This window comes from Schistocerca piceifrons, chromosome 1 (genome assembly GCF_021461385.2).
Source record: "Schistocerca piceifrons isolate TAMUIC-IGC-003096 chromosome 1, iqSchPice1.1, whole genome shotgun sequence".
NCBI lineage: Eukaryota > Metazoa > Arthropoda > Insecta > Orthoptera > Acrididae > Schistocerca > Schistocerca piceifrons.
Window position 1 is genome coordinate 27214829 of NC_060138.1, and position 72089 is coordinate 27286917.

General features: G+C 41.1%; 1 protein-coding gene across 1 annotated transcript; it reads right to left on the minus strand.

The window, feature by feature from the left end:
- Window positions 1-297: 297 nt before the first annotated feature.
- On the minus strand, window positions 298-44419 carry LOC124791793 (geminin-like). The gene is made up of 5 exons (XM_047257888.1): window positions 44219-44419; window positions 44018-44139; window positions 34682-34791; window positions 6024-6196; window positions 298-1180 (listed from the first exon to the last, which is right to left on the minus strand). Exons 1-5 carry the CDS (start codon window positions 44267-44269, stop codon window positions 1130-1132), a joined length of 507 nt encoding a protein of 168 aa, XP_047113844.1. The 5' UTR covers window positions 44270-44419; the 3' UTR covers window positions 298-1129.
- Window positions 44420-72089: the final 27670 nt, after the last annotated feature.

Sequence of the window (72089 nt, forward strand, 5' to 3'; positions counted from 1 at the left end):
AATAGCTAATGAGGAGAAGATAATATAGGGAACACTACACCAGGATTAGAGGGACCCACCTGTACTCAGGACAGTAGCAGACAGATTATTCCTCCTAAAATTCAGTGATGGCCAGCAATTCTGTCAAAACTTTATAGTTTTCTCAAGTGGATTTTTCTTTTGACAAAATCAAGTAAAATAAAAGTCCATTGTTACATCAGTTTTGTACTTTTCTGATATATTTTCACTCAAATTTCACACATCAATACATAAGACTCATTTTCCAGTCTCTTTCTTTCAAAGGTTACATCAGAAAAGTTGCATCCTTCAGTCATAATTTAATAAATATTGTGTGCACTCATACAATACACCACTGATGAACCCCAAATCACCTCAGCACATTCCAATTAAAAAGACTTTTCACGTACAGCAATAATTTCAAAATTATTTTCTAATCATCTGCACAAAATAAAAATTGTGCTAATGTGATCATTTACAAAATTACTTCCTGTAAGTAATTATATTCAGATTGGCCGATTTTAAAAGAAATCATTACTGCTGTCATAAAATAACAACCTTTACAATTAACTGTAACTAATGTGACAAATAATAGTGCTTGTATGCCACAAATTCTAAAACAGAAGGATACTTGCAGTCAGTTGTGACAAGTGCTTGAAACAAAGACCATAACTTCTCAAATGTTACGCTGTACAATCAGACAAAGTGCTTTGATTGCTGTCATATAAGCTGTCTTGCATTCTGCTAAGAAAATACATGTTGATAACTGCACAGCTTTGTATCTTTACCGTACAACCTGTATTCATGTAAATGTATGCCGAGTTTTTTGGAGCAATTATGCAATAAATAAAGTATGAGAATCACACAAATATGAGATGAAACTGGTTAATAAAACTATCACAACACCAATTAAATAATACACCACAATGATCATCAGAAATTAAAAGAATGTGAACAACTATCTTGATAAGCTATTAGCTGAAACTTAACGATTTCATGACAATCTTTACATAATGCAAACAGTGCAAATTTAGAGGAGCACTTATTAATTTCAGTGTAAAGTAGGCAGCAAATCAAGACAGTGTTACAGTCATGTGAATAACTCCATGATCAGGTAAAGTCTTCTTTTCTCCTACTGGTCGTCATCTTCAATTGAAACATTACCACTGTCATTGATTATTTCCTGAAAGAACAAATATTTAAAATGTAGCTAATGTTTTAATCTGAATTATAGATAACAAACTTTCTCACAGGGAAGATGTACAATTATTATATTTAATCTAGTGCAGTGTTACCGGAGGCCACAATTAAATCATGTGTGGATATCTAAACTACATTGCATGTATTTCACAGTGGGGAGAGAAAGAGAAAAAGAGAAAAAGAGAAAAAGAGAGAGAGAGAGAGAGAGAGAGAGAGAGAGAGAGAAAACAAGTTTTAAGTAAGGAGAGAGTGTTTTCTGTTCACAAATCCAATTGTCTATGAGACACGTAATTCAGAATCTACATGACCTGACATCAAATGTGAAGCACCTTGAAGACACGATCGGATATCAGTGTAATGTTGTACATGTGCACACCACTAGCGACCATGTAAATGATTTAGAGTTGGAATTCTCTGTGACATCTAAAATGACCACCATAGTGCATTCATGTTGTTCATGTTTAGTATTATTATTATTATTATATTATTATTATTATTATTATTAGGCCTGGTAAGATATAAAAGGGGTGTAAATATCAGATGTTGAATGATAACTGAAGGGCATGGAGATGTCATGTGATAATGTGAGACAGCATTACCGTCACCTCACAGAGTTGGGTTGAAAGGTCCCTCACTGTGGATCTCCATTTGGCCGGTTGGTCAGACCACCCAGACCTGTGGGCCATTCAGTGACAGTGTCCTGATGCTGGACTGCATGGGAACACGAGGGCAGACATTCTCATAGTCGAGGTCTCATGTTTGATCACCACAAGGGAGGAATGCCATATTGTGCACCAAGCATGTCCCCTTAAGATCTGCACCTGCCATCCAAGAAATGGACTCCTCACGACATTGTTTTGGATAAGCACAGCCGTATTACTCCTGGTGCCATAGTTTGGGGAGCTACTGAATAAGACTTCAGGTCACAGCTGGTAGGAACTGATGAAATTCTGATGGGACAATAGAACATCACGAACACTGTGCATACTGGATTTTCTTGTGCGACGGTATTGTAATGTCATATTTCAACAGGACAACGCTCATCCACAATGGAACACGTTTCTATGAACTGTGTGAGGTGCTGAGGTGATCATTTGATTAGTGAGATCCCTAGATCTGACCTCAAAGAAAATGTGTGGGACAAACCAGACATCAACTCTGTTCCAGAGCCAGTATCCCCGACATCAATGATAAGTTATATATTTGTGGGCCAGCTTGCTTCCCTACAGTACATGACAGTCTTATGACATGCTTCATCTGTGCAAGAATCCGGGCCAAATGAGGTAAAAAAATTGTGGTAAGGTCTTATGGGACCAAACAGCTGAGGTCATCAGTCCCTAAGCTTACACATACTTAATCTAACTTACACTAAGGACAACACACACACACACACACACACACACACACACACACACACAAACACACACACACCCATGACCAAGGGAGGACTCAAACCTTCAACGGGGTGAGCTGCGCAAACCGTGACGAGATGCCTCAGACCGCACGGCTGAGGTCCAATATCAATCCAATAAACAAGCTTTTACATCAAGTTTTTTGTAAATTTGATTCGATTTTCCAACTGATGAAATAACATCACATCCCCTCTCAACCTGTTAAGTTTCATTTCATTTACTCTCCCATTTCTGTGTGTTTTACTCTTTTCCAGGCAGTGTAGGAACCAAGACAGAATTTTAAGCGCAAAAGACGAAAAATATCAGATTAAAAAAGGTGTAACACAGTGATGCAGTCCCTCGCTCTTTCTGCTCAATCTACACATCTAAGAAACAATGATGTAAATAAAAGACAAATTCAGGAGTGGGGTTATAATATAAGGTAAAAGAATATCAATGACATGATTCACTGATAATATTGATATCCCCCATGGAAGTGAGAAATAACTGCAGGACATCCTGAACTGAATGAAGCCTAATGAGCACAAACTGTGGCCTGAATGTAAAGTCATGGAAGACTACAGTAACGAGTACCAGCAGATTAGCCATAAATTTAATATAAAAACTGACCACTAAGTAGTCAAAGTGAAGAAATTTTGCTTCTTTGGGAGTGAAATCACATGTTCTGACAAAGCAAACACACAAAAGGTGAACAGGCATAGGAAAATGGTGCATCCCTGGCCAAAACAAGTCTACTAGTAGTAAGCATAGGCCCTAACACAAGGAAGAAATCTCCGAGAACATATGTTTTGAGGGCAGGATTGAATGATAGTGAGTCAGGGACTACGGGCAAACCTAGAATGTAGTGCTATGAAAGGATGTTGAAAAATAGGTATACTGATAAGGAATTCACTGCACATAAGGAATTCTCTGCAGAACTGAAGAAAGGAACACATGCGAAAGCACTGATAAGAAATGGGGCAGCATGATACGTACTGTGGAAGTTTTTCCCTGATGTCTTCACACATGCCCTAAGAGAGCCGTACAGGGTGGTAAATACTGTAGGGGAATAGAAAGCATCCAAAAAATAACTGAGGACATAGAGTGAACGTGAAGAGGTTTGCACACTATGAATTAGTGTGCAGTTTGCAACCAACTAGTCAAAAGACAGGTAGGGAGGTGGGAGTGGGGTGGAAGTGAGAGAATGAAAAGGAGAAGAAGAATTAGTTGTTAAGAGCCTTTTTTTTTAAAAAAAAAAGAAGATAAAAAGCATACAGTGGTTACAGAATCAATAGGACACTTAACAGCAACTGACACAAACGTTTCTCCAGATGAACACTGATTAACATCAATACTGATCATTCCCGCTGAAGTGATACTTTTATGTGAAGTACAAAGAGTTAAACTCAACATATATTAAGTCAACTTAACAATCCTTTATTGCCGAAGGACAAAAACTGTTTGAAGATCTTTAGCTTTTTGCTCTGAAAGGACTAACTGTAGGGCTTATGTCTTTGGAAAGTGTTAGGATATTCCTAATGTGTTCTGGTACACAGCCTTGTTGGATCTGAAGGTTGTATGTGGCCAAATTATTGTTCTAAAATGGACAAATGTGAAAGTTTCTACAGATATCTGCAGCAGAAAATAAAAGTTAAGCATAAGTGAATCGAAGAAATAATTTCAGACACGTTGCCACTTCCAGTGCACAAACAGTAATCCTGAATCACATGACCAAGAACACCAGATATATTACTTCCACTTAGTATATATTATAGACTAGGAATTGTTCTCTCCATAATCTTGGTGTAGTGTTACTATTTCAAAGAGCGAGGTTTTAGATTTTAGTTATGCTTCATGCATGTAACATGTGCTGTTGCTATATACAGTCTCCTCTCCATAAGTGCAGGAAGTTAATGTATAGTTGTTATTTTTAATCATGGGAACAAGGAAAATACATTTACACAGTGTAATAATTAAGATTAAAGTAAGATGTTCTTGAAAATGAGCATTTACAATAGGAACTTGGCATGGGGAATGTCAAGAGCTCTTTCTGCCTCCCTCAAGGCACTGCAGTGGTAAAGACAGTCTGAATGGTTTTATATAATCAAAATAGAAGCCTTGTTTTTAGAAATTACGTAATACTACTACACAATACTAAGTAAGGTTAGTAACTACCAAAAACAAATCAATATCAAACAACTTCTATCAATACCTCCACATATTGCAATATCCACAGAAATATCAACTTAAATTGCACATTGCTTTCAAATACCCACTGAACTAGCTGCATAGTATTTAAAAAGAATCCTACAGCTCGTGATACAAATTCAACAAAAGTAAGGTGAATCAATTACATATTATCATGCATTATGTAAGTGAGATAAAAAATTGGCTAGTGTCTAAGATTTTCCTACTTGTGACAGAACTGAACCCACTTAACTAAAAAACTACAGATACTGCAATCTAGGCTGTAACATCCCTCCCTGGCAGTGAAACAATGCAACTATTTCATGTCAAATAGAAGGTCACAATCAATGATCAAAAATAGCTGCTTAAATAGTGACAGACTTATCCATTTCTTCACTTACTACAGTGGGTAATTCACTCAGAACAGCAGCTATTGGAGTCAAAACCCATAAAGGGATACTGAACTACTGAGAAGAATCTTATGTTTCTAATTACTTGTGAAAGCACAGAAACAAGATATCTTGAGGGCAATTCAATGAAAACTGACTCAACCTGAACATAAGGCACCAAGAGCAGATGGGTGGAATAACAAATGAAAAATCAGTGTTTCACACAGCAACTGAAATGTTAACCCTGTGTCTGATTTCTGCTTCAGCATGTAACCAGTTTGAAGTTTTTCTACCTCCCTTTCAGTCTCCCACTCTTCTGTCACCATTTCCTCTCTGACTTTTCATTTCTCTCTTATCTTTTACATTTTACGACGTCTTTTACACAGTCTTGTGTTTCTTTCACACTTTTATCTTTTTCAACATTGGGACTCATTCAACATCACCAGAGTTCCTCAAAATTTCCTGACTCCCAGTAAATTCAATTTGCCTAAGAATTCCTCACTATCCAGACCACTTGCCACCCTGTCGTTTACTGAACCAGCAGTCAATTGGTATTTCAAGTTTTATCATTTGAAAGTTATGTATTTTCTGGCCAACTAACATGTATATTGATTACAGTTTCATCACCAAACAATGGTCTATCAAGTGGAAAGTTGGGACTATAATTTTACAGCAGCCGAATTTCCACAGAGAATCTGTTTACACCCACATCCAGCCTCCTACAGCTGAAAAAGGTGTGAATTTTCAGTTCCTTCTTTCTCAAATAAAAACTTTTGTCTACTTGGTGCTTTACACACACAACACTTCTGACAACACAACTTTCATTTTCAATGCATATTATACAATTTATCATCATTACCTTGAAAGTATCAACCAAGGTCTTAGTTTCTTCCAACATCGCTTCACACACTTCTTTCTCCTCCTCCAGAATAGATATCTTCTGGTGCAATAACTCGTTCTCCTTTAAAGCATCCTCAAGAGCTACACGCCTCCTCTCTGCCAGTACCTTCCAGTAATTTTCACTGGGTTCCTCTGAAACAGAGATTCCATAAATAATAATATTGATGTCTTCTTGGAAAATGAGTTTAAACAGGCCTTTACAATTAACAGTGAAATTATGTGGTAACTTATCTACTTGAAAAGGATAGCGGTGAGAGTTCAAAAAATAAAAAGAAGTTCAGTTATTCAAAATTAAATACCACACAATAAACTAAACATGAATGAATTTTAGTACTTTGATTATTGATGTAATGCAGTTTTGTCTTAAAACAGATGGAACTACAGCTCAGAAATGTTTCTGAATAGTTATGTAGTTAATTTCAAGTGACTACTACGTAAACAATGCAGTTTCTCAATTCTCAGCTAAGAATGTCCACTGTCTAGTCTGTTTGTGCACACAAGAGAAATGGTGCCGTTACAGAAATGATACATTAAACTATTATTTTCGGTCTCAATTTCAGATTCAGATCTTTTGTGCAATTTCTAAAAAGTAAGTAGCAAAATTAAATGACAAAGTCCTTGTTGGCCGAAAGCAAACTTTCGGACAGTATTTTTGTTGTGCCTTTCTGCGACTCAGCATCTCGGATTTTTCATTGTATGAAATTAAATGAACAGTATATTATTACCAAAAGGAGAGAATTAATGTTAAACTAAAAGCTGGTCAAATAAATTAATAGGAAGCTTTTGTAGTAGAACATTAAAAAAACCTTGAAAATGAGACCTACAGAGAAACTTACCATCCAAATGGTAGACTTCACATTTTTCATATTCAATGACAAAGTTTCTTGGTAATCTGCACATATTTCATGTTACATTATACATCAACATGTAATTAAGAATATAAAATTTGGACTACCAAATTGGTTAAACCATACAGGAGATGCTGCAAGTCTGATACCTTTAGTGTATCTATCTCCAACAGCTCCAATGCTTTGGAGACTGGACAAAAGCTTCAACTCCAACCAACAACTTCAAAAGCTGTCTTTCAGTAGAGGGCATTAGGTATAAACTGAGTCTAGGATGAAAAGTTTTAAGAAAACCAATATTGTGCTACTGACAGGTATTAGTCACAGGAGGAGAATGTCTTAACTGGTACATAACACTTTTGGGTGCAATGACCACGTAACTAAAACTTTTAAGCCATGCGCATGGATTAGCAATATGATCTGTGATTTAGGCTATTTTGGGGAAGGATCCTGGAAAAAAGGATCATATTATAATAATAATAATAATAACCCCCGTGGAGGCCCAGGAAAAGAATATGTTCTGCCAGTCGTAAAAGGCGATGAAAAGAACAAACCACTAATAGGGCTAACCCCCCTTTTAGTGTGATTAGTTGGTTCATGACAGAACTAAAGAAGCCTCGGACAAGTGCCGTCAAGGTCGGGGACGACGCTTGAACCCTATACCCGCCCACAATGGTAACGACACTGCTAGCCAACTGGAAAATGATTTAAATCCAAATAGAGGTGTTTTGCAGCATATGCTTCCTGCAACCACCCTAGAAGGAAAACAAAGACAGAGGATGAGATGGTCAGATGAAGTTAATCGACATCTCATGTTCTGTTATTACCAAGCAACAAACCTAGGAACCAACACAACTGGATACAGATCACAAGTATACACAACATTTATTACCAGATACCCAGAATTAAAATTTTTAACAGAACAACGACTAGCTGATCAGATCCGTGTAATAATCAAAAATAACAGGATACCCCAGTCAGAATTACAAAACATCAAACAACAAGTACAACAAATACTGGAACAAAATAATGTGCAATCAGAAGAAGAAGAAAATACAGTAATGGACTCAAACATCCCAGAGCAAACAAACAAAGAACAACACGCATCAATTAAACAATCAGAGGAAAACGAAATCTTAAGACAGCCACCAGAACAAGCACAAATAGAACACGAAGTGACACACATGTTAGATATAGAAGAAAAATTTCAGCTGACATATATAGAATACAAAGACAGAAATACAGACATTAGACCATTCTTGCAAAGACCGCCAAATAACCCACAAGTCGAAACAACAATAAAAACTATCAACACAATCATACACAACAAAATAAATGAAAACACAACTATGGAAGAGTTACAACTACTGGTTTATATAGGAGCACTCACTACACTAAATATACACACTAGGCAGAGATCAGAACCAACCAACACATAGAAGAAACCCACAAAACCAGCATGGCAACACAGGCTACAGATCAGAATAGAAAAACTGAGAAAGGACATCGGACAGCTAACAATTTATAAGAAATGAAATGTCAGGGGGGGAAAAAAAAAAAAAAAAAAAAAAAAAAAAAAAAAAAAAAAAAAAAAAAAAAAAAAAAAAAACGAGAAAGGTTAGGTAAAATCTCACAACAAGAAGCGATAGAGCAATTAGATGAAAAGAAACAGAAAATACAAGCATTGGCCAAACGACTTAGAAGATACAAAAAAAGTGAAAATAGAAGGAAACAAAACCAAACATTCAACACAAACCAAAAGAAATTTTATCAAACAATAGATAACACACACATTAAAATAGATAACCCACGAAACATAACAGACATGGAACACTTCTGGAGCAACATATGGTCAAACCCGGTACAACATAACAGGCATGCACGGTGGATACAAGCAGAGACACATCCAAGATGATACCACAAATGCCTGAAGTGATAATTTTGCAACATGAAGTCACCCAAGCAATTAATTCTACTCACAATTGGAAAGCCCCTGGAAAAGATAAAGTAGCAAATTTCTGGCTAAAGAAGTTCACCTCAACACATTCACATCTAACTAAATTATTTAACAGTTACGTTGCAGACCCATACACATTCCCTGATACACTTACACATGGAATAACTTATCTGAAACCTAAAGATCAAGCAGACACAGCAAACCCAGCAAAATATCGCCCCATAACATGCCTACCAACAATATACAAAATATTAACTTCAGTCATTAAACAGAAATTAATGACACATACAACACAGAACAAAATTATAAATAAGAACAAAAAGGCTGTTGCAAAGGAGCACGAGGATGTAAAGAGCAACTGATAATAGATGCAGAGGTGACATATCAAGCTAAAACTAAACAAAAGTCACTACACTATGCATACATTGATTACCAAAAAGCTTTTGATAGTGTACCCCACTCATGGTTACTACAAATATTGGAAATATACAAAGTGGATCCTAAATTGATACAGTTCCTAAACATAGTAATGAAAAATTGGAAAACCACACTTAATATCCAAACAAATTCAAATAATATCACCTCACAACCAATACAGATTAAGCGTGGAATATACCAAGGAGACTCATTAAGTCCTTTCTGGTTCTGTCTTGCTCTGAACCCACTGTCCAACATGCTAAATAATACAAATTATGGATATAATATTACTGGAACATACCCACACAAAATCACACATTTGCTATACATGGATGATCTAAAACTACTGGCAGCAACCAATCAACAACTCAACCAATTACTAAAGATAACAGAATTATTCAGCAATGATATAAATATGGCTTTTGGAACAGACAAATGTGAGAAAAATAGCATAGTCAAGGGAAAACACACTAAACAAGAAGATTACATATTGAATAACCACAGTGACTCCATAGAAGCGATGGAAAAAACAGATGCCTATGAATATCTAGGATACAGACAAAAAATAGGAATAGATAATACAAATATTAAAGAAGAACTAAAAGAAAAATATAGACAAAGACTAACAAAAATACTGAAAACAGAATTGACAGCAAGAAACAAGACAAAAGCTATAAATACTTATGCCATACCAATATTGACCTACTCATTTGGAGTAGTGAAATGGAGTAACACAGACCTAGAAGCGCTCAATACACTTACACGATCACAATGCCACAAATATAGAATACATCACATACATTCAGCAACAGAAAGATTCACATTAAGCTGAAAGGAAGGAGGAAGGGGATTTATCGACATAAAAAACCAACATTATGGACAGGTAGACAATTTAAGAAAATTCTTTCTAGAATGAGCAGAAACTAGGAAACTACACAAAGCAATCACTCCTATAAATACATCGGCTACAACATTGCAATTTCATAAACACTTCTACAACCCTTTAGATCACATAACATCAACAGATACGAAGAAAGTAAATTGGAAAAAGAAAACACTACATGACAAGCACCCGTATCATCTAACACAGCCACACATCGATCAAGATGCATCCAACACATGGCTAAGAAAAGGCAATATATACAGTGAGACGGAAGGATTCATGATTGCAATACAGGATCAAACAATAAACACCAGATATAACAGCAAGCATATTATTAAAGATCCCAATACCACAACAGAAAAATGCAGACTTTGCAAACAACAAATAGAAACAGTAGATCACATCACAAGCGGATGTACGATACTAGCAAATACAGAATACTCCAGAAGACATAACAATGTAGCAAAAATAATACATCAACAGCTTGACTTACAACATAAACTTATGAAACAACACGTTCCCACATACAAGTATGCACCACAAAATGTACTGGAGAATGATGAATACAAATTATACTGGAACAGAACCATTATAACAGATAAAACACCACCACATAACAAACCTGACATCATACTCGCCAATAAAAAGAAGAAATTAACACAACTAATCGAAATATCCATACCCAATACAACAAATATACAAAAGAAAACAGGAGAAAAAATTGAAAAATACATACAACTGGCTGAGGAAGTCAAGGACATGTGGCATCAGGATAAAGTTGACATTATACCAATTATACTATCAACTACAGGAGTCATACCACACAATATCCACCAGTACATCAATGCAATACAGCTACATCCAAACATATATATACAACTACAGAAATCCGTAATTATTGATACATGTTCAATTACCCGAAAGTTCCTAAATGCAATATAACATATACCGTACAGTTAAAAGGAAGTCACACTTGATCAAGGTCCGCGTCACTTTTCATTTTTGACCAGACATAACGTCTGAGAAAAGAAAGAAATAATAATAATAATAATAATAATAATAATAATAATAATAATAATAGAGGTGGAACATTACTTTAATTATACAACAGAGGATGTCATCAGGCATATTGCTGCAAATTGCTCCTCACGTTGCCATGGAAATCATTTCACCCTTTGAGCGGTATGGTAAGCCACAGATGAAGTAGTATTCAGTAAAGAAGGACATTCACAGACATGACACATGCGTTGGTCACAAGCTAGTTGTAGCAACAATGACTACTAAAACAAAGAGGGGGGGGGGGGGGAGGGGGCAGCGAAGTAGGAAGATTTACATGTTTCGTAAGTTAGAGGGGCAGTCGTGTCACATCTCACTGAGGAACTCAAAGCACATAGCTGTGGATAGGAGCATGAACAACTGTGGCTCAAGTTTAAAAGAAAAGTTTACCATGCATTGGATAGATATGTAAACTCTGACATAAACCCCGGCCGCTGCAGAGACTAAGATTGAGTCATTCACCTAAGTGGCCAATAAAATTAGCTGCACCTCATAATTCAAAGTATGATCATCTGTGTGATATAACAATGCTGTAGGATGCTGAAGTGTCTGGAGTAAGTGTTATATTCAGACTGAGCTGTTACAATGCCATATCTGCTGGTGGTCTATTGGTAAGTGTCATGCAACGTAAACAAGTCGCAAGTTCTAATCCACTCCTTCCTTTAATTTTTTTGCACTGCATTGAGGCAGTCAGCGAAAGATATCAGTCTGATGGAACCTCAAAGATAGTTTGCTTAACCCACCAGTAATAGCAGAACTTCCCATGAAAGGGTTCTGGCTGCTTCAAGATCACAACAGTTTACACTCTACAGGCATTTCAGCTTAAGGTGAAGCTGATGAGTGATTTTTTTTTAACTGACTTACATAATTACAAATGCTGTTCATAAATAGCTTAAATGCTGTATTTCTTCCATATAAGATTGGTTTTTAAAAAATTTGTAATTTAATATACAGTGTGTCTCACGAAAGATGCCCAGGAGGGATCCCCAGGTCACATGGCACGTTTGTCGGCTATTGTCACTGTGTACGGTGGTTGTTGCTATGCGTAGTTCTCGTACACCAATACTTTGTGCATGCCCTCCTACACTGTACAACTGAGTGTACTGGTGTTTTCTCTTGAGTTAATATATAAAGTTTAATTGCTTCAAATATTGTTGGTACACTTCATTATTGCAACTGCACCGAGTCCAGGGCTTTCCCTGCCTGTATGTCGCTGGGCCTGACCCTCAGACACAAACACTGTGTCTTCTATACTGCGTGACTGAGGTTCGGGTGTGTTGTTTTGAGTTTCCGGCGTAGTTTCCATTTAGTATGGTATACATGAAGGATCAACAAGTGTTTCTTGTGATGAACTATGAAAAAACAGAATTCAAATGTCGGCCTGAGTTAATATGAAAATTCCTCAGTGTGCAGGCTCCCAGTGATTGAACAATATGAAGATTAGTGAAGAAATTTCAAGAGACTGGATCTGTGTTAAACAAACGAAGGCCTAAAGAACCTAGTGTTTTAACCAAAAATAAATTAGAGGAGATAGTGGAGGCCTTGGAAAGAAGTCCAAGAAAATCTCTGTACCGTTTGTGTCAAAATCCATATGCCACACAGCTGTGCGCAAACTGGAACAATATAACATAACAGCAGTGCATCAACTGAGGAACTCTGATACTGTTACTCAACATTGTTATTGCAACTGCATGTTACAGTCCGTGCATGATGGGGAAGTTGATCTTTAGATGCTTTTTCTCCTGATGAAGCATGGCTGCATTTGTCAGGATACGTAAATTCTCAGAATAATTGACACTGGAGCTCCAAAAATCCTCACGAATTACATCAACAACTTCTGCATAACCTGAAAACAGAAGTGCGGTGTGCAATTAGGACAAGACAAATTATTGGAGCAATCTTTTCCCACAAAACAATATGCTGTGACAGGTATGTGATGATGTTCGGTTTATGGGGCACTCAACTCCATAGTAATCAGCACCCATACACATTCCCGGTCTGTACACAGTCCAATCTAGCCACTTTCATGAATATTGATAGAATGATGAGAACACAAACACCCAATCATCGGGCAGAGAAACCCGGCCAGGAATTGAACCCAGCGCCCTGTGATCTAAAAATAGCAACACTAGCCACTGGACCGCGAGCTGCGGACTGACAGGTATGTGAACAATATATTGCGCCCTTTTTTCCGAGAACTAATACTTAGCAACAAGCGATATGGTTATTTCATGAAGGCAACACAAGACCACACATTGCCAATGCTTCTACGACAGCAATACAAAGTGTTTTTGATGATAGGATAGTTGACTCACCTCCTTGTTCTCCAGATCTACTGTAAATCCGTGTGATTTTTATCTTTGGGGAATGTTAAATATGTAACCAATCCCTACATGCTCGAAGAGTTGGAAGACAGGGTTCAACTACTCATTTCCCTGATTTTGACACCAAAATTTGTCGAGTGTTTGTAATGTGTTCAGGAGATGTCAGGCTGCTCTTACGACACAGGGACACCATTTTGAGTACCTACTGTACCTTACGCTTAATTCAGGGGAATCGCATGCGCAGTTGACTACTGGCAGATTAGTGTCTGTGAGTCAGGTGCTGCAGTGGCCGATGGACGCAGTGGCTGCGGCCGGTGGCCATGCTGCGTGACCCGTCCCGGGTGTCTTTCATGAGACACCCTGTAGCAGGATATTGCATCTTTAGAAAAGCCGGACTAAACATGCAGTATTCAAGAAACCACTCCGCAATATAAGAATATTTAGTAATTATCTGATAATTTACTATAATGGGTGTTACAAACTTTTTTGTACTGGGTGTTAAATGATTTTGTCAAAGGTATTACATTAGTACGAATTTAAGTAGTTTAAATTTTAATTAAAATTTTTGTAACTGAATAATTCATTGTGCAATTTTTGTGACTTTAAGGCTAGTTTGGTGTGTTGAGAAAATGGAGCCTGCAACAGCAGTTAAGTTCAACCAAAGAGTGAAGTTCTATAAGCAGTTGAAATTTGACACAGTGAAGTAGAGTAAACATTTAGACAGAGAAAAGGATCATGGAAACTAGGAGACTGAAAGTGAAGGAAAAAAGAGGATAAAAACAAAAAGCTTGAAGAAAACAGAAGGAAGATTTGATAAAGAGTAAGACTGTGGTAGGTAGAAAAAGGAAGATGGTGTAGATTCAACTACAGATACTTCTAACTCACATATTGTGACTTATAAATGTACTCAGTCTTTTGGAAGAGCAGTAAATAAAGCTAAAAAATCTTAGTCAATTAGTCCAGTAAGAAGATAACTGTTCTTAAGATATTAGCAGATGACATTATTGGACCTAAAAAAGAAAGAAAGAAAGAAAGAAAGAAACAAAGAAGATATGGATTATGGTTTTAGGGTACAAAACAGCTATGGTCATAAGTGCCCATCCTATGACTTAGTGAAGGATGAAAACAGGAATTTAAATCAGAAGCTATGAGAGTGAAACTCAAGGAGGAGGGAAACTAAATACAGAAGGAAATCTTATGAAAGTGCAATTGAAGGGGGGGTTGTTTTCCCCGAAAAGAGCTTCACATGACCGATGTCATCTCATTAACAGTTTAAACTCAAGAATGTGATCAGCTGAGCACATGTCATCTGCTAAAAGGGAAGATATATCAGGCGACAGCTGTAAACATACGTGCGCGTAGCGGATTAAAATAGGGGCACTGAAGTAAAAGGTGCCTCACCATCCATGATTGAGAGCTGTGGGGACAAAGTGGGGGAGGATCGCCACTTAAAAGAATTCGATGGCAAAAAAGACAATGTCCAATCCGGAGTCTAGTTAAAATTACCTCCTCCTGACAACGAGACGGGGAGGAAGAGGTCCAAGCACAGGGAAGAGATTTTATACCCCACAATTTATAATACTAAAGAGTATGTGCCATAAAAGAGCAACACGTCAACATAAAACGCTCTGTAGATCAGCAAAGAGAACCATGTGAGCAGCGGGCCAAGTAAGAGAGACAGCAGCCTTCACCACTATATCGGCTGCACCGTTTCCATGTATAAAAACATGCCAAGTGACCCAGAGGAATGCCACAGAGATGCCTCCCTAGTGTAGCATGTGGAGGCAGACCTGAATCTGGTGGACCAAAGGGTGGACAGGATGAAGAGTATGGAGGTTGAGAAGAGAGCTGAGCAAATCAGAGAATATAATATACTGTATCCGCTGATGGTGATTGATTTATTGTATAGCCCGGAGAACGGCGTACAGCTCCGCAGTAAAAACTGAACACTCCCGACACCAAAGGTGGTATTCGAGCCATTGGTGTAAATAAATATGGTAGCCTCCATTTGTGCACATAGAGCAGCAAATACCCGACGATAAACTATAGGGAGAGGGGGGGGGGGGGGGCTATTATCCTTGGGAAGCTGACAAAGGTCCCGGAGAAGGCAGGTCCGGGGGCGAAGCCAAGGTCGTACCCCCATTAGTCAAGAAAGTTGTATGAAATTGTAGTAAAGAGGAAGGGATGCCTGCATACCCGAAATCCAAATTGAAACAAGGGCATGGGTCGGATGAGCAAGCATGGAAGACAGATGACTAGCGTAAAGACTCAGAACAGCTCGCCGATTGGACAGGAGAGGTTCAGCAGTCTCAGTGTAAAGGCTCTCCAGGGCTAGTGTAGAAAGCTTCAGATGCTAAACACAATCCACGTTGGCGGACAGAATCTAGACACCCAAGAATAGACAGCCATGCAGAGGAGTAAACTATGCTTCTGTAATCCAATTTCGAGCGCACTAAGGCACGACATCGGCGGAGGAGGACCACTCAGTCCGCTCCCCAGGAAGTACCACTCAGAACACAGATGGCATTGAGGGATCGCAAACAGTCAGCTGAAAGATATGAAACGTGGGAAGACAAGCATAGTTTTCTGTCAAACATAAGTCCCAAGAATTTGGTCACATCCGCGAACAGAAGGTCAACAGGGCCTAGATGTAGGGAAGGCGGATAAAACTCTGTAATATGCCAAAAATTTACACACACAGTCATACTGGGAGAAAATCAGAAGCCGGTTTTGATGCTCCATGAGTGGAGGCGATCGTGACATCCTTAAAGACGACGTTCAGGAAGGCTGGGCTGTTGAGAGGCATAGCAGATTGTAAAATAATCCACAAAGAGGGAGCCTGAGACATCGGGAAGGAGACAATCCATAATTGGATTTATGGCGATGGCAAACAGTACAACACTTAGCATGGAGCCCTGGGCACCCCATTTTCTTGCGAAAAAGTACGTGATAGGGTAGTATTTACCTGCATCTTAAATGTCCACTCTGTCACAAATTCACAAATGAAAAGGGGTAGCCAATCTCGAAAGCCCCAAGAGAACAATGTGCAAAGGATGGCAGTCTTCCAGCAGGTATTGTAGGTCCTCTCCAGGTCAAACCGTTTGACATTTCCTGAGAAAATTGTCCATGATATAAGTGGAGAGAGCAACAAGATGGTCAACTGCGGAACGATGCTTTCGAAAACCGCATTGGGCAGGTGTTAAAAGGCTTTGGGACTCCAGCCTAAATGGCAATTTACCATACGCTCCAAAACCTTACATACACTACTTGTGAGAGAGATTGGGCAATAGCTAGAGGGGAGATAAATGTCCTTTCCAGGTTTCGCAATAGAAATGACAATAGCTTCCCACCATCTTCTGGGAAAGGTACTGTCAGTCCAAATTCGATTATAAAGGCGAAGGAGGTAACGCAGACTAGGGTATGATAGATGCGGTAACATTTGGACTCTGCTACCATCCGGTCTCTGAGCAAAGGAGCGAGAGGAGGAGAGTGCATGTCTGAGTTCCCATATAGAAAAAACAGCATTATAGCTTTTGCGATTTTGAGAGGAAAGGGCTAGAGGTCGCTCTTTTGCTACCCATTTCTTTGGGAGAAAGGCTGCTGGGTGGTTAGAAGAGCTCAAAATCTCAGCAAAGTGTTGCCCCAATGAGTTAGAAATTGCGACTGTGTCCACTAAGGTATCTTGCGCAACAGTTAGCCCAGAGATCGGTGAAAAACTAGACGTGCCACATAACTGTTGAATTCGACTCCAAACTACAGAGGTGGGAATGAAGGTGTTAAAGGAGCTGGCAAAGAAATTCCAGCTCATCATCTTGCTATCGCATATGATGCGACGGCATCACACATGCTTATAGCAGATACAGTTGGCAAACGTAGGATGGTGTCGGAAAATGCAAAGACCACGTGTCCGCTCACATACTGCGTCACAGCACATCTCGTTCTACCAGGGAACCTGGGGGGACACCATGGCAAAGGGGAGGTACAAGGTATTGAATGTTCCGTGACTGTAAGAATAACTTCCGTAGTACGAGTGACCTGGCTGTTGATGCTAGGAAATTGACGGTCATCAAATGCTGCTAGAGAGGAGAAAAGTGTCCAGTCAGCTTGGGTAAACTTCCAGCGTCTTGAGTGCATAGATGGCAATTTTGGCTGTAATTGAACACATGGAAAATGGTCATTCGGAAGTTTATGAGAAAAGGGAAATCATTCAAACGCCAAGCTAGCCAAACAGTACCAACCAAAAGGTCCAAATGAGAGTAGGTTGACGTGGAGGCAGACAAAAACATAGGTTCCCTAGTGTTGAGGCAAACAAGATCCGATTGGTGGAAGAGATCAATCAATAGGTAGCCTCTCTAAAAAGGATGTGGAGATCCCCAAAGCGGATGGTGAGCATTTTAAGTCCCCAAGCTGCCAACAGGGGGGTGGGAGCTGATCAAAGAGATGAAGGAGATCAGCTATTGCCATCGGAGTAGACGATGGAATGTATATGGTACAAAGAGAGAAGGTGTATCCAGAAAGGGAAAGATGTACAGCAAGAGCTTGAAAGGAACTATGTAAAGGGATTGGGTGATAATAGATAGCATCATGGAGAAAAATCGTAAGTCCCCCGTGTGCCGGAACACCATCAACAGAGGGGAGTTCAAACCAGACTGAGAGAAGACAAAGCGATCATGGGAATGTAGCTTTGTTTCCTGAAGACAGAAAATGACCAGGCAGTGGGATCATAAGAGGATCAACAGTTCATCCCAATTGGAGCAAATTCCGTGGATATTTCAATGGATAATTGACATAAGGTAGACAAAAAAGGGAAAAAACATCACCACTGTTGCTACCAACCTAGCGACTGCTGAGAGCTGGTGGCCGACAATGTGGAATGGCATTCAGCCAGAGGCAGAAGATCCTGCCTGATCCATAGGTTGTCTGGGGGCAGCTCCTGCTGCCAGTGATTGGCTGGTTGATCGGTCACCAGTGGTGTGTCTCAGCGGCACGGAAGACGGCCGAGGGCGGCTACCACTGGCTGGCGCCATAGAAGAGACATGTCATGGTGGAGAAGGAGAGGAGCTGTGTTTCTTACAAGCCTTCTTGGAAGCAGGATGTTGAGAAGAAGGAGTTGAGGGTAGGTGGCAGACGTCTATGACACATGAACACAAAAGTTGATTCCACTATATATACATATATATAACTTACTTTCTGGATGCAACTTGTATGTAACACCTGTTACAATCTGTGTAACACCCGGTAAATCATCATTTATTTTTTACATTTTGTTAAATATTAAACTTACTTACCCTACAATGGTGAGTAAGTTTATTTGTTCTTCACTTGTGCCTCAAAATTTTATCATCTAGACTGAAGTTCAAATCACACAGAATTTTTAACTTCTTTACCCCAATGTGGTTTTAGAAGTCCATTTTAAGTAACAACTGTTGCACTACTTTCTCCAAAAAAGTTATTTTCACAAAATTATACACTTTTATCATCAAAACTCAATTACAGAAGCCAGTTCTCCTTACTCACACAATTTTCTGCATGAAATAATTTTGATAAACGAAGTGAACACCAAGCAGTTACATAATGTGCTATGAAAGTATTTATCAATTGTCATTTTCTTCTCTGGGGTTCTAATATCTGTCTTGCCGTTAAGAATTGGATTTTGCATATTTGAATCTTGTGAACAATATAAAATAGAGCTGCAAGTTGGGAAAGGTCTAATATTTTTAACATAGTGTTTGTTTTGGATTTAATGGAGTGGGTAAGGCAGCGGAGACTGCTTGAAACATTTGTGTCACAGGTCGGGAGAGAGCAGTTGGACAACTCGTGTAAGAAAAGTAGATTCTTCTTTCAATGGTACTAATGATTTTCCACACTGAGGAGGTCTTGATACCTGACATGCAATGAACTATGGCCATTTAATCTTCTGCAACATTTGCATTGAGTAGGCAAGGTCCACAATTGTTGTGTAGGAGTATTGCATGTTCCAATTCAGAGCAAAAAGTATGAAAGTGGTCATTATTACTGCAATTTTGTCTTAATGTCATCAGTTAACTCACTGAGCATACCAGCTCTACCTAATTGCCCTAATGGTGAGAAGGGCATATAGATCTCAACGCAAAAGTCTGTTAGATGCAGTTTTTGTGTGAAATAAACTTCCTGAACTCAAAACCATAAATTCATAACTCACTGTCACACCTTATGTGAAAATACGTGAAAGGTTAATCAATGGAAATAAAAAGAAAATATTAAGTGAGCTTGCCAGGATAATTATTTGCCATCCAGGAAGTAACACAATAATCTCATAGTTGCCAACCATATTCTGCATTACATGACAAAATTGAAATTCTGGCATTAGCCACCATTGGGTGTTGAAATAAATTTAATGGCAACAAGTGAAAATTTGTGCCAGACCGAGTCTTGAGTCTGGATTTCCTGCTTTGTGTGTGCAGTCTCCTTATCCGCTTAGGCTATACTTGCAAGCTTCAACATCCAAACCAAATTCACAATTTGGTCACACACTATATACGTAGCATCCCCTGTCCATTACCATCATTGTTTGCAGCCTCACACAAAGTACCATACAAGTTCAGATGAAGAGTGCACCTGCACTGAATGATCATTAATTGCTGTCAATGTGCATCTATTTTTATGTCAATTATAAGGCATGGCAGAACGAACAGACAACATAACAAAAAAATATTCCGTGTTGTTAAGTTTCAGCAGGAAAAACACATTTACACAGCCAATGTTTATCTTGAGATGTGTCGATAGTGAGTACAGCTTGTGTCTCAAAGACACAGGCGTCAAGGGCTGGAATATCAAAAGTATAAACCAAAGAGTTTTATTGCCATGTCTGATCAGTCTCAGGGACTGGAACACAGTAATAAAATGGACCTACTACAAACTACACATCATAAATCAATAACAATCACTATTTTTTGCTCTTGTTTTTGTCTTAAGTGCATTAACAACTGAAAACCTCATTCACCACACACAATTGACATTTTACAATCTCTGCAACAGTTAGACTGTGACCATTATGAGTAACTGAAAATGTTTTTCTTAGGAACACTGTCACTGACACTATCCCCAAAACACAGGAACACAATTGAAAAGATAACAACACAGTATCAACTGCAAAGCATGAACATCCACAGTGTGCCTGTATCAGCCAGGAATAACATGAAGCTCCAAACCAAGACAGTCTACTGCGCAAGGAAACCGTATACACTGACAAAACGAGCCAGCTCAAAAATCCACGAAGAAAATTAAACCAGTGAATACATGCATCTCAAGTTTCATTCCAGATTCTGCTAAAATAAAAGGAGAAAAAGTGTCATCAGAACATGGAAGAAGCAGAACTGTCATGCAGTCCATAAATCCTGCAAGGACGAAAACTACCAGGTACTCATAATGATTACAATATAACTGCTGCTGATACTTTGTCAATAGAAGCAAAAAGCACCTATGATGAGGAGCTTTTCAACTTCCAATAAGCCTAAGACAAAAGGAACACAAAATAACAATAGGTTCACAAAGCTGAAAGCCATGATGATGTTTTATGCAGCAGCCCACAGTCAGTGCAGAGTGTTATTAATTTGGTCCCTGATGGTTTCACTGGAATGAAGCCTTTAGGCTACCACAATATTCATATGGGAATTATCAAGTTGTACTCCCCTGGACCAAAAGCGTCACATAGCTCCATCGTTTCTATGATTATACTCTACTAGTTTTCTTGAAATGCCCATACAGGATAGTCTGTGTACTCATGGCTGATTTCAGTTGGCTTTTCTCGTGTACCTATTTAAGTGTAATTTGACAAACCGCTTTACATATCAGATGCCAACAACCTTGCTGCATGGTACCACCATTTCCTGTCAGATCACTGAAGTTAAGCACCGTCGGGCTTGGTTACCACTTGAATGGGTGACCATCCGGTCTGTCGAGCACTGTTGGCAAGCGGAGTGCACTCAGCCATTGTGAGGCAAACTGAGGAGCTACTGATCAAGAAGTAGGGGCTCCAGTCTTGTAAACTGACATATGGCTGGAAGAGTGTTGTGCTGACTACATGCACCTCCATATCAGCATCCAGTGATGCCCGTGTGCTGAGGAAGACACGGTGGCCAGTCAGTACCATTGGGCCTTCATGGCCTGTTCGGGCAGAATTTATTTTTATTGGGACAGCAGGGAAGACTGGCAATTCTAGAATTACTGAAACCATCCATATGGTGCTGATTCACTACACTTAAATACAATTATTTTATTTTAACAGCGGTCATTGTTTGCCAAATCACAGTATACCGGCATATGTGAATCAGAGTGCAGTGCAAATTAATTCAATTAACTGATGGTCATTCTGTTTCAGAACAGTGGAAGTAGAATTGCAGCTAACTGTTTACTTAAATAAATGTAACATACAGAACCTACGTAGTGGCTCATTTCAGAGGCATAGTAGACGGTAATGTTTGTTATGCCTTTTTCCATTACCTGCAGAATTAATGTAATTACATCAATTAACTCTGTTGTCATTTTTGTATAATTAGCAGCTCATGTTTTGAGGACTATACTGGTTAAGGCAGATTATTCAAATGTATGCCAAATACAAAAGCTCTCGTTTTCAAATTGATCCAGAAGTGCATTTTGTAAACAGTGGAGCATGATTTAACTGTGTAAGTAATGTTGAACTTGTTACATATGTAAATCTACAAAACAAGGCACATAAAGAATCACTGGTTGTGCAAAAATCTATTATCTCATCAAAGTTCGGAAATGTTTTGCTACATGAAAACACAAAATGTCATCGTCTAATACTGAAAAAGCTGTTAATACAAGTAGTACCCAAGACTTGTGTGGTTTCTCAAGCTGATTACATGTATTTTGCCACTGTCTGCTAGATAAAATGAAATTGGCCTGTCTAATATTGCACAAAAAATAAAGGAGACTGTTTTGGAACAAATGATCATTATTATGACATGACAGAATACACTTCACTAAGTACCAATATCAATTAGGCCTACTACAAGCAAAAAGCTTTTTTATGAAATAGTTTCACATTTCATTCATACGCTACAGCTTCTCAAGCACAAGATCAGAAAGTAGTACGAAATTTTTATATAAATTGGGAATCTCCATATTCTTCCATAACCATTTCTTCTCCTTCCTTGTTCTAACATAAAATCTTGTCATCACTAATTCTGTAACTATTCCTGTCCGTTTGAAAACTCATTCTCCTGTTAGCTTCATTAAACTTGCCACAATGACCAGTTCAGTTATCCCGCATTTATTAACCAGTTAGGCGTTATTGCACGTTCGTACAAGACATTTTCTGCACTACTCCCACAATATAATTTAAGTGCCTGCTAGCCCGGAACTGTACAACTGGCCCTTACTAGTGTAGCAGTCTAGCCAAACACTTTCTGTCAAAATTTCATTTTCTTGGATACACCGAGAACATAACACATAATCTTTCTTACCTGTTAGTCCTTTATTTCCGTTCTGATAATCTGAATCTATGGCTTTCGCTAGTAGTTGTAACAACGCTGATCATTCGCAAACACCTGTTGTGCTTGCATGAATCTGACAGCTTGGGCGCGCCAATAAAATTTTTCCAGGTAGCATCTGGCTGCTTGCTGCTACTGCTTTTAATGGTAACAGCCACACTTCTGTGGCCAGAAGGAGGAGAAGGTACAACTCATACGTGACTCATCCGCACATGAGCCCGCTCACAACTGCTCAAATGAATCTAATGTAAACAGTTGTGACGTCACACTCATCAGTGGCAATTTGTTGTTATGAAGCACTGCATAGTCTTCTGAAGCCTTTGACACATTTTGCTGTTGGCAGACGCTTGTATTAGTACTGTTTTATTTTTTATGGTTTTAGGGTGCAAAACTGCTACGGTCATTAGCGCCTAGTCTGTGGCTTAGGTAAAAAAAAATAAATAAATAAAAAAATAAATTTGAAATCAGCATCAATGGAAGCGAAACTCAAGAAGTGGGGAAACTAACAAAACAGAAGGAAAGTTAGAAAACCACTATAGAAGGGGAGCTTTTTCCCCAAAATGAGCTTCAAATGACTGACGTCATCTCACTGACACTGATAAACTCGAGGACGTGATCGGAAGAGCGCGTGTCATCTGCTAAAATGGAAGACATATCAAGCAACAACTGTAAACGGGCACGTAGCGGAGTAAAATAGGGGCACTCAAGTAAAAGTTGTCTCACCGTCCACAGTTGAGAGCAGCGAGGACAAAGCGGGGGAGGATCGCCACTTAAAAGATGTCTACGGCTAAAAAAACAGTGCCCTATCTGGAGCCTAGTTAAAATTACCTCCTCCCGACGATGAGTTCAGGAGGAAGAGGTCCAATCACAGGGAAGAGCTTTCACGTCCCGCAATTTATTATTGGGAAGTGTAGGCCAATATGCGTGCCATGAAAGAGCAACACAATGACATAAAACACTCTGTAGATCGGCGAAGGGAACCATGCAAATAGCAGGCTGGAGAAGAGAAATTGCAGCCTTGGCAGCTATATTGGCTGCCTCGTTTCCACGGATACCAACGTGTCCTGGGATCCAGAGGAATGCCACAGACCCCCCCCCCCCAAGTGGTGGCAGTCCTGAATCTGGTGGACCAGAGGGTGGACAGGGTAAAGAGCTTGGAGACTGAGGAGAGAGCTGAGCGAATCTGAGCATACAATACACTGTATCCACTGATGGCAACGGATGTATTGGACAGCCTGGAGAACAGCGTTAAGCTCCGCAGTAGAAACCGAACACTGGTTGGGAAGCCAAGATCGATTAGGAGTGCCGCCAACAATATAGGCACTCCCAGCACCAAACGATGTTTTTGAGCCGTCAGTGTAAATAAATGTAGCATCCTTCATTTGTGTGCATAGAGCAGCAGATGCCCGACAATAAACGAGAGAAGGGGTAGCAGCCTTGAGAAGCTGACAAAGGTTACGGAGCGGGCAGGTCCGGGGGCAGAGCCAAGATGGTGCTGTACCTCAAGTGACAAGAAAGTTTTAGGAAATTGGAAGGAAAGAGAATGGAGCAGTTGACGGAAGCGGACTCCCGGTGGTAGTAGGGAGGAAGGGCGGCCTGCATACCCTAAATTCAAGGAGGTGTTGAAAAAAATGTCATGGGCCGGATTAGCAGACATGGAAGACAGATGGCTAGCATAACGACTCAGAAGGACAGCTTGCCGATTGGACAGCGGAGGTTCAGCAGTCTCAGCATAAAGGTGTAAAAAGCTCCAGACACAAAACACAACCCATGGTGGTGGACAGAGTCGAGATGCCGGAGAATAGACAGGCGAGCAGAGGAGTAAACTATGCTTCCATAGTCCAATTTCGAGCGCACTACGGTGCGATAGAGGCGGAGAAGGACCACTCGGTCCGCTCCCCAGGAGGTACCGTTCAGAACACAGAGAGTGTTGAGGGATTGCAGACAGCGAGCCGAAAGATAGGAAATGTAGGACAACCAGCACATTTTCTGTCAAACATAAGACCTAAGAATTTAGCAACGTCCACAAATGGAAGGTCGACAGGGCCTAGATGTAAGGAAGGCGGAAGAAACTCTGTACAACGCCAAAAATTGACACGAACAGTCTTACTGGGAGAAAAGCAAAAGCCGATTTTGATGCTCCAAGAGTGGAGGTGATCGAGACAGCCTTGAAGACATCGTTCAAGATGGCTTGTCCATTGAGAGCTGTAAAAAATAGCAAAATCGTCCACAAAAAGGGAGCCCGAGACATCGGGAAGGAGACAATCCATAATCGGATTTATGATGATGGCAAACAGTACAACACTTAGCACGGAGCCCTGGGGCCATAAATTCACGAATAAAAAGGGGCAGCCGACCTCGAAAGCCCCTAGAGAACAGTGTGCGGAGGATGCCTGTCCTCCAACAGGTATCGTATGCTCTCTCCAGATCTAGAAATATTGCTGCCGTTTGGTGTTTCCTGAGAAAATTGTTCATGATATAAGTGGAGAGGGCAACAAGATGGTCAATTGCAGAAACGATGCTTTTGGAAACCGCATTGGGCAGGTGTTAAAAGGCTTTGGGACTCCAGCCACCAGGCTAAACGGCAATTCACCATACGCTGAAAAATCTTACATACACTACTCGTGAGAGAAATGGGGCGATAGCTAGAGGGGTGATGTATGTCCTTTCCATTTTTCAGAACAAGAATGACGATAGCTTCCAGCCATCTTTTGGGAAAAGTACTGTCAGTCCAAATTGGATTATAAAGGCAAAGAAGGTAATGCACACTATGGTATGATAAATGCGGGAACACTTGGATGTGGTCCTGGGGCGGAAGAGCGAGAAGAAGAGAGTGCGTGTTGGAGTTCCCGCATGAAGAAAACAGTATTATAGCTTTTGCTGTTTTGAGAGGAGACCGCAAGAGGTCGCACTTCTGCTGTACGTTTCTTTGGGAGAAACGCTGGCAGGTAATTTGAAGAGCTCGAAATCTCAGCAAAGTGTTGACCCACTGAGTTAGAAATTGTGATGGGGTCCACTAACGTATCACGCGAGACAGTGAACCCAGAGACCGGGGAGAAACTAGGCGCGCCAGATAACCGTCGAATCCGACTCCAAACTTCCGAGGAGGGAGTGAACGTGTTAAATGAGCTAGTAAAGAAGTCCCAGCTTTCCTTCTTGCTATCACGGAAGACGCGACGGCATCACGCACATAACTGCTTATAGCAGATACAGTTGGCCAAAGTAGGATGGTGGCGGAAAACGGAAAGAGCGCGTTGCTGCTCACATATTGCATCACAGCACTCCTCATTCCACCAAGGAACTGGGGGGTGCCAGGGCAAATCGGAGGTAAGAAGTATTGAACGTTCCACAGCTGTAAGAATAACTTCTGTAACATGAGTGACCTGATCGTCGATGCTAGGAAAGTGACAGTCACGAATGTCGCTAGAGACAAAGAAAGCGTCCAATCGGCTTGGGCAAACTTCCAGCATCTCGGGCGCAGAGATGGCCGTTGTGGCTGCAATCGAAGGACACATGGAAAATGTGTCACTTAAGTGTGTATCAGCAAGAGCGAACCATTCAAAGCACCTAGCTAGCTGGACAGTACCGACCAAAGGTCCAAATGAGACAAAGTCGTCGCAGAGGCAGACAAAAATGTAGATTCCCCAGTGTTGAGGCAAACAAGATCCTCTTGGTGGAAGATGTCAATCAATAGGGAAGGGAGCATCACGGACACGTACGCGGAGATCCCCAAAGTGGGTGGTGAGCATTGAAGTCCCCAACCAGCAATTAGAGGGGCAGGAGCTGACCATGGAGATGAAGGAGATCACCTCTTGCCATCGGTGTGGGCGATGGAATGTATACAGTGTATCCAGAAAGGGAAAGATGGACAGCAACAGCTTGGAAGGAACTGTTTAAGGGGATAGGGTGATAATGGGTAGTGTCATGGAGAAGAATCTTAAGTCCCCCGTGTGCTGGAGTGCCATCAACAGAGGGGAGATCAAACCAGACTGACTGAAAATGAGGGAAAACAAAGTGCTCGTGGGGACACAGCTTTGATCCCTGAAGACAGAAGATGACCGGTGAGTAGGGTCGTAAGAGGATCGACAATTCATCCTGATTGGCTGAAATGCCGTGGATATTCCAATGGATAATTGACATAGGATGGTCAGAAAAGGGAAGAATCTTACCACGGTTGCTCCCACTCAACGACTACTGAGAGCCGGTGGTCGACAGCGTGGAACGGCACTCAGCCAAAGGCAGAAGATCCTGATAGATAGGTTGTTCAGGGGTAGCTCCTGCCACCAGCGATCGGCCTTGATCGGCCACCAGCAGTGCGCCTTGGCGACATGGAAGATGGCCGAAGGCGGTAACTGCCAGGTGGTGCTGTAGGTGAGACACGCCATGGCGGAGGAGAGGAACTTGGTTTCTTGGAAGCCTTCCTGGAAACAGGACATTGAGATGAGAGAGGAATCGATGAGTGTGAAGTCGGGGTATGGAAAAAATCTTCGCAAGTAGGCTCATTTTTGGAAGTCCGGGTATCTGATTTTGGGGCTCGTGATTTAGCAGAAGCCGATGAAGGGTGAGCCGTAGAGTGAGCAGGTGATAGTGGGGAGGTTGAACAGGCAATCTTTGTGCTGCCCAATCTGATGACCGTGGCACTAAAGGTGAGATCACAAGTCTGCGTGGCTGCCTCCTTAGTAGGCCAAGGAGATGCAAGGACTGTGCTATATTTACCTGCTGGAGGCACAGTGGGCTTTCGACTGGTGAATAACTTAGAGCAGCAAATGTAGACACCTTTTCCTTCACTCTGATTTCCTGAATAAGCCATTCATCTTTGAAAATGGGGCAATCTCTAGAAGAAGCAGCAGCGTGGTCACCCATACAGTTGATGCAATGAGGGGATGGAGATGGACAAGCACCCTCATGGGCATTCTTGCCACACTTAACACATTTGGCCAGATTGGAACACGACTATGATTAAACCGCTGAGACTGATAGCAACGCATAGAGTTGGGGATGTAAGGGTGAACTGAAATTATCTCACAGCCTGTTTTAATGTTCGATGGAAGTTGAACTCTGTCAAATGTCAAGAAGATAGTACAGGTTGGTACCAAGTCCTAATCAACCTTTCCCATGACTCGATGTATAGCCGTTATGCCCTGGTCAGACAGGTAGTTTTGAATTTCCTCATTGGACAATCCGTCGAGTGAGCGTGTATAAACCACCTCACGTGATGAATCTAAAGTGTGGTGCACTTCCACCCGGACAGGCAAGGTGTGTAGCAGTGAAGTTCGCAGCAATTTTTGTGCTTGGAGGGCACAGACTGTTTCTAAAAACAAGGTGCAATTTCGTAATTGGGAACAAGACTTTACAAGACCTGCAATTGCATCAACACCTTTCTGAATAATGAAAGGGTTGACTGTGGAAAAATCTTGACCTTCGTCCGACTGAGAAACAACAAGGAACTGTGGCATTGATGGAAGAATTGCCTGTGGCTAAGACTCATTTAACTTTCGCTTGTGAGCAGAAATTGAAGACGTAGAGGAAACCATTGCGTAAGTATCCCCCATGATTACTGGCATCGCTGATGGCACCACTCCTTCCTTGTGGGGGCCCTCTCTGAGGGCACTCCCGCCTTAGGCGGCTGTTCACACCTCAACGTCACACCTCCTGAGAAACAGACGGAGGGACCAATCGGCATGTTCGGAAGGTATCAGCTCTGGTAATCACCCCTCCCTGGGCCTGACCGTTACCAGGGGGTACGTACGTGTCCTACCTGTCTACCTGGGGCAGGGAATTACACGTTACCATGTCACCAGATATGCGAGGGAATGCGTGAGTCGGCCTTCAGACATGCACAGGGAGGAAATAAAGAGAAAGGGAGGAACAAAGGAAAGGAAAGAAGAGAGGTCTCAAATGCCGCAGCAGAGAAGAGGGTAAAGAGAAGAGGCAAGGAAAAGAGGAGGACAAAGGGAGGACAGAGACTTTCCCGCATAGAAAGCAAAGAAGAGAGACTGTCTTACAGTTACAAGCGTCCATCTCCAGATGTAGGCACGACACATACTCCCATAGGGGGAGAAGGGGAAGGGAAGAGGCAGAGGTGAGGGAGGGGTGGATGGGGAAGGAGGATGTGGAAAAGGAAGGTATGCAACCCGGAAAGGAAAGAGAGCCGCACTAGCTCGGGGTCCTGTGCTCGCCACGCACGTATCCACAAAAGAGTTGTGAACCCCCGGGGAGGAGGGGGGGGGTTATGAGTACTGTTTTTTGTTGTTGTATATGGTGCATTTCCTTTGCAATGTAAGTTTTATTTTCTTTTTTCTCTCGTTCATGTTTTATTGCTGCAGTATTATTGTGCAGTACCAGGATACAGTAATATCTTTTGTGAGAACATTGGTTCTTACCAGCCAAAATTACAAAAATCTAACTGAAGACTAAAACAATGAGAAATTCCCGGAATTCTAATAAATTCCCGGGTTTTTTCTGGATGAAAAAATTGCCAGGTTTTTCCCAGATCTCCCAGTTATCCTGGGCCTTAAACACCCTGACAAAGGTACTATCACAAAGTTCTGTGCAAAGGTCGTGGAACTGAAGGCAATAGAGTAAGGCTAGAGTAGTGTCCTTAGGAAGCAAATGAAAGCCAAGGTGAACACAGGCCGATGCAAGAAGCCAAGGTGGTGAAGGGTTCACACCCACAGGGAAATTTGCAGATAGTGTGAAGTTAAGCTGGCAGAGCAAGAGCTGAAAGCGAACTCCAGGAGGTAACAGAAGAGGGACACATCCCATACTGGTGATCAAAGGATTCAGTGAAGGAGGCATAGGATGGGTGACCAATCATGGTAGACATATGTAATGCACACTTGCTAAGAAGAAAGTCATGGCAATACGACAGTAGTAGTTTAGCAGCCTCTGCATACAGACTCTCAACCCGGCTAGTGTAAAAGGCGCCAGTGGCCAAATGGATGCCGCGATGGTGGACAGTGTTGAGACAGCGTAAGAGGGACAGACGTGCAGATGCATAAAAAAAGCATCCATAGTCTAGTTTGGAATGAACTAGGGACCGATACAAATGGAGGAGGGTGGTTCAATCTGCACCCCACGAAGTACCATTGAGGACACGTGGAAGGACCAAGAGAGTTTCCTATCGAGCCCCAGGAATTTCATCATTTCAATGAATGGAAGAGCAACAGACCCAAGATGTAAAGATGTTGGGAGGAACCAACTGCGTCACAAAAATTCATACAAACGGTTTTGTCAGTGGAAAAATGAAAGCCACTGTTGATGCTCCATGAGAAAAGACAATTGAGACATCACTGAAGACTCTGCTCAATGAGACAGGTCCATGCAGAACAGTGATAGATGGCAAAATTGTCAACATAAAGGGAGCCAGAGATGCCCGGTGGGAGACAGGCCATTATAGGGTTAATGGCAATAGCAAAGAGGACAATGCTGGAGACAGAACCCCGAAGTACACCAGTTTCCTAGATGAAGGTGTCTGACAAGTCAGAACACACACACACCTTGAAAACTCAGTCCTTAAAAAATTCCTCAAGGAAAGCCCCACGTGTAGAGACTATGGAGGATACCAGTTCTCCAGCAGGTGTCTTAGGCTTTCTCCAAACTGAAAAACACGGCCACAGTTTGGGATTATGACACGGGTGGACAAAGTGACGAGACGGTCAGCTGCAGAACGGTACACTCGAAATTCACACCGTGCAGTGGTTAGTAAATTGCAGGACTCAAGCCACCATACCAGCCAGGCTCAAATCATATGTTCCATCACCTTGCAAACACAGCTGGTGAGATGGATGGGGCAGTAGCTAGAAGGAAGGTGTTCGTCCTAGCGGGCTTAGGTATGGGTATGGCAGTGACTTCACGCCAGTGTCTGGGAAACGTACCCTCTGCCCAGATGTGGCTGTACTTATGAAGGAGAAAGTGCTTCCCTGCAAGAGAAAGGTGCTACAACATCTGAATGTGAACAGCGTCTGCACCCTGACGCGGAGGATTGGGATGAGGTGAGAGTATAATATAGCTCCCTCATAGTAAAGGCGTCATTGTAGCATTCACAATTCTGAGAAGAGAAGGATATTGTCTGAGCCTCCTCCACTCGTTTCCGAAGGAGGAAGGCAGAGTGATAGCGGAAAGAGCTCGAAATTTCCAAAAATTGTGGCCCAAGGTGTTTGAGATAGCAATAGGGTCCACGATGACATCATCTGCTACTATCAGGCTGGAAATTGGGGAATTAATCTTGGTCCCAGACAGCTGTCAGAGGTTGGCCCACACAACAGAGGAGGGGGTGGAACTTAAAATAACTATTGCATGAAATCCAGCTAGCTTTTTTGCTATCCCGAAGAACGCGATGACACTGTGCACGCATCTGTTTATTATAAACGCAGCTTGACATCGTAGGATCACAGCTAAAAATGCGGAGAGCATGTCTCCGCGCACAAAGTTTGTTGCGGCACGTCTCAGTCCACCAAGGGACAGAGATGCAGGGAGGTAAAGAGGAAGTGCGAGGAATGGAACGTTCTGCAGCAGTAAGATATTACACCTGGTCATCACAACTGGTGAAATCTTGTCAAAGGTCGCCAAGGAGAAGAAAAGGTGCCACTCGGTCTTAGCAAGCTGCCATTTGGGTGTGCACGCAGGTGGGGTAGGAGTCAGCAAAAGGATAGCACGTGGGAAAGAGTAGCCCGAGTAGGTGTCAGAAAGAATAGACCAGTGCAGAAGGATAGGTCCAAATAGGAATAGGTGTGTGAGGAGTTGGAAAGGAACGTGGTTGTTCCTGTGTTAAGGCAGAAGAGGTTAAGTTGATTATGGAGGTCAGCCAAGAGGGCACCTCTCTGACAGATTCTGGGAGAACCCCAAAGGGGATGGTGCACATTAAAGTCACCGAGCAACAGAAATTGGTGAGGTAGCTGCCCAGTAACCTTAAGGAAGTCTGGTTCGGTGACACTCAATGACTGAGGGATATAAATGGTACATAGGACCCAAGTGAGGAAGGAAGAGGAGAGCTGCAACAGCTTGAAGATGGGTAGTCAGGCAGGTGGGTTCACTATGAATGTCATCCCATAAGAGCAGTACGACTTCCCCATGGGAGGGATACTATCTGGGGGAAGGTCAAAACGGACCAGGAAGAAACGCAGAACCTCAAAGTAGACGTACAAGTGGATGCTGCGATTCTAAAAGCAACCATAAACCCTCTTTGTTGGACTGAAGTCAATGAACATTCCATTGGAGGGAGCCATGAGGAGGCAAAAATGAAAGGATGTCACTTTAGTGGTTGCCGAGAGCCAGTCTGCGAAGACTCGCTGCTACAGGGCACAGAGGCAAAAGGATCCTCCTCCATGAGGTCCACAGAAACATCGGCTTTCTTGTGCTGTTGGCCTGCGGAGTCCAATGGAGAAAAACAGTTGGTGGTGCACAGCGGCGACACAGAGGCCGGCTGGGCAAAGGTATCATGTGGCGACATGGTCAAAGAGGATCTTCGAGTTGGTGAAGGAGAAGACTGTTTGCCTTTGTTGGACTAGACTGAGTCTTTTCGGCTAGCAGAGGAAGACTGAGGTGTCTGTTGGCTGGAGGGACACAGGAAGTCTTCACGGGAGCATTTCTTCTGTCCTTTCTTGCCTGCCGGTTGTGTTGATGGTGACTTCCCCCCGTGAGACGAGAGTTTGATGGCTTGTTGCACAGATGGACGAGGGGACAGTGATGCTACCGGGACAGTGGGTGATTTCAAAACTTCAGAGTTGAATTTGAGGTTGCATGTCTGCGCGGCCATGTCCTTCATGGAGCAAGATGCAGCAAGAACAGTACTATAAGGGCCAGATGGTAGAACGCAGTGTTTGCGACCAACCAATAACTTACGAGTGATTGGGTAAGGAACTTTTTCCTTTACCCGGATCTCCTGGACAGCAAACTCAGAGAGATACATGGGACAATCTCAAAAGGAGACAGCATGGTCGCCATAGCAGTTGATACAGCAGGGAGGAGGAGGCTGATAATCACCTTCGTGCACTTCCCTGTCACAAGTTACACATTTGACTGGGTATCAACAAGACACTCGAGTGTGGTTGTGAAACGATGACACTGGTAGTAGTGCATTTGGTTCAGAATGTACAGTTGAACTGTGATACCTCCACAGACCGCTTCGATCTTGGCCACAAGCACCACTCTATCAAAGGTGACAAAAAGAGTGTGTGTGGGCACTAAGGAGGCACCTACCTTTTTTATCACCCGATGGACGGCAATGACACCCTCATCAAAGAGGTATGTTTACATTTCGGCCTCGGTCAGACAGTTGGGCAACCTGAATAGAATAGCTGTTGAGAAGCGAAGCAGCAAGCAGTTGTTGTGCTTGAGAATCAGAATTTGTCTCCAAAAGCAAAGTGCCATTCTGTAAACAAGAGAAGGATTTCACAGAGCCAGCCACCTTTCTGAATAATTAATGGAATTACTGTCACAAAGGATTGACCATCTTCAGTACGAGGAACCATGTAGCAGCTGGAAGGATCTTTGAATTGTTAGCCTCATTCCATTTATGTTTCATAGACGTTAATTATAAAGATGATTGGCTCATAGCGAGAACATCCCCACGATTGCCAGCATCTCCCTCCTTCCATCTGGGGCCCCCTACACAAGGGGGCACAGCCGCCTTAGGTGATGGTTCACACCTCAGGTCACACCTCCCGAACACCTGACAGACGGACCAATCGGCAATTTGGGAAGGTAGGAGCTCAGGCAATCACCCCTCCCTGGGCCTGGCCCGTACCAGGGATATGTGCGAAGCCTCCCTGTTGACGCAGGTCTGGGAATTACACATGGGACATGTGAACCGGCCTTCAGGAGTGCACAGGGAGGAAGAAAAAAAAGAGAAGCCTCAAATGCTGAAGCGGTGGAAGGACAGAAGGTGAACGAAGAAAGGAAAAGGGAACGAAAAACAGTGGTGAGACTCTTCTCATGTCAGCTACAGACAATGCGGAACATTCCCAAAAACACCCCACACATGTTCCCCAAAGGAGAGGAAAAAGAATAGTAAGAGGGTAGACATGCAACACAGAAGGGAAAAGATGCTGCAAAGGCTAGGGCCCCATGGTAGCCAAGCATGAACCCGCCAAAGAGTGGCGGGCCCCCTGGGGATAGATTTGTCAATGATGTAGCTCATTCTTTCGCTGGTAGCAAAGGACTTGGAAGAACCACTGAATAGACTAGATCATGTCGTAAGCGTTTAATAAAATGCACCATGTAAGATGCCATACTGAGTATGGTGTTTGATTGCCTTACATCACTTTTTAAACTGTTCAGTAAAAAAGTGGGAGGAGGGAGAGGAGTGAACACCTGTTTCCCTCCCCCTTGCTATGTGTGCCCATATAACCATTACAGCTGTCTTGCAGCATGGTTCCATGTATTCGCTTATTTCAATCGAATGTGAGAAATACTGAGCCTCATATACTACTGTAAAAATAGCACAGTATAATGGATTTTTGGCAACAGTACCAGTTCACTTGGTTCAAAACTAATACTGCATGTGACACGTAATGTAAGTGGAGAATTTGGACCCAACAAATACAGCCCAGTTCGTGAGGATGCAAAATTTTTACTATGGCTAAACACAGACCAATACACAAATTGAATGCAAATACAAAAACTGGTGAATGCAACTCACCTGTGGAGGTTAGGTCTTCTGCAGAGATAAGTTCTTTTTCTGGGTCTGTCTGTACACTCTTGTTGCAGAGCTTCTTCTTTTTTAAATTCTGGTCCTTTTCACTGACATTCCTAGATGAAAGTTTTGGGGTAAAAAATTCATAACAAGTACATGAAACAGAATAAATGGAATATGATATGGGTCAAGTTAACATACGAGCAACTCACAAAGGATTGTTGTACAAATGATAAAGTTACTGTACAATAAAAAGAACTGCACTCAAGGGGAAAATAAATCCATACACTCTTGAGCATATCAGCTTCACAAAGTTACACAGAAATACAGAAGCAAGAACATCCTGAAAATGCACCTCATGATGGAAGGAAAGTTTTCATCTCATCAGACAGTTTATAACAGAATGGATTGGAAGGTATCCAACTTGATCACGAACCCATTTAAGTCAAGTGTGCAAATATGGGAAGTTCACAGCCAACAGACTAGCAAACAACAACAAACAAACTGCAACTGCTTAACAATCAAAACAGTGAGACAAACACTCAATAGGTTATTTATATTGTTTGTCTATAGGCTCCATAAGTTCTGAATTGATATTTGCCAGAAAACTTCCACCAAACATAATACGTGTCAGCAACAGCCAAACTGTAGTCAGACAATAGTTTGGGCAGAGAGCCACTATCTAGTGCATCTATTTTTATTCTCATATTTTAGTAGAGCCTGATATGTACACTGTAGCAACACATACTATTATGCACATCTGTGAATTTACTTTGCAATTTCACCTCTAATTGCCACAAATATTTAATTATTCACCTACTCAGTATGCCAGTCAAATTCAATTGATGGTTCGCATTAACTACTGGTTGTATCATCAGCCAGAACTTAGGCCTTGCCACTCTTAAACACCGCTCCCAGCAACACAGTGCTAAATGCTGTGTGACACGACCATTTTTCCAGAAAATGGTCACACTCATAATGAAAGAACCACCTGAATGGAATATTTAATTAGTGCCAATGAATACGATAAACAGCAGCAGCACTAGTGACTGTTGGTTAGTGACTAACGGTTGGCTGCCACCCGCAGGGCCATTTTGAAGAATGCCTCTCAAGCGAAAGGCCAGGGCAGTTCTTTTGACACTGCCCTGGGGCACCTAAAGCCTCATGGACATGCAGGTAGGATTCCCCTTGCAGTGAGAGCTCCTGTCACCCATATTTTATGACCCGGAAAAAGAGAAATGTTATAACAGAAAGCACTAGCGTGCACAAAAGCAGGAAGAGTTTTCCAATGGACAGCACTGGACATCACAGAGAACGTCTCAAAAACGAAATGTCACAATTTTGAGCCTTTGAAGACGTGGGACACCCCCGGACATGTCGACTCCACAAAAAACAAAGAACATAAGAATCAAAAGGATTGGCTCATTTGAATATATTACATGTTAGACAGAGAAGTTTGGGTGTGTCGACCTTTCCAATGGTTGCTACTGCACAACCCAAATGCAGAAAATTATGCAAAAACTAGCTAACATTTTCTAATGTAGAGGAAACACATTCACGAACTGCTTTATTACAAAATTGTGACATTTCACACAAGACATAACAGTTCATTTTCCAATCTCAAGTAACAAATGGCTCTGAGCACTATGGGACTTAACGTCTGAGGTCATCAGTCCCCTAGAACTTAAACCTAACTAACCTAAGGAAATCACACACAGCCATGCCCAAGGCAGGATTCGAACCTGCGACTGTAGCAGTCGCATGGTTCCAGACTGAAGCGCCTAGAACTACTCGACCACACCGGCCGGCTCTCAAGTAACAAGAACCAGAATGAAATTGTGGGATTACAGCACTCTTCTCCAAAATTGGATCCTTTCCATATGTTTTAATATCAAAAACCTTATGGGCTACTTTTCTTCACCAAGTGCTGTTTAGCTAGTGTCGTCAGTTGAAATACTCAGGGCCATTTTAAGGCCCAAGCAACACAAGCTGCCTCTTAGGCCAGAAGGCTGATAAGTGCACCAGAGGCACTGTAACTAAGATTTCTATATATGATGTGTCATAATTAGTAGCAGCCTCTTGGAGCATCAATCTGAGAGGGGTGCAAGGCTGGCCCAACTGCAAGATTTGTATACAGTGCATATCACAATTACTAACAAAAACAGACACGAGTATATGTACGTGAGGAAAGGGCAAGAGGAAGGGAGGGGAACCTACTGATAAGCCAATAGTGTGGAAAAATATTCTCAATTCGGCCCTAGAAATACTGTTCCTCAGTAGAGAGTGGGGATACTTGACCACGTTGGAAACTTGACCCATTCGTGCTTTCTTATCTGTAGGTCAATTTTCCCATATGTGGTATCGCTGTTTATTGTTCATTAATATTTTATGAGGGAAAAACCACCACCTGCTTCGGAGCAAGAGAGGTGTTGTGCTGTCTTGTTTATTGTTTTTTATGTTCCTGCAGTAAATTTGGTAAGTGGTTTTCAACTTTTATGTTTAACCAAATAAACTTAGTGATTGCAATCAACGAACTTTGAGCATTATTTTTGTTCTATAGCCATTTGAATGGCTGCATGCACAACCTAGAAATAGCCACTTGAACGAAGATGGTGAAGATAGGGATACTTCTGACACTCAGGTTGGGGACAGTTCAATGGCTCAACTATTAGCATCACTTGGTCTGTGCGGTAGCTATCATTTGAAAGGTTTCAGGTGTGGATTTGTAACTTTTTTAGTTTTTTACTGGAATCTGTCTCACTTGGAAGTTTGGATGAAGAATACTTGCATCATTTGCATTCAGTTTATATATTATAATATATTTTGTCAACGTCATTCTATGTCAAACTTCTTGGCTGAAACTAACTGTAGAACGTCCTTTTCAGGCCATGACAAAGTCACCCCTATGCTAAAATTACATTCACAGGTACACTCTGTAGAGAAGACATTATTTCACATGAACCATTTTATACAACTTATTACAAAAACACGTTTGTAAAAGCCTTTAGCTAATTCCAATTTACTTAATAGCATCATTTATTAGGGGGCATATTTACACTTGCAAAATTAAGCTATAATAGTGTCTTTGTCTCAGTAACCTAAACATCCCTCGTTTTATTTGTGAGTGGAAAAGGAGGGAAAATGACAAGTAGTGGTACAGGATAACCTCCGACACACACCTTAGGGTGACTTGCGAAGTATTTACGTAGATGTAAATCTGTGTAAACAAATTATGTATTGCGAATAAATTCTGAATTTGAATATTTTTGTTTATATGTTTTTTTTAAAAAAAATTGTAAGCTTTACCATGGAATCTGCCTGCAAAGGAGGACTTTCTACCGTTAGAGCTTCTGCCAAGAAGTTTCACACAGAGTGCCATTAACACAGTATGTTGCAAAATGTAAACCTAAACCAAATACTGCAAGTATTCTTCACCAAAACTTCCAAGTTTGAGATTTTTACCAAAGATGAGGAAAAAATATTTAAAGACTATTATATAAATCAACCAAATTAAAATATGATCTCTCTATGAAAGTTATGTTTAAATTAGCATACAATTTTGCTGTGGCTAACACAAAAATACACCCCACAGGTGGAACATAAAATGTCAAGCTGGTATTGATTGGTTTTTCATGGTTTTATGGACAAACAACCACCCTTGTCTCTCAGAGAGCCCAGGCAATAAGCCCATGAGTCAGTCTGGAATACTGATGAGAGTGGTGTCCCCACTGTACAAAAGCCAGGGAGGATTGTGGCAAAGAAGAGAGGAAAGTAAGTCAGTGAAGGTACGCCTGCTGAATGAGGTGTTTTAGTCACCTTGAGCTGCGCAATAAATGCAGTAGCCAATTCCATCCCATCTCTTTTCATTTTTTCAAGGATCAGTATCAAAGGTTATTTTCTGAGAGGTGGGTTCTGCAGGATCTGCACATCCATCCAATCGGATGACAGCAACAAACTTTGAACTTTTCTGTAGCACTTCATTAAGTATGTTAGATGCTCCAAAGAAAATATTGTGTTAATGCTTAAATAGTAACGACAGCCACATTTCTGTTGCACCCTCAATTTAGCCAACAGCAATGGCATTGTGCTTCTCACTTTCTCTCCACCTACTGGACACAAATTGTTTGTTCAGTTTGCTTTAGGGTGCAAAAACAACTAAGGTCATACGCACCCATATCAGAACCGTAGAACACTTAATACAAAAAAGTAGTTGAAAGCTACTACAATCGATGGAAGGAAAGACAACTAAGAACAGGGACTTTGAGAAAGATCCATAAAATATGCCACAAGACAACGGATGTCCTGAACTAAATATTAAATGTCCTTCGCCATATTGCTATGACGCATCAAAAATAATATCCAGTCGACAGCCCATGTATCGTTCGCTAAAACAACCGATAACCCAGACAGAAAACATAAATTAGAACATAGGAGGTTAAAAAAGCGAATTCCACCAGGAAATGGTGAACCGCCAAGGGTTGAGGACAAAAAATCATCTCCTCATGGCGAGAGAGCCAAGAAGAAGGCAGCCAAGCCACTGGGAGAGGTTTAATTCTGCAGAGTTTGTTCCCATGAAGGAAAGACTAGTGGTGTTGCCAAGGTGACACCACCTGCTGACAGCAATACAGAGATCATAGGAGGGAATATAAGAACTAGTGGGCCAAGGTAGGGTGACTGCAGCCTTCGCAGCAGCACCAGAGGCCTCGTTTCCGTCAGACTGATGTGACCAGGGACCACAAACATCACAGTGGCTCCATCAAGAGTGAGCAAGAGACAGTGTTCCTGAACCCTTTGCATTAAGGGATTGGCGTGTACAGCAGACATTCCAGAACAAATTGCAGCTTATGGTCCTGGCTATTACAGTTCATTGAAAAGATACTAGAACAGTGCCCCTGATGTAAGATTATTAATACAGTATATCCAGGCCAGTCTGTTTCTGTGAACAACATGGCCGAAATAGTAGATAGGGCATATCCAATAGCTTCCACGAATGTGAATATTTGCAGAGACTTTCTCTCGATGGTATTACATGACAGACAGTAAAGTTAAATTTGAAAACAAACTAAAAAATGTTTCTCCTTGACAAATCCTATTTCATAGAAGAGTTTGTAATTCTATAATGTGTAAAAGGTGATATGTGCGAATTATTAACTCACAACAGTATTTCCTTCAAATAAGATGATAATTAGCATGTGGCCCCATTTAGATACGAACGTATAAAGCAAATGCAAAATGACATCATTATGATTATCTGTACAAATGCTCCACATAACTTGAAATTATTTATTGCTATTATGTACTGTATGAACATAGGTGCTTCCTTAACAAATTACATAAATGTAACATCTACAGGACGATTCCATGATGTTACAAACTTTCAAGGATCATGGACATGAGTCAATATATCAATCTGAGGTAAGGGACCCTTGTCCGGAAGCAACCGAGTGTAAAGTTACAAGCGAAAGTCATTTTGATACCACTGACTGGAATGCATGTGCAAGTACTATTGTTCATAAGTTTGTAGAGAAGGTGGTAATGATGAGCCCTTCCAAAATGATGGAGCCTGGTCTCACTTTGGACTAAGAGTTCTGAACACCCAGATTAGACATTCCCTGAAAAATGGGTAGGCAGAGGGGTCTTGGTTTGTGGCCAGCACATTCACCTTAAGGGTTAACAGAAGCGTCCGATTCCACCCGTCTGCTTTGGCCCATGACGTAAGTGTGCTGTGGTGTGTGATGTCATTATGGGGCAGAGTTTATGAATTGGTTGGGTTTGAAGATGTCGCCTTGTGTTTGATGGCGCCCTCCGGGTGTCTGTCTGTGTGTTTGGGACGGTCGACCTACTTTGTACCGCTGAAATTTGTTGGTGGTAATTGTTTTTTTGTTTTTTTTTGGGTCAATTTTTCTCGAGTTACAATGTTTTGTGTATTGAATGTGTTTTAATATATATAGGGATGTTTGACTTTTGAATTTTTGAGGTGTTGTGGTTTTGGTTTTGTTTTTCATAGTTGTAGGTATTGGTTTTTCGTATAAATAATTATGGTTGATCTATATAGTTAAAGGGAAGTGACCGATTCCAATTTTTGTAGTTTTATAGGTAGGTATTGGTGTTTTGGTATCGTCAGCTGCGGTCAAGGGAAGTGTCCGATTCCTGTAGATTTAATTTGTTTTGTCATATTTAGCTTGTCCCCTCCCTAAAATGCCCAATTTTTCTCGGTTGACCCATTAGTTTCACTGTATTTTTGGAGGGAGATGTTATTGTCTTATTTATACATATTCTCGTGTTTGTAGTGAAATCATAGGCGCCATATTGGAGACGCTTAGAATAGCCATTTCTGTCATACTGACGACGCTTAGAATAGCCATTTCTGTCATACTGAAGACGTCATGAGTCAAGGCAGACGAGTGGAATCGCACACTTCCGTAATCCCGAAAATTCTTGTGTACAAGACACCTGTCGAAACTGAAGAGGATCTCCTGGCAAGAATTCTCACCACCTACAACTCTGTTCAAATGAAACTGGGGATCTTTAAAGTCTCTTCGGGTTTGCTGTTGGATCCTAAAATCAACTCGATTCAATATTTCAGTGATCCAATTGGTTGCCAACTTCAGGAGAATGCTGCTTCTGTTGATGAGTCCCACTTAGAGCTGACGCCAAGCTGCCAATCAACACCCTATATAGGCCTCCGTACCATACACGGCGTCACAGTCGCTGCCTACCCAAGACTGGGCAGATGGCGCCTCCCTTAGTAGAGCATTGGCAGCAATGATATATCCAGCAGCAAACCCAAAGAGACTTTCAAGATTTATTACGCTGGGAAAGCCTACGATGTCACGACACGGGATATTACAATGTGTACTACAGAACTTTGTTTGACGATGTGATGCCTCCACTGATCCTCGGGATGCCATTTTGAACAATTGCTGTAAATGTAGAAACTTGTAAAACTTGTGCTGGTAAATGGGATTCATTATTACTGTACTGTAGACTTAGGACTTGTAGTCTCTCTGGCACTATGTGCAATGCTGACAGTCCAACAGTGGAAATTATCCGAGCGCACTGGGAAGTAATGAGTGGGAATTCTGCATGTCATGATAAGGATTCAAAAGTGGGGGCCCTTAGCTTGAACACTGTGTGAAGCTAAGGTGGCACTTGAGTAGATTTTCGCTTATACCTTTTGATTCTGTTGTTTCTGGACCAGGGTCCCTTATCTCAAATTGAAATATTTACCCTTGTCCATAATTCCTGAAAGTTGGTATCACTATGTGATCACCCTGTAGGAAAGTCTTGTATTCTTTTAAATCAACCATAAAGATTAAGAAATTAAGCAAGTAGGCCTACATGCTACTTTCGATCCCCATATATTGTTACTGAGTAGAAGCAGAGGTAGCCTACTATAAATGACATGATTGTAAGTCTTCTGAACCGTACATTGCTTTTTATGGAAACAATCTTGCAAAGTTACAGCTTGAAGTATTATGAGGTAATAAGCTCTCTCTGGGTAACAACTCATTACTGTGCAACACACTAAATCATTTACCTAAAACATACACAGTAATTACAAAATACTGAAAGAAATATTAAAGAGTTTTGATAATTCTGAACTAAACAGTATCACACTCATGTTCAATCCAATTTAAATTTATTTCCTTTATTATAGAAGAATATATAATATTTTGGCATGATTGTACTAGATGCTTAAACTCTTACTTGCAATAGCAGCCTTCAGTCCCTCAATAACAGCATACCACATCTGTATTATAGATGTTTTGTATATATTTTTAAACAAGGCCAAAACAGGACACACGTGTCTACTTACGGGCAGCAGCATGGCCATAACAGGGAACCTAGACTAAATACAAATCTGTTAATGGTCGTAAAAGTTTTAATGGTATGTTTTTGGGTCGTACCATATTTAACTCTTAAGAAATTGAACTATAATACTTAATGCGACCTCCCAACACATTAAGTTTCTTCCGATGTTTTATTTAAATGTAATATGAAAAATCAATTATGTGTTCCTTATAGAAAGCTCTTTGAAACTCAACGACTTCAGCACACATTGCCCTCTCTCATGTTCAACTGGCAATTACTTACTTAGGTAAAGGAATAGCTGAAGCGTGATTTGTTGTAACATTTGATAAGATGCCATTCTACTAAAACCTTTAAATTTTATAGCACTGAAGCATTCATTGCACACAGTATACCTACAGAAACAAGACACCACAAATTGCAGCATCCACTCATTGTCTTCCTATGCAGTAGCTACTGTTTCTAGTTGACAGTTTCCTCATTTAGTTTCTAAGAGTTATTTCTCTACACTTCCCCAAATTCACGACAGGTTAAGAAGACAGATCAATGAGGTTCCCTGAATTACAAAATTCTGAAGCCATGCCTCATTACAAGACTTACTTCCTGAGGAATGTCTTCTTTTGGTTCTGAAAGGGCCACATACCCATATGTAAATCTGCCCTTATTCTTAACAGTACAATTAGTAATCTAATTTATAAGATGTCATAGACCATCATTTAAGTTTTCTCACTAACAGAAGCAGGCTACAGCACATTGCATTACCCTTATGGACTTGCAAACCATGACATTACAGCACAACACTTTTTTTGTTTCCATTACTGAATTAGCAGGTAGTGAGAGCAGTACTGCAAATCGTTATGAACAGACTGCTGATGACAATGGTTGAGTTAGTCAATGCATCTTTAATGTCTGACAGAACAACAGTAGGCTATGGTAAAGTTCCAGGGCAGTACTGATGTCCACTTAAACTCTTTTCCATGATTACCACCGTAGGTAACTCGAATTTATAGCAACTTATGACAAACTAAGATACGACTGCATTAAAAGAATAAACACTGAACACAGAAAAGATATATGCCACCTCTATAAGATCTCTCATATAGTTACTATAATGTAACATGAAAGTTCGTTAATACCGTTTCGGAGCTAAGCACTAGGGATCAAAGGGGAAACATGTCAGGATATACAAATTCTGTCTCATAAATAACCATCCAGCTTCGCAATTCCTTCACTCATCTGCAAACAGTATTTAACCACATTTCACAAAATCCTTTGTCAGTTAAGATTTACTAATAACCAAAAACAAAGTAAATTCGGTGTCATAACGAGGGGGGGGGGGGGGGGGTTATAATTTAAACATATCATCCAGGCATTCAAATCTAACTTGAAAGATATGTTAAAACATTGCTAGTTACATTGTGAATTTTGGATACGTTTGACAGTTATTCTGTTACATAATTCATTGTGTAACGTAAGAACTCTAGGCACATGGCAATAATACACTGAACATAAAAAGTGTATAATATTTACTTAATTTTCGAGTTGTCTTTTCCCGAAGAAGGCATCTCTCTTCCAGGGCCAACAAGGTTTTCCTTATCCCTGGCTGCAGGCTGAAGTACGTGTAATGATTTCCTCGCATTTTTCAGATTTTCCTAAGTAAGAACACCATGCAAGTAGAGTAACTAGCTAAACAGTTGATTGCACCATGTGAGTATTGATAACGGCTAGTACCTGTTGGTCAGCATTTTTTGTGGACGAAGCACTTGCTGATCCTGTCTTCATTATAGAGATGTTTACAAAGAATTCTCTGAGGAAAGCTCCAAATCGAGGTGCAGATACTCGTATTAACACATCAGCTAACACAATGTAAACAACTTTCTGCACCACATTCAACACAATCCGTCACAAGTTTCGAATCAGGCAATGCAGCCAACACAAGATTTCGCCAGCGATGTTTACCAACCTACCAACATAATCGCCTGCTCGTCCCAATAAATCGAAACGGACTACAAAAGATTAGGTAGAACCACATTTGTGTATGTGTACTCATTAAGACATTCCAGTAGATGAATTCAAAATAAAATAGTGCCTCTAGTTTATTACATAAACAAATTAGAAGTCTGCCACTTTAATCAGTTTCACTCTTTCTGTAACGCACTAAGAATTCCGTGATTTATCTCACAATGTTAAATGAGTAAAAATATTTGCCACCATATTAAGTGTTTGTCCCACATCGTCTTAATAACATTCGAGGCTTCAATTGAAAACCTGAAAAAAGTACGTGATCAGATGCCAGCGTAATCGATGTTTCATTCTTTTCAAGTTAATCCATTTCATTGGTTTTATTAAGCATTGCGTAAGAAGTAAATTTAACAACTATTATCACTGTCCTAGGAATCGAAAGCGTCTTGTTGCTGAAGAACACTGTACCTCTTATTATTATTATTCTGCTTCACTGCACCAGAGAATATCGTTGTTCTTCAAGAATTAACAGTGAGTTGTTATGAAAAAAGATCGCTCGACATACATTTAAATTTTATGTAATCCAGTATACAGAAGCATGGGCGGATACTGAATTATTTCCTTTCTGGGGGGGGGCACCTGCCACTATTTGCATCTCATACGAAAAAACAAAACAAAAACCCAAAATAGTTTATTATTTAATGGATTAAAAATGTATAATAGACTTCCAGATGAGACCAAACCTGAAACTGGAATACATGCCTTTAGGAAAGCTGCAAAAAATTATTTAGCAGATAAATGTTACTATACCGTCAAAGAATACTGTAAATGACATGTGTTCACCTCAATTCATGCAAGAGTACCTTTGTAAATTTATATTTATCTGTAATTGGTGTGTATTAGTTTTGTGTAATCCATGCAAGAATACATTTGTAAATTTATATTTATTTGTAACCAAGATTGGTGTGTATTTGTTTAGTGTACAAACGATTAAGTTGCACCACAGAAATATGTACTACCAGAAGTACTATTATGTATATACTCATTCCATGTATACAGTTGACGACATCCATACAACACAAGTTGTCTACGGATGAATAAATAAATAAATAAATAAATAAAAGAAGCATGAACATGTCCTTATAGGCTTTGTGATTCTAATTAATTTAAAATAAATACACACACACACACAAAAACATATACAGGGTGAACCGAAATTCGGGCACTCCTTATATATCAGCAATAAAAAACGTATGTCTCAAAATTTCGTCCGGCGAGTACATCCAGCAGAAAAAGGACGTTAATGGGCGGCAATCCGGCAACACTGTAACCACATGTATGGTAACTACCTCTGCCAGAAGATGTTATTATTGCTGTACAGCTGGTGTTGTGGACTGTTTTTTGGGTTAGCAAGCAGGAGGTCCATGGTTCGATCTTGGGGTGGGGCGCATCTTTTTTTTATTTGCTGATTTCATTCTGACATTTCATACTGTAATATACACCGTTTCTTAGGTCACATGTATCCTAAATTTGCAATATTGTGTAACACTGAACACAAAAAATATGTGGTTAGACAAATAAGAAATAGACAGTTGAAACAGATGACCTGTCATAGGACAGAATAACTACAAAAACAATATCAGTTTCGAGATGCTAAAGATGATAAAAGCCGGCCGGAGTGGCCGAGCAGTTCTAGGCGCTTCAGTCTGGAGCCGCGCGATCGCTACGGTCGCAGGTTCGAATCCTGCCTCGGGCATGGATGTGTGTGATGTCCTTAGGTTAGTTAGGTTTAAGTAGTTCTAAGTTCTAGGGGACTGATGACCTCAGAAGTTCAGTCCCATAGTGCTCAGAGCCATTTGAACCATTTTTTGACGATAAAATAGTACAATAACACAACATGTACTTGTCATTTATACTACAGGTACTCTGAGCACTACGATGTCACATGTTAGCAACCAGTGACAATAATAATGTCCATATTAATGACCGCAAGACCTTCACAACAGAGTATGTTGTCCTCAGAACAACAGGTGCTCAAAGTGACCTCCCTGTACATCCAAACATTGCATAACCCGCTGAATTATACAACTCTGAACCCCTTGCAGCAAAGCTGCGTTCACACTAACAAGAGCAGCATGAACGCACGCTACCAATTCTTCCACATTTGTCGGTGAAGTAGAGTACACATGCTCCTTCAGGTGTCCCCACAGGAAGAAATCCAAGAGATTTAGGTCAGGTGAATGCGGTGACCATACAACTGGACCTCCACATGTGAGCCATTGCCCTGGAAATCTTCTGTCCAAAGACAGTTGCATGTTAATTCCAGAGTGTGGAGGTGCACCATCACGTCAGAATCATGCCGAACATGTAGTGAAACATCTTCTAGCGCATCAGGCAGATAGTTTGAGAGGAATGCATGATAGCTTCATGCAGTAAACCTATCATGCAACATGTAGGGGCACAAACACCTGTCGCCCAAAATTCCAGCCCAGTCACTGATACCAAAGCGAACTTGATATCCACAATTGTGGCTGACGTGCAGGTTAACCTCACATCAATGGTTGGCATTGTGCGTATTGAAGACACCCTCATTAGTGAATGCTGCATCATCTGGCTGTATAACAGTGCTCACGAAGTCATCGTTGGTTTCCTGTTGTTGTTGGAACTATTCACAGAATTGCATCCAGCAAGATGTAGGTGTTGCACTAAAGCATAATGATAGGGGTGCACCCCATGCTCATGCAGCATGTTAACGACCATTCGTTGCAGGACACGTAACTGCCGTGCTATGCTATGTGTACTTCGCTGAGGTTCTTAGTGTATGACCTCCAGAATAACTTCCTTAGTAGCTGCAGTACGGTAAGTCCGTTGGATGACATCAGTCACGCAATGGTGGAAGGAGAGAACCTGATTCCCCAAGGCGCAGTTCTAGACGATGAAACACATTTTTTTCTGGATGGCGTTGACGAGGATATCTAGCAGCATGTTCACGAGTGGCAACGTCAGCCCTGTTGTCAGAAGCACCAAGGAGTAGAAGCATATCCACATATGCATCATTTCTGTGTGCAATACGTCTGCCACACTGGTTGAGAGATTTACAGTGAGAAAATTCGATAGATGTGCGCATGTACATTAGAATTAGTCACAGGCACATTACTGTGCTCACAACTAGTCCCTGTCTGGCGGACAGCGCTTACAGTATAAACACACCATCAGTCCTGCGCACTGTTCCACCTAACGAGTATTTCCCCTCTTACAAATTTTATTCTGCATTATTCATCCTGACACCGCTAGCTGTGAAACGTTCAGCTTCGAACTACACTGTTTCCCTAACAGTAACAGACACGATATTTCCACAGCCCAATAGATAGAAAATAATAATAATAATAATGTATTGAGATATGTACTAAACAGCATACGGTTACCAGACTCAATGATGAAAGGTATAATTAGTGGGACTATGGTGGTAACACATACAAATACTAACCGAGTTCGAACATTATTCGCAAAGCATATTGCTAGTGCAACTGGTAACGTAAAGTCCTAACGAAATGTAATGGACCTGAACGAGATAAGAATAGTAGTTGGTACTAATCTATGGGACCATTGGAGGAGGGTACAAAGAAGTGGTGTGAATAAATTCATGCCCACGATTTGGAAAGGGCTTCTTTCAAAGCTGACCAATCTTCCATTTCTACGATTACAGTATGTAAGTAAGTGCAAATGTTTTTTAGAGGAGCCACTACAATCGCTGCTGGCGATTAAGATGCCAGATAACGTAGCACCTGGACGCTATTTACCAAATAAAAAACATGCCTCAACCCAGGATCGAACCATCAACCTCCTACACACTAACCCAAAACTCTAGCCACTGCACCAAGTCCTTTTCCTGACGGATGTACTTGCCAGACGAAATTTGGTGAGAGATATTTTTTTATGGCTGGCATGTGAGCAGTCACACTGCAAAGCCCGAATGCGCAAATTTCGCTTCACCCTGTGTGTGTGTGTGTGTGTTTATATATCGGCGCCACTATCTTTGTCGGTTCACACATACAAACGCCCCTCACCCCGTCATTGCCCCAATGTGATATGTACACATCTCAAATAGCTCTTGCTGTTTGTCTCCACATCACATCAGAGGCATTCACACATAAGCTTCACTTCGGAGCACACACACATCACCTGTGATTTAGTCATACAGTTAGCGTGGTGGCACAGTATTCATTTGAAGAACAACAAGATATAGTTTTTGTTTATGGAGTACCTGATGGTAATGCGCATGAAGCTCGAGAGCTGTATGACGAACGGTACCCAGCAAGATGTCACCCACACTCGCAAATGTTTGCAGCAACTGACCGGTGGCTTGGCAAAACAGGCTCGTTAGTGGAATATCATGGTGATGCTGGAAGACCTTGAACACGACAGGATGCTCCATTTGAGGAGACTGTTCTTGAGTGCTTCGAGGAAGCACCTACGACAAGTACTCAAGCAGTCAGACATGATATGGGGGTCACTAATCGGTTAGTATGGGAGGTTCTGAGGGATAACAGCCCGCATCTATTTAGTTTCCACCCTGTCCAAGACCTAAATCCTGTGGTGGACTATGAATACAGGCTGAGGTTTTGCCGGTGGTTTCTGCGATGTGTTGCACAAGATCCTGACTTACCCGCTATTGTGTTGATTACCAACAAGTGCACCTTCTATCGCAATGGCCTTTACAACACTTGAAACAGTCATTACTGGGCAAGGGGAAATCCTCACGTCACGTACACCCATGGACACCAAGAACGATTTTCGCTCAACATTTGGGCGGGCATTGTGGGTGACCATATGATTGGGCTGGTCAGTCTACCTACCTCACTCACGGGGGCAAATTACTTTCAATTTTTGCGAGAGACTCTACCCGGCCTGCTGGAAGACGTTCCCCTGGACGTACAGCTACGAATGTGGTTGCAGCACAATGGTGCACCTGCACATAACAATCGTGCTGTGCGTGGATATTTAAATGAACTCTTCAATGGCCAGGTAATTGGCAGACGTGCTCGCAGGACATGGTCCCGCAATCACCAGACCTCACACCACTGCTTTTTCCTGTGTGAATTCTTCAAGGTTCTAGTTCACCCACCTGGACGTGAACCACATAGAAACGAAGTGCAATTAATGGATGGCACTGAATGTGCCACCAATCACAGCAGGGCAATGCCAGGAATCTTTGAAAGAATTCAGCAAAGCACTGTTTCACGCTACCAAGCTTGTGTCGCATCAGAGGGTTTCCAGTTCGAGCACCTTCTTTAAGTAAACAATGTCCTAGCAACAAAAAAGACCCTTTTCAGAGCCAACACAATTTGTGAAAGACTTTCCGTAGACAAACTAACGGCTGTTAAAGGATTTGTTCCTGGTACGTCTTATCATGAAACTACAATGGATGAATCGGGACCCCAGCGGAGTTGCCTCCAGGCCCCCAGAGTGGAAAGCTGGCATGCTACCACCGAGCATGTGGGCCACCTTGGATAGACTGCGACCTCCAGCAGGTAAAGCATACATGGTCATGCATTGTCCAGAGCATGTGACAACAGGGCAATCCCGCAGCCATTCGGAGAGCGTGATGCCAATTTTCCATAGTTTAAAAACTGTGCGTTGTTGACCTACATAACATTACTAATTTTGGTTCCTACTGGCATCAGCTCTTCAGGGTTATATATACCAAATTTTCCCCGCAGTAAAAGATTTACCTTTACTTGCATAGCGAGTAAAACACACACAATAACTTATTTATGTACTACGAAATCATGAAACGACAAATGACATCATGTGTCTTTGTACTTTTATCGTAAAGTCTGACCAAAAAAAAGAAACGACAGGGCATAACACAACAAGTCACACTTTCAGTTAAGTCCAGGCTTTCTCCACTTCTTAAACGCCGGCATACAGTGGAGGTGGCCGGAGGGTGACTGAGTGGTAGTGGTGATGGTCAGACAGATGGCAGAGAGATCATCAGGGCCAGATGGCGTCAGCGAGTGTGTGTGTTCTCAAGAGGACAGGAGAGATGCCATGATGGTGAGGAGAGCGTTGGTGGAGAAGCTGAAAATGAGAGCAGCGGTATCCATGTAGTGCGGTACCTTCAAGGTTCGCTGGAAGTGATGGGCGATAGACCCACCCGCGGTCTGGCTGTATGAATGCCATCCCTCAACAAGGAGGTCGTTGTCGATCAATTTAGTGTTAAGGTCTTCAGGAAGAAAATCGTGAACACCAATGCATGACTCGAAAGCCGAGGTACAACACAGAGAGGGGATTAGTCGTCTGACGAAGGGATGGAGACCAGTTGGAAGGAGCCATCGCCCACAAAAGCTTTGTGCAGAATCCATGTTGGCTTAAGATGACTGACAGACACTATCGAAGTTTCCCATGTAATAGTACGTCGGTATGATCATCCCACTGAAGTACCTTGTGGGGACCAAGTACAGGGTATGCAAGGCTGCTCACATTGTGTCATTGCATAACATCACAAACTCACAATCTTTTAGAACTGTGTGAAGGAATAAATTCAGCCCAGGTTGAGAGGAGGTGGGATACACAGAGGTGGGGGTTGTGAGGTTTTACTCATGAAATCAGGTTGGGAAAGCCAGGAGATGTAGTCGACACCTATTGGATCACAGAGTCGGCAGGCTAGGAGTGCACTTTGCTACACAAAATTTCAGCGAGGGAAGTTCCAAGGTCTCATTTGTGGTAGTATCCAAAGTAGTGCCTCTGTTCATAACATGCCGTGGCACACCTGTAAGGTGTGATGCCACTGCTCAGTGAGCCAGTCACTCTGCGGATGACACACTATCATTCTAAACTAATGGGTGCTGCCCATGCTGCATAACTTCAGAAAAAGTGCTGATTCAGACTGCTATCATTGGTCGGTCGTTATGGACATGGGGCAACCGAAGCACAAAATCCACTTGTCGATAAAGGCTTTGGAAACAGATTTGGACATAATTTTATTAAGTGGCAAAGCTTGCATGCAGTGAGTGATGTGCTCAGTCAATGACAGGATGTACTGATAGCCATTGGAGATTGGTAGTGAGTCCACAAAATTGACATGCACATGTTGAAAACGTCATTTTGGGACTTCAAAGCTGAGCATGGTGTTATACCTTGTTCTTTTGGAACACGATACATCCACAAGTCCAGAACTTAAAGTCCTTCTTCACATTAGGCCATACGAAACGGTCCACCACCAGGCACACAGTCACACGCACAAAAGGAAATGCCAAGTTATGTAACTGGTCGAATATGACGCAGCAGAATGGTGGAGGAACACGGGGGAGTGTCCGATTTTGCAAGACATCACAGAGGACTGAATGTGTTGAGCCAGGAATTGGCCAAAGTTGGATTTGGAGGTTCATGGATGCGTCACAAAGGAGACTGTAAATTGCTGTCGGCTGCGGTGGTCTCGCGGTTAAGGCGCTCAGTCCAGAACCGCGCGACTGCTACGGTCGCAGGTTCGAATCCTGCCTCGGGCATGGATGTGTATGATGTCCTTAGGTTAGTTAGGTTTAAGTAGTTCTAAGTTCTAGGGGACTGATGACCACAGTAGTTAAGTCCCATAGTGCTCAGAGCCATTTGAACCATTTTTGTAAATTGCTGTTGTGCTTCTGCAAACTAGTCATCGTCAAAGTGGGATGACAAAGTGTTGCTGCGTGAGTGGTAATCTGCCACGATATTTTCCATACCTTTCATAAGATGGACGTCAGTGGTGAACTGTGCAACATAATTTAAATGCCAAAACCATTGGAGGCAGGTGTCCTTGGATGAGTTTCAGACAGTCTTTGAGTAGTCGGTGGTCTATGCCAATAATCAGCCGCCCCTCGGTGACTTGCTGAAAGTAATGTACTGCCTTGTAAACTGTTAGTCACTCTCAGTGATGACAACTTAGGTTGCGAAAGCGAGAACATGCATGAGAGACAATGGAGCGGTCGTTGAACACCTCTCACCTATTGTTGAGGACAGAACCAATGGCGTCAGGGAGGGGATACACCAAAGAAATGTTTGGTTGAGACAATCTTTAATACATTCGGAAGCAGTTTGCATCTCTGAAGTCCACGTGAGTTTATACCTGTCAATAGCGTTTGTGCCGATGAGTGCTTGAGTGAATGGGTCCTAAAGAGACTGCCTCAGAAAGTTGCTGGCGTTATAAATTGACCATGCCTAAAAACTGGCGTAGTTAATGATAGTCCTATGGTGGCAGCAGTTATTTAATGATCTCTATGCACTGTGGTGTAGGACGAATGCTGTAGACATTTACTCTGTGGCTGAGGAAAATGATTCCTTTTGGCGGAGCTGGCACACTTCTCCATTGACCACAAGTCCCCTGTTAGTGAGTGGGTCTAGAACTTGTTTGAGATACATGTTATGGAAGTCTTAATCCAGTTAGAAGAGAAGAATATCGTCATGGTAAGCATAACAGAACAGAAACTTGAATAGTATGCCATCAATAAATTGCCGCCACGTTTGAGTAGCGTTCTAAAGTTCGTATGGCTTAAACATAAACTCAAACAAATCAGAAGGTGAGACAAAAGCCGTTTAGTGGATATTGTTTGGGCACATGAGTATTTGCAGGTATGCTGTCTTTTAGTCAGTGTCACTAATCACAGAGGTGTCTGCCAGATACTGAGTGAAGTCCGTGATGTTCATGAGTATGTAGCTGTCTAGCATGGTACAGGCACTGAGAGCTCTGTAATCACCATACAACCTGACAGGTCCATCTTCTTTTGGAACTGGTTTGGTGGGTGAAGTCCAGGAATTGTTGGAAGGCCACCAAATGGCAGTCTTTAGGAGTTACTTGACTGCTGTCTTAGCAACCCTGAGTAGGTCCGACGTTAGTCTATGTTGTTTATTATGTACTGGGGAGCTGTGCATAGTGTTTATCTTATGAACTATGCCGTCTTCAATGGTACAAAGCACAAACCAGTCTTTTGGGGAAGAGCAGGAAGGAAAATCAGGAGGAGGAAAAGCGAAAATTACTGTACTAACCTTTGTGTCAGCAGATGGTAACGATGCTGTAGGTTTAGCCACAGATGACGGAAGAGTTTCAAGATTTCATCAGTTCAGGCAGACAGTGGGTATGTCGGAACTGGGTGGAGGCAGTCGAGGAGGTTGGTAGAGACGGCAGCGTAACACGTGGAGTTCGTCCTCAACTTCGTGAATTCTGCACTGGATGGCTCCATTTTCGTGTTGCAGATGGATGTTCCTCGTTTGTCAGTCGAAATAGAGCTGCTATAGCTTCTGAATGCGAGTGATGGAGAGAAGGAAGTCCTGAAAGCATCAGTGTGTATCGGGCATTTGTGTAAGCTGCAGAAGCTGTTGTGTAAAGTGGGCTGCTCCGTTGTGCGGGGCCACGGGGTGGGGGGTTGGGGGGGGGGGGGTGCATGACTGACTACACCAGTCGCTGGGCTGCTGCTAACAGTGGGAGTCAAAACCCCGCCGTACAGATCAGGAACCAAGTGGAGGTTTAAATCCAGGTCTGAGATCCACAGATTCGAATTACTGAGTCGTTTCCTGCACGAGGCTGGGCAGCTGAGCAGGCAGATGGCGGGGATGGAGAAGAGGGTGGTGAAGTACTGACGTCTGAGCTGGAGTCAACAAGAAAGCATTGTCCACTGCTGCAATCGAGACCGAAGAGACTGTCGTCATGTTGAGAGCGAGATGGCACAGAGCTGGTGTCGTTCCGAATTTCTAGGAGATGTGGATATCCTTCACAGTTTGGTGCATCTCCTGCAAAGAGTGCATCTAATTTGGATAGATACATGGTGAATGACCATTGTGAGCAATCCCCGAATTGCTTGTGGCACCATAGAAGTGGTTATGCATAGATGCAGGCACGATGCTGTTGTCGGGGGAATTTGTTGTGATGGTGCCGTCCTAGTCGGCGGCGGTGATGTCAGAGTCAGCAGAGGTTGGCCGAGATCGGCTCGGCTCGTGGTTGGCTGTGCTCCTGCTGTGGTTACAAGTAATTTCCAATAGCGTTGTTGTCTGCATTGTTAATAAATTGTCGATTATCAATGATGGAAAATATTCTGTCAGCAAGTTCGAGGTGTGCTCTTGCTCGTATGAAATCATTGCCAGTTCGACGTGCAGGGGAACCTTTAAAACCCATAACGTTCATAGTGTGTGGTCAGGCATAAGGAGGTAAGTCTTGCCCTTTAAGTCTTCGTCATAGATGTTGTGTTTGTAACAGTTCTTTCATGGAGTGGGGAGGCGACAGAAGACTGCTATTTTAGCAGCCTATTATTTATTGGCCAAGGTTGGTGAGATGATGATATCATTGACTGTACCTGCTTGTTCACACAAGTGACTGAGCTGTGTGACGAATTTTTTGCTGGCGCTGATGATATCTCTTGAAGCAAAAATGCTCTCCGCAATGGCAAACCACTGGCTTGGTTGATCTGGCGAAAATGGTGACAACTTGAGTCCCCAATCCAGTAAGAAGCCACGGCAACATCCATACAGGAAGAACAGCTGTGCAATTTCTCCACGTACATGGCATGACTTGATATGCAGTAGGTGGGTGGGAAGAGAGTGTAGTGGGATGCATGAGCCCCAGAGTGAATGAATTCACACACAGTCTTATTGACACCTTGGCCAAAGCGAGTGAGTGCGAACCCGACTGGTTGGATTGGTGTAGTGTGAAAGTAGGCCAGTTTGAGAGTGGGGTGGAGTAAATCGTAAAATCACAGAGTTGATTGTCCAACGCCCTCCAACGTCAGCCACCATTCTTCTCTATCAGAGCGCTGTCATGGAGAGTGTTACTCAATGGCGACTGGTGCTCATTTTCGATGATGGAGCCTACAAAAAAAGTCAATAACTTTTTAACACAATTGCTCTGAATTGTTTGTTATATAATTTACTGCTTAAAAAACACCAGAAAAATAATAAATATGATAATTATACATTTATAAATATAGGCCTAATCCAAGAAATAGTGTAGCTAATAATAAACAATATGCACAATTGAACTCATTTTGTTGTTGTTGCTTTTTGTGTTGTATATGTAATATTGTAGTTGGTTGATGTGCACCTAACCACTTGATTTGTAACTTCTCTTCCATACTTCATGAATTAACAGGAATTTTTAGCAAACAATCTATTTTCTTCATTTTTATAGGACTGTAAGAATACTCGAGTTTCGACACTCTCCAGAATACAGAACACTACTGAGAGATGGGGCCCATTTACTGTTTGAAATATTTCCCATTAATGAGTGGCAGAACGGGTGGGGGAACAGGGTTGGAATGCAGAGCTCGACATGCGTCAGTTTGGTTGTGTCAAAAGTGCACATCATACATACAGTTGCTACCTACACAGCTAGCTCATTTCAACAATGGAGTTTTTGCAAAATATTGCTATAGTATTTCAGGATCTCAAAGGTTGGTCACTGGATGTTGAAGCAGATAATAAGTTATTTAACGGAAGATTTTGCTGTTCACATAAACTTTGTCATCATATGTTGTTTAGAAGTTGTTCTCAACTGTTATAAAGATGGTTTCTAAGACTTCTTTATAATTCCTTGGTGTCTCACAAAGAAGCATCATTCTTGGTTGATGGGATATAACATAATGTTTTCTTCAAATTTAGGTGCTCATGTAAAGTATGGGTTCCTTTGTCTTCGTATGTTGTTTCAAAGTTGTTCTCAAGTTATTCCTTGGTTTCATACAGATGGTTTCTAACCCTTTTGTCCCTTATAGCTACAACTTGGTTCATACAGTTCTATTTTCCATCCTTTTCAAAATCAACACTTTCATGTTCAGTGTCTGTAACATCTTCTTTCCTTCTCATCTAGTTCTGACGTATCAATAACCACTTTGGTCTCTTGAGAACTGGCTTCTACAGTTGTTTGCAGTGAAATTTTCTATCTCTTACACTTCTTTCCAAGAAAATTAACATGGTGCTCAACAATCATCATAACCAACTACATATACTTTTCAAAATTTAGTATCAAACATGTTTGTGTTTCTGTGTGGGGATCCAAGCATAGTATACTATTCAAAATATCACCAAATTATTAAAACGATCTTCTTTCTTCAAAAATGTTTCAATTTGAATTTTATCTTTAACTTTTGTGGAATCAATTCAAAACAAAGTGAATGTTAAAGCCAAAATTATGTCATCTGACAATGCTTTTCATAGGTATTCAGCACAACAGAGCCAAGAATGTGCAAACTCGCAAATGTTTGTATATTCCCATTCAGCAACTCCAATCTGCTGAGGAGTATGTGCTGAAATAATTGAATGTTTCACTTAAACTGATCAGCAAACTTGTATACATCTATACCATTGAATTCCTTATCACCAACTATATGTAATTCTCTCACAGTAACATTAGCTTGAATTTTTGCTCTTTTAGTGGACAGTAGTAACTTTTCTATTGTTTTATCGTCATGTTGCATTTATCATCCTTAAGACTTAAAACAGTTAAGTATTGATAACCATGTAAACTATTTTCCTCCACAAACATCTGCATAAACTAATTTTCCAGGTTTAGCGGATTTATATATTCTTTCACTGAACGCCAGCCAATCATGTTTACCATAGATGCACCCCTTACAAAAGCTGTTGTCAATCGTTATCTCTATATGAAGATCCTGCAAAAATTGGTGCATATCACGTTCATTTTCATAACACTATTTTTCATTTAAACACTGAAAGTACCATCTGTTTCAGCAACAACACAAGACTTTTCATGATGAACAATGTCCATGGCCTTATGATGATAAAGCTCATTTTCGATACTGAATCTACTAACAGCAGCTGCAATACTGTTTTAGAAAAATATGCACAATTTGCCATAATTTTAAATTATTTGATTTATTCCTTTTAGTGCAGCTTTAAAAACAGAGAACAAATTACAGGATCCATATAGACAAAACCAGGCATCATCAAAATATCTCTCTGTCCATTTCTGAATACCTGTGTATTTATTCATCAGTACCAAGTTCCTCAGTTTGCACACCATTTTGGCACTACCTGTCATCCCTGGAGCTTTAAACAGTCCTTACGATATGAATCATTTGTTACGTAATGTGTTGCTACACTGTCAGTGTACCAATCATCAGAGTCCAATTTATTTTTAACTACAGAGAAACAGTTGTATCTCACCATTGTATCTCTTCTCAATTTTTGAAGTATCTGTGTGGCTAAAACTTCTTGAGCTTCCCACTGATGTTACACTAGTTGACAACATAACACAGTCTTTTCATTTATCTACACTACTACACTCATGTGATCAATGACCCTTTTTCTTACCTTTTTTTTACACTGTTTTGGCAATTGACCTTCTTTGCCACATGAAAGGCATTGTTTGTCTTCATTCCTTTTATAATGAGATGAGCCAGCCGGAGTGGCCGAGCGGTTCTAGGCGATTTTGTCTGGAATTGCGTGACCGCTACGGTCGCAGGTTCGAAACCTGTCTCGGGCATGGATGTGTGTGATGTTTTTAGGTTAGTTAGGCTCAAGTAGTTCTAAGTTCTAGGGGACTGATGACCTCCGCTGTTAAGTCACATAGTGCTCAGAGCCATTTGAACCATTTATAATGAGATGTTTTCGACATAATTGCTTCAGAAGAAGTTTAATTGCAACTTTTGTCACTGTTTGTTGATCTTCATTATTGACATCATTGCTGCAGAAACACTTTCGTCGCTTTCTCAGCTGATAAATTGTTATTCTTAGCTTATAATTTAAACACCATTACTGTAACTAATTCCATGTTTTCAAGTTTGTACTTCATCAAATCTGGCTAGATGGCTTTGTATACCACCAAATGCTTTCCACACATTGTATTGCTACTTGTATTTAAGCAGCTCAACATTTCCGGCTGACTGAATAACACAAATCTTATGCAACTTATCCAAATATATTTCATGATCTTCCATTCCTCAACACAAAGTAAAGGGTTGGGGCCAAACGACAGAACTAGCCATTACATTGTTTTTGCTTTATCCTTGGTAAATTTAGCAAGATTGGCTTCCTAATTTTACACAGTTTCTTCTGGCCTGAGTAGCCCACTATTTATAACAGCGAAGATTTCGTCACACTGTAAAATATTTCCTATTATGATTTCAAGATTTTAAACATGGCTGAATCAGCAACTGTTGAAATTCTTCATGGTAAATGATAACAGCCAAACAATTGCAGGGTAAAGATTTATTAAAATTGTTGACCATGATGTTTTAACTACTGATGACGCCTTTGGCACAATTATTTTATGTATCTCCAGTGCAGGATGTGATTATAGTGTATTTTACTTCTGATGAAGGTATATTTAGATATACCGAGACTGTTGTCAAGAATTTTAATAAATCTTTATCCTGCAACTGTTTGGCTGTTATCATTTACCTTGAATTATTATGATTTTCCATGTTCCCTGATATTCTTCGCCGGCGAGTCAATTTGCTATCTTTCTTCAGCCATTGTGTCATCTTTTACACTTTTCAATGTCGAGTTATATTCGAAATCGGTTATAATTGCCCAATTTTATGAAAACTTTACCGACCACAATCTGTTACCATTTTGATACAATATCAGATGCAATTGTAAAACAAAATATTTGTTTGAAATATCAAAAAATGAAATAATAACAATACTGGAAGAATAAGTCAAGTCCATCAAAGCACAACCAACACAATGTTGAAATAAACTCAAGAAGTTTCATGCAGAAACTATTTTAAGAGTCTAATTTACTTTGGTTAGCCTGTAGCAGAAAGTATTTGTTGTGGTATTATACAGTTTATATTTCTTCTTTAAGTAATTAATTGAAAAAAAACTTAGGGAATATCACAAAGGAACTGCTTTTCTGTAACATTAACTGAATTTTTCATTGGCTCTCGACAGGACATGAGAACATTTAATAGAAACATTTTCCTAGTGTTCAGTAAAATATCAAATCACAGTTGTAAATGCAACATTATTTTTCATCTTTTGCGAAATGTAACGGTGTACCCGTGGTCTAGAGGTCCCGGTCCCGGGTTCGATCCCCGCCACTGCCTAAATTTTGATAAATAATCAGCATTGGCGGCCAAAGACTTCCGGCATAAGAAGTCAGCCTCATTCTGCCATCGGCCTTATCAAAGACGGCGGAGGAGCGAATAGAGGTTCAGGGCACTCTCTTGTCCTAGGGGTGGGAAATTGCCCCTAAAGGCGGAAGAATCAGCAACGATCAACGACATGAGGATGCAGAAGGCAATGGAAATCACTGCATTAAAGACACGTAACGTGTATCCACAGGACATGTGGCCTGTAATTGAAGAAGTGTCATGATGATGTCTCCATTGGCAAAAGATTCCGGAATAGTCCCCCATTCGGATCTCCGGGAGGGGACTGCCAAGGGGGAGGTTACCATGAGAAAAAGATTGAATAATCAACGAAAGGATAACGTTCTACGAGTCGGAGCGTGGAATGTCAGAAGCTTGAACGTGTTAGGGAAACTAGAAAATCTGAAAAGGGAAATGCAAAGGCTCAATCTAGATATAGTAGGGGTCAGTGAAGTGAAGTGGAAGGAAGACAAGGATTTCTGGTCAGATGAGTATTGGGTAATATCAACAGCAGCAGAAAATGGTATAACAGGTGTAGGATTCGTTATGAATAGGAAGGTAGGGCAGAGGGTGTGTTACTGTGAACAGTTCAGTGACCGGGTTGTTCTAATCAGAATCGACAGCAGACCAACACCGACAACGATAGTTCAGGTATACATGCCGACGTCGCAAGCTGAAGATCAACAGATAGATCAAGTGTATGAGGATATTGAAAGGGTAATGCAGTATGTAAAGGGGGACGAAAATCTAATAGTCATGGGCGACTGGAATGCAGTTGTAGGGGAAGGAGTAGAAGAAAAGGTTATAGGAGAATATGGGCTTGGGACAAGGAATGAAAGGGGAGAAAGACTAATTGAGTTCTGTAACAAGTTTCAGCTAGTAATAGCCAATACCCTGTTCAAGAATCACAAGAGGAGGAGGTATACTTGGAAAAGGCCGGGAGATACGGGAAGATTTCAATTAAATTACATCATGGTCAGACAGAGATTCCGAAATCAGATACTGGATTGTAAGGCGTACCAAGGAGCAGATATAGACTCAGATCACAATATAGTAGTGATGAAGAGTAGGCTGAAGTTCAAGACATTAGTCAGGAAGAATCAATACGCAAAGAAGTGGGATACGGAAGTACTAAGGAATGACGAGATACGTTTGAAGTTCTCTAACGCTACAGATACAGCAATAAGGAATAGCGCAGTAGGCAGTAAGTTGAAGAGGAATGCACATCTCTAAAAAGGGCCATCACAGAAGTTGGGAAGGAAAGCAGGTACAAAGAAGGTAGCTGCGAAAAACCATGGTTAACAGAAGAAATACTTCAGTTGATTGATGAAAGGAGGAAGTACAAACATGTTCCGGGAAAATCAGGAATACAGAAATACAAGTCGCTGAGGAATGAAATAAATAGGAAGTGCAGGGAAGCTAAGACGAAATGGCTGCAGGAAAACTGTGAAGACATCGAAAAAGATATGATTGTCGGAAGGACAGACTCAACATACAGGAAAGTCAAAACAACGTTTCGTGACATTAAAAGCAACGGTGGTAACATTAAGAGTCCAACGGGAATTCCACTGTTAAATGCAGAGGAGAGAGCAGATAGGTGGAAAGAATACATTGAAAGCCTCTATGAGGGTGAAGATTTGTCTGATGTGATAGAAAAAGAAACAGGAGTCGATTTAGAAGAGATAGGGGATCCAGTATTAGAATCGGAATTTAAAAGAGCTTTGGAGGACTTACGGTCAAATAAGGCAGAAGGGATAGATAACATTCCATCAGAATTTCTAAAATCATTGGGGGAAGTGGCGACAAAACGACTATTCACGTTGGTGTGTAGAATATATGAGTCTGGCGATATACCATCTGACTTTCGGAAAAGCATCAACCACGCAATTCCGAAGACGGCAAGAGCTGACAAGTGCGAGAATTACCGCACAATCAGCTTAACAGCTCATGCATCGAAGCTGCTTACAAGAATAATATACAGAAGAATGGAAAAGACAATTGAGAATGCACTAGGTGACGATCAGTTTGGCTTTAGGAAACGTAGAGCGACGAGAGAGGCAATTCTGACGTTAGGGCTAGTAATGGAAGCAAGGCTAAAGAAAAATCAAGACACTTTCATAGGATTTGTCGACCTGGAAAAAGCGTTCGACAATATAAAATGGTGCAAGCTGATCGAGATTCTGAAAAAAGTAGGGGTAAGTTATAGGGAGAGACGGATCATATACAATATGTACAACAACCAAGAGGGAATAATAAGAGTGGACGATCAAGAACGAAGGGCTCGTATTAAGAACGGTGTAAGACAAGGCTGTAGCCTTTCGCCCCTACTCTTCAATCTGTACATCGAGGAAGCAATGATGGAAATAAAAGAAAGGTTCGGGAGTGGAATTAAAATACAAGGTGAAAGGATATCAATGATACGATTCGCTGATGACATTGCTATCCTGAGTGAAAGTGAAGAAGAATTAAATGATCTGCTGAACGGAATGAACAGTCTAATGAGTACACAGTATGGTTTGAGAGTAAATTGCAGAAAGAGGAAGGTAATTAGAAGTAGTAGAAATGAGAACAGCGAGAAACTTAACATCAGGATTGATGGTCAAGAAGTCAATGAAGTTAAGGAATTCTGCTACCTAGGCAGTAAAATAATCAACGACGGACGGAGCAAGGAGGACATCAAAAGCAGACTAGCTATGGCAGAAAAGGCATTTCTGGCCAAGAGAAGTCTACTAATATCAAATAGCGGCCTTAATTTGAGGAAGAAATTTCTGAGGATGTACGTCTGGAGTACAGCATTGTACGGTAGTGAAACATGGACCGTGGGAAAACCGGAACAGAAGAGAATCGAAGCATTTGAGATGTGGTGCTATAGACGAATGTTGAAAATTAGGTGGACTGATAAGGTAAGGAATGAGGAGGTTCTACGCAGAATCGGAGAGGAAATGAATATGTGGAAAACACTGATAAGGAGAAGGGACATGAGGGAATGACTTCCATGGTACTAGAGGGAGCTGTAGAGGGCAAAAGCTGTATAGGAAGACAGAGATTGGAATATGTCAAGCAAATAATTGAGGACGTAGGTTGCAAGTGCTACTCTGAGATGAAGAGGTTAGCACAGGAAAGGAATTCGTGGTGGGTCGCATCAAACCAGTCAGTAGACTGATGACCAAAAAAAAAAGCAGTACTTTCCTCTCAAATCATTTTGTCTCATCAGTTCTTGTATCTTCTGCACCTGCATGACGAATATCTGTGTACAGTGCACGTCTTTTTATATGTGTTCACGACATAGAGTTGTAGCCTGGTGATACCCTAAGGTCAATGGCACGCGAGTCGCCCAATGTGGCGTCAACTGAAATAAGACTCGTACTTGGTGGCTGAACTTCCCTGGATGGGGACTCCTGGCCAGCAATGCCATATGATCATTTCATTTCATTTTTTTACCCTAAGGCATGGTTTCCACAAGAATGAATTACTTACACATGCATCCCTTTACCGCTACCTTTACAAGCAAGTAAGCATTTAGCTGGAAATGGCACTTACTTGACTTCCAAGGTGACGAGAAGTGAAGTATTTGTATGGAAGCTTCTCCGTTTCTAGTCAAAAAAATTTTAATGAATTGGCAAGGTGAATATGGAACCACAAATGTTGGGTACAGAAGCAGATATCTCATACGAATCGTTTGGGGTCATCCAATATGCAAGTAAGGGAGCTATCCCCTGAAGACTGAGTTCCATTCGGAATTTGTTTTTGAATAAATAACATCAGTTTTGAATTGCTTGTAAGTCGCATTTCTCGTTCTATACAAAATTCTCATACTTGTTTGCTGTGATATCTTGTATTAAATTACAAGCAACATTGCAGTATCTTGTAAACCGAGACACTTTATCATCACTGCAATACACATATCACATTCTGAAGAGCACTACTAAATTTTTATGTTAAGTACTCGATGTTTGTATTACAGTATACAGAAGATACATCGAAAAGTACAGTCTTGTTTCAACAGTTCTCCTTTATTTTTAGTTTTGGAGCTAGGCAAGATTTTGATTAGGTTACAGATTCTGTAAATACATTTCCTTTACAGTGAGATACTTAATTTTGTAACCAAGCTTTGTACTAGTAACAACCATAACTCAGTGACTGCACTAGTATGGACACTATTCTATTTACAAATGATTTTAAATGGGGTGAAGAGTAACTTTAAATCTCTAAAGGCAGAAATTAATTTTGTATTTCCACTTAGCTGTAATATTTACACTCAATGAGAAAAGCAAAAAATTATTATCATTATAAGGAAATAAAAAATACCTCTACGATATTGACTGTTCTGCAGGAATATGAGACTGTGCAATCCTGCACTCTCAGTTACAATTCTTTTCAAATCCATACATCACTTCTAAAGAGGCTATTATTTTATTACAAATAAGGAACTGCTGAAAGCTAGAATGAGATTCCTACTGCATGGTTTAAGATAATTTTGCCACTTTACAAATTACTTATTTATTTATTTAAAGACTAAGTATGTTACTGTGTCATTATGCTACCTATCCATGACCACAAACAAAGGAATGAACATGTACAAAAAGAATGAGAGCAGCTCCACCTAGCGACATTTCCTGAACCTCATAGACGATGGTTGGGGAAGCTGAAATTATGTATACATTAACATGACAGTGTGCAAGTAGGATGTTTATACATTGAAGTTGACTTACACGAGTGGTGATGGGGGTATGCATTTGTAATTCACGGCTGTGGGAACCCAATTTGTAATTAGATAAACAATATTTTGCAAAATGTAAGGAAAGTGTTTCTTATTTAAAATTACTTTTCTGAACATGTGTGTGTGTGTGTGTGTGTGTGTGTGTGTGTTGTGTGTGTGTGTGTGTGTGTGTGTGTGTGTGTGTTTGGTGTGTTTGTAAATTTTCCAGAATACTTGGAGGAATCGCTGAAGTAATTTCAGTCAAAGTGCCACCCATAGATTTTAGTACCAGGTGACAATCACTGTGAGAGTAACACACCCTACTTGTGGGAGTGAGTGTGGAAAAGTCGTAACATTGAAATATTTGAGCAATTTCAACCAAACTTGGTATATACCAAGTTTGGTATGTACCCCATCTGTACAGCTGGTGTAATTGATGAGATGCAAATGTGTAGAACGTTAGATGCAAAAATGTTACAAAAGCATTAAATTTGACCAACATGGTTTCATTTAGTCACAAGGTACTAACCATACAGTGACAAACTCAGTTACAAATATTTTTTATAAAAAGTCAAGGATATTTCAAAATTGTGTGGAATAACAGTTTACAGTGAACCCTTAAACATTTTTTTCTTTACTCGCAACAAAAATAATTGAAAAAAAGATTAAGTACAATCTTTACGTCCTCTTTAGCAAGAACCATTATTTTAGCTGTTCTTTATGCGTTTTTGTTGAAATAATATATTTATTGACTTTCCCTGTCTATTAAACCCACTCTTAACACATTTTTGAAGATATGATGCCAACTGACATCAATGAAACGTTTTGGTAGGTCTATAAATGGCATGAAGACATTACTTTTTCCAAAAAAAATTGCATCGTCTTTGTGAAGTTCATCATTTAGCATTGAACTCTGATTTCTTCACTTTTTACAGACAGGTGAGTATTTCCATTCCACTGTGCATACTATAGGCAGAAATTTGGTGCATGTGATGAGAGGCTCTTCGTTGTAAAGTTTCCACCTTAAGCAGTAGTTTGGTGAAAATACTGTTTTAAAGGTCTTAAAATTAGTAGATAAATTTTGGTGTTTGAGCAGCATAATAACTTATAATGGCTGAAGTAAGAACAGTGGCACATCTTAGTCTTCTTAATTTGTTGTCAGACTCTAAGTTTCGAATGGGAATAACTACAGAAAATGCAATTTATTCTCGTATGTGTGGGCGCTAGCAGGAATAAATGCTAGGTTGCAGACAGTACATGGTTTCTTTGATCAAACAAAAACATTTGATTGTGTTTTTTATAAGTTGAAACACAATGGGAGGAGGGAAAACATTTTAACAGTGATTTGCTGTATTTCTGGAAAGTAGGAAACAGAAGATTGTGCTCCAATGTCAACAAACAGTAAAGATGTTTGAATATGACAGGCATTATGTAATATGAGGGGTGTTACAGGATTCTGTCCCGAGTTCATTGTTTTTCATAATAGATACTAATCATCTGCCGCTAAGTACGACAGATAACACCAATATTGCTCTCTTTACACATAACAAATATGTGGAACATAAATTAAATGATGTAGCTAACAGTGAAGTCAGCATCATTGGGATGAAGCTTTGAGAGAACAGATTAACACTTAACTTTAACAAATGAAGTGCATACAGATTCTGGCATAACACTCTGTTGCCTCATATGGTACTATATTTTGGGGCAACTCTGTGCTCTCACCAAGAATATTTGTAGCCTGGAAAAAGGTGATCAGTGGGCTTCATATACGCCATTGTTCATGTATCACAGAAAACTGAGTTTGCTGTCGCTGTATATACATTCCATCATAGCTTTTCTCGTTGACAATTCTGAGTCATTCAGAAGAAACTGCATTATACATTCACTGAACACTAGATGGAAAAACGAATATGCATAATGTTTTCTTAACTATTGTACAGAAAGATATGCACTATTTAGCAGATTTCATTTTAGAACAGGCTTCCAGCAGAACAGAAAAAAATGAGGGATAAATTATACATCCACTGAACACTAGATGGAAATACAGTATGTGCATAACGTCTTCTTAGCCAATGTACAGAAAGATATGCACCACTTAGCAGATATCATTTTACAATAGGCTTCCAGCAGAACAGAAAAAATGAGGGATAAATCTGAGGTGTTCAAACACAAGTTGAAAGGTTTCCTTCATGAACTCTCCATCTGTTTGTAAAAGAGTACTTGTCAGTAGTTCAGAACTTACTGTGAAACATGTAATTTATTGATACAAACTCTGTTTCATTTTCATATCTGATGATGACTGCAAAGCTGTGACCAATAATGAATTTTAATGAGTCATTATATGACAAAGACATTGATTTACACAATTTAATGCATTTCAAAGGTCACCAGTCTCCTCCACTGACCCAAGTGGCGTCATTTTGTGTATTTTATAAATTAACCTACACAGTTCACTTCATGAAAATTTAATGATCAAACAGCCAGCAACATTTTTTCGTTGGACCTACTCTTCACCAATTTCATCAGTCTCTCTCAGCCTTTTCGATCTGAGTGCTTTGCCCATCAGGCCAATCTTATTTTTAAACAATGTATAGCACTGAATTCCTATCTCATGGTTTGAATTCTTGTGTGTATTTCTTAGTGTGAAAGTTGGATCGTATTTTTAGCTATTGATAGCTTTTTCTTCCTACACCTTAGCAGCATCTATGGAATCCTTTAGACATTAATTACCATGAATGTGGACAACTTTGTGACACTTTTAACACTGGTCATAAATTAACTTATACAAATATATACTGTGGCTTTTAATTTTCACATATATGGAATGTAATATAAGTTGGTATCTTTGAATTTTATTGATAATATAGTTTTTATGTGCAGTTTGGTATTCAGAATATGGAACAGTGTCACAAAATGACACCCTTCGCCAACCCCAGTGCAGGACAACATTAAGACAAGAAGTCTAAGGCAGGGAAAGTAGAGTTTAATTGATTTGCCAAGATGATGGACTGACCTAGTGTTTCTTTATGACATACAGTTATGACCTTTTTACAAATTTGCAGAGTTTTGTGAGTTTTGCTTTATCAATACACAGAAAAACATTTATCACAATTTTTGCCAGTTTGGTGGGATATATTTTCTAATTCTATTAAAATTCATGTAGGTACAGACCAATACTCACTGAAGCAAAATAAGAATGAAAAAAACTGTACTACATAAATGAAAATTTTACACACATATTTACATATCTGTTCGGTGAAATTATGGGAGAGAAACAGATTAGAACATTGACATTTAATTCACTATTCTCTGAGGAAGACAATTAGATCACACTAATAGTCACTTAAGCACAATTTCAGAGGTATGAAAAAAACAAGGTAATGACACATTTAATACCATATTCTGAACAGCTGTACACTACATTTAGAAACAAAGTTATAATACAAAATACAACTTTCTCTTTTTAATTAATCAATTCACAAATATCCTTAATTGCATTAATGATACTTATTTTCTGCAATCTTAATTGTCACACTTCTATCTCTACATACGTTGCTGCCACAGTGTCATCTCTATAATCTAAGGGAATAACTTTTTTCACTTTTTAACCATTGAAGAAATTTTCTTAAATTGAACAGTATGGTGTGCACATATAATTCATTTACATAATGTTATCTTCCATTACTCAGTTCTTCAGATTCATCATTAGTAGCAGAAAGTTTCGAAGAAACATCAAACCCACTTTTCTCCCTGCAAACTAAATGGCTTTGTGAGCAGCTCAGGTGTAATGCAAACACGTGTAGCTTCCATTACTAAAAGCAGCAATATGCAAGTGCACTCTGCGGCAGAGCTATATGTTGAATGCAGACTGAGTCACAGTATTTAAGAAAGTATTCCATTATCACCAAGTAACACCTAAGTCACAAATTTCTCCACATTTAACATAATTCTTTTCTTGATAATATTTCAATTTAGTAAACCTCATTGGTCCTTCATATACTCAAATCCTTACTTTTCTTTATTGATGTGAACTTCACACACCTGTTCATCACTATGAGACAACATATGAATCCTTGTCTATTCCTGAGCTTGTCTCGTAGAGCATATTACTACTTCAGTATAATCTATGACAGCAGGTTCTATATTTCTATACAGTTAAAACCACTTTCACTGCTGTTAAGAATATATGGTCACATAATTGCTAGGGTGAGTCAAATGAAAACCTTAAATATTTTTTTAAATATTATTTATTGTGCAGAAGTGGTACAAAGCTGTACCATTTTTCAACATAATCTCCCCCACACTCAATGCAAGTCCCCCAGCGCTTACAAAGTGAATAAATTCTTTTAGAAAATAATTCTTTTGGTAGTCTGGACAACCACTCATGCACCGTGTGGCGTACCTCTTCATCAGAACGGAACTTCTTTCCTCCCATTGCGTCTTTGAGTGGTCCAAACATATGGAAATCACTTGGGGAAAGGTCTGGTGAGTATGATGGATGAGGAAGACACTCGAAATGCAGGTGTGTGATTGTTGCAATGCTGCACGGGCAGTGTGGGGCCTTGCATTGTCATGTTGCAAAAGGACACCTGCTGACAGCAATCCACATCTCTTTTATTTGATTGCGGGCTGCAGATGATTTTTTAGCAGATCTGTGGATGATGCACTGGTGACAGTGGTCCCCCTACGCACATAATGCTCCAAAATGACGCCTTTTCCGTCCCAAAAGGAGTCAGCATAACCTTCCCTACTCATGGTCCTGTTCGAAACTTCTTTGGTTTTGGTGATGAGGAATGGCGCCATTCCTTGCTCGCCCTCTTCGTTTCCGGTTGGTGGAAGTGAACCCAGGTTTCATTCCCAGTAACGATTCTTGCGAGGAAGCCATCACTTTCTCGTTCTTGACAAGCATCAACACGTCGTTCTCTCATGTCAGGAGTCAGTTGCCGTGGCACCCATCTTGCAGACACTTTGTGAAACTGGAGAACATCATGCACAATGTGGTGTGCTGACTTGGACGAGGAGCATCTTCCACTGAAGTCACACCATTTGCGAGCTTCCTGATCCATTCGTAGACTTGCTGCTGTGACAAACATGCATCGCCGTACTGAACCTTCATTCGTCGATGAATTTCAGTAGGTTTCACACTTTCACTGCGCAAAAACCAAATAACAGAACGCTGTTCTTCCCTGGTGCAAGTCAGAAGTGGGGCGGACATCTTTATACTGATACTGCGACAGTATGTGTGCATCTGCACTATGCTGCCACCTACAGGTCATTGTGCACGCTGTTTGTAGCACGCTTACCAACTTACAGGATAACGGCGAGAAATTTCGATTTGTTATTACAAATTTAGAGTTTTCATTTTACTCACCCTCGTATTTAATGGATCTATCTCTTATCAGCCTGTTACTTTCAAACTATCACTGAATGCAGTACTGGTAAATTACTTCAAGTTGTCTTTGACTTTGAACACAAATATTAAATTTGAAAGTCTTAATTTCTTCACTGATACACAAAAAAATAATATTTATTTTATTACTTGGTAAGCATTCCCAACGGGATAACTTATAATAAGCAGCCGGATCGACATGTGAAGATGACACAATATTTCGATCGTCCAAATGGCAGTTATCTTCAGGTGAGCTGCTGCTTATTGCTGATTCAGATGGAAATGATGCTACTCGGGAGCTGGAACGCCTGTGTAGGCTACTACAGAGATCTCAGCACACGTGCCAAGAGCACTGACTGCTGCCCCCATTGCAAAAGATACGAAGAGTGTGCTCATTAACGAATTTACACTCCTGGAAATTTAAATAAGAACACCGTGAATTCATTGTCCCAGGAAGGGGAAACTTTATTGACACATTCCTGGGGTCAGATACATCACATGATCACACTGACAGAACCACAGGCACATAGACACAGGCAACAGAGCATGCACAATGTCGGCACTGGTACAGTGTATATCCACCTTTCGCAGCAATGCAGGCTGCTAATCTCCCATGGAGACGATCGTAGAGATGCTGGATGTAGTCCTGTGGAACGGCTTGCCATGCCATTTCCACCTGGCGCCTCAGTTGGACCAGCGTTCGTGCTGGACGTGCAGACCGCGTCAGACGACGCTTCATGCAGTCCCAAACATGCTCCATGGGGGACAGATCCGGAGATCTTGCTGGCCAGGGTAGTTGACTTACACCTTCTAGAGCACGTTGGGTGGCACGGGATGCATGCGGACGTGCATTGTCCTGTTGGAACAGCAAGTTCCCTTGCCGGTCTAGGAATGGTAGAACGATGGGTTCGATGACGGTTTGGATGTACCGTGCACTATTCAGTGTCCCCTCGACGATCACCAGTGGTGTACGGCCAGTGTAGGAGATCGCTCCCCACACCATGATGCCGGGTGTTGGCCCTGTGTGCCTCGGTCGTATGCCGTCCTGATTGTGGCGCTCACCTGCACGGCGCCAAACACGCATACGACCATCATTGGCACCAAGGCAGAAGCGACTCTCATCGCTGAAGACGACACGTCTCCATTCGTCCCTCCATTCACGCCTGTCGCGACACCACTGGAGGCGGGCTGCACGATGTTGGGGCGTGAGCGGAAGACGGCCTAACGGTGTGCGGGACCGTAGCCCAGCTTTATGGAGACGGTTGCGAATGGTCCTCGCCGATACCCCAGGAGCAACAGTGTCCCTAATTTGCTGGGAAGTGGCGGTGCGGTCCCCTAAGGCACTGCGTAGGATCCTACGGTCTTGGCGTGCATCCGTGCGTCGCTGCGGTCCGGTCACAGGTCGACGGGCACGTGCACCTTCCGCCGACCACTGGCGACAACATCGATGTACTGTGGAGACCTCACGCCCCACGTGTTGAGCAATTCGGCGGTACGTCCACCCGGCCTCCCGCATGCCCACTATACGCCCTCGCTCAAAGTCCGTCAACTGCACATACGGTTCACGTCCACGCTGTCGCGGCATGCTACCAGTGTTAAAGACTGCGATGGAGCTCCGTATGCCACGGCAAACTGGCTGACACTGACGGCGGCGGTGCACAAATGCTGCGCAGCTAGCGCCATTCGACGGCCAACACCGCGGTTCCTGGTGTGTCCGCTGTGCCGTGCGTGTGATCATTGCTTGTACAGCCCTCTCGCAGTGTCCGGAGCAAGTATGGTGGGTCTGACACACCGGTGTCAATGTGTTCTTTTTTCCATTTCCAGGAGTGTATCTATTCTCTGGGACAAGCATTTTCCAGTTTTCCAGGAAATCGAGCGGAAGAGATCAGTTAAGATTTGTGTTGGACTTTGCTCCAGGCTCGTCTGCTGTAGATCTCTTCTGTTGAATTCGTTCCATCAAAAAGGTTCAAAATTTAGTAGTTTTATCAGCAGATAAAGGGAATGTAGAGATCTTTCTTCTAAGATGGTCTAAGCCAGTAAAACGAATTCCTTACTTAGTGATCGAGCTTACCAAAATGAACAGAAGAAAGGTAGGAAAAGAGGTGGCACTTATCCCTCCCCACTCCCCTGGAACTTCAGTTATAGCAGTGAATCATCAGTTCTTCTATAAAAGACCGTGATGTCTGAAGATGATATTAAGAAATAGCCACTTGGCACTGCCATTCTGTCGACAGCATATGGTTTCTCCAAAATTCAGAAGGAAATGGTGCCATTACGTAGCATTGTTAGTATTTTTGGGCGCACCCACGTACGACTTGGTGAAGTATCTGGGGCCTGCTCTTTGTCAGCAAATGTAAACATCACAACTCCAACAGGGTGGAATTTATTCGGCGTTTAGATACACTACTGTCTATAAGTTCAGAATAATCACGAAAACACGAAAGCGAAAAGAGGAAAGGTGAGCAATCACCAAAAGTC

What these genes read in the sequence shown, in the direction of transcription:
- LOC124791793 (XM_047257888.1), bottom strand. Translation starts at nt 44,269, where the DNA reads ATGAAGACAGGATCAGCAAGTGCTTCGTCCACAAAAAATGCTGACCAA. An exon ending in CAAAAAATGCTGACCAACAG is followed by an intron (nt 44,140 to 44,218) that starts GTACTAGCCGTT and finishes GTTCTTACTTAG; the next exon opens with GAAAATCTGAAAAATGCGAG. An exon ending in AGAAGACCTAACCTCCACAG is followed by an intron (nt 6,197 to 34,681) that starts GTGAGTTGCATT and finishes TCTCTGTTTCAG; the next exon opens with AGGAACCCAGTGAAAATTAC.